Here is a 71,310-nt window from a genome sequence, read left to right as displayed (position 1 = left end):
AGAAGAAATGAAGACAGTTTAAGAGACCTTTGGGACAACATCAAGTCTACTAACATTTGCATTATTGGGGTTACAGAAGGAGAAGAGAGAGAGAAAGGGACTGAGAACATATTTGAAGACATAATAGCTAAAAAATGTCCTGACCTAGGAAAGGAAATAGACATCAAAGTCCAGGAAGCATGGAGAGTCCCAAACAATATTAACCCAAAGAGGAACAACACCAAGACACATTGTAATTAAAATGGAAAAATTAAAGATAAAGAGAGAATATTAAAAGCAGCAAGGAAAACAAAAAATCTATAATAGATAACACACACAAAACGAAGAAAGAAATCCAGGTATAACACTCAAGATAGACACCAAATCACAAGAGAATAGAACAAAAGAAGACAAAAGGAACAACAACAAAAATCCCACAAAAATAATCCCACAACAATTCACAAAATGGCAATAAGAACATACATATCAATAATTACTTTAAAAGTAAATGGACTAAATGTTCCAATCAAAAGACATAGAGTGGTTGAATGAATACAAAACGAGACCCATATATATGTTGCTTACCAGAGACTCACTTCAGATCTAAAGACACACAGACTGAAAGTGAGGGCATGGAAGAAATTATTCCATGCAAATGGGAATCAAAAGAAAGCTGGAGTAGCAATACAAATATCAGAGAAAATGGACTTTAAAACAGACTGTTATAAGAAACAAAGAAGAACATAATGACAAAGGGATCAATCCAAGAAGATATAACAACTGTAAATACATATGCACCCAACATAGGAGAACCTAAATACATAAGGCAAACAATAACTAACATAAAGGGAGAAATTGACAGTAACACAATAATAGTAGGGGACTTAAAACTCTGCTTACATCAAGGGACAGATCACCCAGATAGAAAATCAATAAGGAAATACTGGCCTTAGAGGACACATTAGATCAGAAGAACTTAATAGATATACATGGAACATTCCATCTAAAAGCAGCAGAATACACATTCTTTTCAAAGGCACATAGAACATTCTCCAGGATGGACCACATGCTAGACCACAAAACAAGCCTTGGTAAATTTAAGAAAACTGAAACCATATCAAGCACATTTTCCAACCAAAATGCTATGAGACTAGGAATTAACTACAAGAAAAAAAAAACTGCAAAAAACACAAACATGTGGAGGCTAAATAATATGCTATCAAACAACCAATAGATCACTGAAGGCATCAAAGAGGAAATCAAAAAATGTCTGAAAGATGAAAATGAAAACACAATGATCCAAAATCTATGGGTTGCAGTAAGAGCAGATCTAAAAGACAAGTGTATAGTGATACAAGCTTACCCAAGGAATCAAGAAAAATCTCAAATAAACAACCTAACCTTACACTTAAAGGATCTAGAAATAGAAGAACAAAAAAAAATCCAAAGTTAATAGAAGGAAAGAATGCATAAAGATTAGAACAGAACTAAATGAAACAGAGACTAAAAAAAATAGAGAAGATTAATGAAACTTAAAGCTGATTCTTCGAAAAGATAAACAAAATTAATAAACTTTTAGCCATCATGAAAAAAAGAGAGAGGGCCCAAATCAATAAAATCAGAAATGAAAAAGGAGAAGTTACAACCAACACCACAGAAATACAAAGGATCATAAGAGACTATTATTAACAACAATATGCCAACAAAATGGACAACTAGAGGAAATGGACAAATTCTTAGAAGTGTACAATCTCCCAAGACTGAACCAAGAAGAATTAGAAAATAGGAACAGACCAATTACCAGTAATGAAATTGAATCAGGAATTTTAAAACTCCCAACAAACAGAAGTCCAAGACCAGATGGCTTCACAGGTGACTTCTACCAAACATTTAGAGAAGAGCTAACACCTATCCTTCTCAAACTATTCAAAAAATTACAGAGGAACAAATGCTTCCAAACTCATTCTATGAGACCAGTGCCACACTGATACCAAAACCAGACAAAGATATCACAAAAAAGAAAATTACAGCCCGATATCCCTGATGAACATAGATGCAAAAATACTCAAGAAAATATTAGCAAAGTAAATCCAACAATATTTTGAAAGGATCATACACCATGATCAAGTGGGATTTTTCCCAGGGATGCAAAGATGATCAATATCCACAAATCAATCAATGGGATAAACCACAATAACAAACCGTAAAATAAAACCATATGATGATTTAAAAGATGTAGAAAAAGCTTTTGATAAAATTCAACATTTTTTATAACAAAAACTCTCCAGAAATTGGGCATAGAAGGAACATACCTCAGTATAATTAATAAAGGCTATATGTGATAAGCTCACAGCTAACATCATACTCAACAGTGAAAAACTGAAAGCATTTCCTCTAAGGTCAGGAACAAGACAAGGATGCCCACTTTCACCACTTTTATTCAACATAGTATTGAAGTCCTAGCCATGGAAGTCAGACAAGAAAAAGAAATAAAGGGAATCCAAATTGGAAAGGAAGAAATAAAACTGTCACTTTGTGCAGACATTATGCTATAGAATTCCTTAAGATGCCTCCAAAAAACTACTAGAGCTCCACAATGAATTTGTTAAAGTTGCAGGACACAAAATTAATATACAGAAATTGGTTCCATTTCTATACACTAAGAGCAAGCTATCAGTAGGAGAAATTAAGGAAGCAATATTTACCATTGCTTCAAAAAGAATAAAATACCTACAAATAAACTTACCTAAAAAGGTAAAAAGAACTGTACTCAGAAAATTATAAGACACTAATGAAGGAAACTGAAAACAACAAAAACGGATGGAAAGATAAACCATGTTCATGGATTGGAAGAATTAATATTGTTAAAATGACCATACTGCCCAAGGCAATCTACGGATTCAATGCAACGCCTATCAAAATACCAACAGCATTTTTCACAGAACTAGAACAAATAATCTAAAATTTTATATGAAAACACAAGAGCCCCTGAATAGGCAAAACAATCTTAAGAAATAAGAACAGAGCTGGAAGAATCATGCGCCCTGACTTCAGACTATACTACAAAGCTACAATAATCAAAACAGTATGGTACTAGCCCAGAAAATAGACACATAGATCAATGGAACAGATTAGAGAACCCAGAAATAAACTCACACACTTATGGTCAATTAATATACAACAAAGGAGGCAAGAACATACAATGGTGAAAAGACAATCTCTTCAGTCAGTGGTGCTGGGAAAACTTGACAGCTACATATAAAAGAATGAAATTAGAACATTTTCTCATACAAAAATGAACTCAAAATGGATTAAAGACCTAAATGTCACACCAGATACCATAAAACTCCTAGAGGAAAACATAGGCAGAACACTCTTTGACACATATCATAGCAATATTTTTGTTTTGATCTGTTTCCTAAGGTAAAGTAAACAAAAGCAAAATTTAGTGAATAGAACCTAGCTAAATGTAAATGGTTTTGCACAGCAAAGGAAACCATCGACAAAATGAAAAGACAACCTACTGAATGGGAGAAAATATTTGTAAGTGATATGACCAATAAGGGGTTAATATCAAAAATATATAAACAGCTCATACAACTTGATATCAAACAAACAAACAACCAAACTATTGATTAGAAAATGGGCAGAGGATTTGAATAGACATTTTTCCAAAGAAGACATACAGATGGCCAACAGGTACATGAAAAGATGCTCAACATCAATAATCATCAGAGAAATGCAAATCAAAACTACAATGAGATATCACCTCACACCTGCCAGAATAAACTATCATCAAAAAGATCACAAATAATAAATATTGGCAAGGATGTAGAGAAAAGGGAACCCATGTACACTGTTGATGGGACCGTAAATTGGTGTAGCCACTGTGGAAATCAGTTTGGAGGTTTCTCAAAAAACTAAAAATAGGGACTTCCCTGGTGGGCCAGTGGGTAATACTCTGCGCTCTCAATGCAGGGGGCCCAAGTTCAGTCCCTGGTTGGCGAACTAGATCCCACATGCATCCTGCAACTAAGAGTCCACATGCTGCAACTAAGAAATCCACATGCCACAACTAAGAGCTCACATGCCGAAACTAAGACCTAGCATGGCCAAAATAAATAAATAAAAAATAAATACATACTTTAAAAAAACTAAAAATAAAACTACATATGATCTGGCAATTCCACTCCTGGGTATATATCCAAAGAAAATGAAAACACTAATTTAAAAGATACATGCACTCCAATGTTGATAGCAGCATTATTTACAATAGCCAAACTAGGGGAGCAACTTAAGTGTCCATCACTAGATGAATGGATAAAGACAATGTGGAATATATTTACTATGGAATACTACTCAGCCACAAAAAAGAATGACATTTTGCCATTTTTAATAACATGAATGGACCTGGTACGTATTAGGCTTAGTGAAATAAGTTAGGCAGAGGAAGTCAAATATTGCTATGGTATCACATATGTGGAATCTAAAAATAAAACAAACTTAGGGAATATAACATAATAGAAACAGACTCACAGTTATAGAAAATAAACTAGTGGTAACCAGTGGGGAGAGGAAAGGGGGGTAGATAAGATAAAAGTAGAGGATTAGAGATACAAACTACTATATATAAAATAAATTATAAGAATATATTATACAACATAGGGAATATAGCCAATATTTTATAATAACTATAAATAGAATATAATACCTTTTTAAAAATTAATTACTATGTTGTACACCTGAAACATATAATATTGTAAATCAAGTATATCTCAATAAAAAAATCACAAAGTGTAGAAAATATTTTGAATTGGATGAAAATGAAAATAGAACATGGAAAACATTATGGGATGCAGCAAAACAATGTTTAGAGAGAAATTTATAGATTTAAACGCCTATGTTAGAAAGAAGGAAAGGTTTCAAATCAGTAATTTAAGTTTCCTTTTTAAGAAATCAGAAAGGGACTTCCCTGGTGGCACAGTGTTTAAGAATCCACCTGCCAATGCAGGGGACACGGGTTTGATCCCTGGTCCGGGAAGATTCCCACATGCTGCGGAGCAACTAAGCCCGTGTGCCACGAGTACTGAGCCTGCGCTCTAGAGCCCATGAGCCACAACTACTGAGCCTGCGCGCCACAGCTACTGAAGCCTGCATGCCCTAGAGCCCGCACACCACAACTACTGAAGCCCTTGTGCCTAGAGCATGTACTCTGCAACAAGCCATCACAATGAGTAGCCCACACACTGCAACGAAGAGTAGCCCCTGCTTGCCACAGCTAGAGAAAGCCGGCATGCAGCAACGAAGACCCAATGCAGCCAAAAAAAAAAAAAAAAGAAAGAAAGAAAGAAAAGAAACCAGAAAAAGAAGATCCACTTAACCCCAAGGATAAAAATATTAAATCTCAGAGCAGAAATCAATCAAATAGAAAAGAAACAAAAAAAGCAATAGAGAAACTAGCAATCAAACCAAAAGTTGGTTCTTTGAAAATATTTTCAAAAAATGATGCACTTTTAACAACTCTGGGCAATAAAGAAGAGAATAAAAATTTCTAAAATCAAGGATGAAGAAGGGTCAGCATTACAGACTCTAAAGATGCTAAAAAGGATTGTAAGAAATATGATTAACAACTTTATGCTGACAAATTAGATGACTTAGTTGAACAAATTTTTGAAAAGATACAATTTACCAAAACTGACTCAAGAAAAACTAGAATATCTGAATAAACCTATAATAAGTAAACTGAATTCCTACAAAGAAAAGCTCAGGTTCAGACAGCTTTGCCAGTGAATTCTGTAAAATATTTTAAAAACAAATAAAATCAGTCCATAGCCATACTCTTTCAGAAAAGAGAGAAGGAAGGAATAGTTCTCAACTCATTCAATATGGCGAGTAATAAGTTGATAATTTCTGGTGGCAATTAATTATAAATAATATTTATAAACTCACTTATAGTAAGTCTCTACTAATATGTACCCCCTATGATGTGTATGTCAATGTTAAAGAATGGCTTTGATGGCCACACCAGCCTGGATTTCTTCTCTGAATGATTAGATACTTGATATTTCACCTCTGACCATACTGTTGGTGGTAGATGGCCATGTGCGCTTCTTTCCCGTTAAAAGTCCCCTGTCCACAGTAGTCACTGTCAAGCTAATTATCAAGGAGACTTTTGTCTACTTCAACCTCCTGGAGGAAAGAGTAGTTCCTTAATATTGCGTGGATAGGTAAAAGTGAGGATACAAATCAACTGTGATCCATAGATATTGTTCAGCCAAATACCAGTCAGCCCCATTCATAAATCATCAAGTTTTTTGCCTGATGATGAGCTCAGCATGTGGTTGATCCCAATTTGTTAAAATAGATGATATAATATGAAGGGATACTTCAGGAAGATTTTGGAATCCTTAGTGTGCACTAAGGTAGCACATGCCCCATCAAGCTTGTCTAGTTATTACCATTTATCTAATCTTGATTACATCATTTCTACTAGCTGCTAGAGTACTAGGCTTACTTATCTATGAGAAGGAAGAGCTAAGAGCCCTCAATTCATAACAGGTTTAAAAAATTATTTGACTTTCTGGGTCATGGGACCTAAGAAGGGTTGATTACAACTGAAGCTTATTCCTGAATCCAAAATCTTGATTTAAAAGTACCTCAACTTGGGCTTCCCTGGTGGCGCAGTGGTTGAGAGTCCGCCTGCCGATGCAGTGGACATGGGTTCGTGCCCCGGTCCGGGAAGATCCCACATGCTGCGGATCGGCTGGGCCCGTGAGCCATGGCCGCTGAGCCTGCGCAGCCGGAGGCTGTGCTCCGCAATGGGAGAGGCCACAACAGTGAGAGGCCTACATACTGCAAAAAAAAAAAAAAAAAAAAAAAAAAAAGTACCCTAGTACATACAGCACATCAAATTCCCAAGGCCAAGGTATGCTATCTCAAGACTGCTGGCTCCGTCAAGGTTGGGATGTTAGGATAGAGGTTTCAGTTTAATATTCTGGAGTATAATTAGAAAAGATATTCTACCTTCTCTCATCCATTGGAATTCCAGTATGTTCACTTACATGGCAAGACCCTAAGTTTTTTGGAGAGATAACAATTTATCCCTTCTCCTTTTTGTTGAGATATTAGTGAATAAGAAGTTGATATCTTGCTTCATTAAATCCTACTAACATTTAAATATCATCAATGTGGTTGATTATAGTAATGTCCTTAGGTTGATCTCATCATTGAAAGTCCCAGTAAATAAATCTGTGACAAATAGTAGGTGAATCCAGATTTTATAGGTGTGGGAGAGCAACATTGCCAAAGTTGTGATTGCTTAATTCAATTGGTAGACTTTTATCAAGAAATCTTGATATTCCATCTGATTTATGATTTATCAGCTGGCCATACTGGAGGATTGAAAGGAGATAGAGTGGAAATACCAAAGGTGGTCCTCAGTTATCTATTTTTTACTTCCTCTGGAGAGATGGTATTGCTGCTCACACCTAATGTACATGGCTTGAATCACAGTGATCAAAGGAGATATGACCAGCTAAACACATTTTATTAATATAATTGACTCAATTATGTTAAGTGAATGTAACCACTGCTTTTGTCCAAGTGTCTCCTCGGGAGTACATAAATTTAAGACAGCTGTTTTAGGGTGCCTAGATTCTGATTGAGTTCTTTCATTACAGCTCAGTCATGCTCTTATTCCCACCATCAGTGGCACAGCTTGGGTCTAAGTCAACAGTCTGACCCAATTGCTTCCCATCAGATAGCTCAAACCTTGTCCTTTCTAGAGCTCCCTACCAAATCTCTTACCCCATTATCACTCTTTGAGAGGTCTATTGAATCAGGCATACAGACAGCCACCTACAAAGCAAAAGAAACAAACATCTATTTATTAAAACTTATGAAACAAAAGCTAGAACCAATCCCCACCCTCAACCCTTACCTCAGGATCTAGCTGAGGATATGTTCAGGCTTTAAAGAAAGGGTAAGCATCCTTCCCACGTGGCCACTCTCTTTGGTTTGATATACATACTTAGAGGAAATTATATAGGGTGATCAGTCTGTGGGTCTTAACCTGAGTCTCACCAAATCAAAACACTCATGTCCAGGGGCTGCTGTACAGTTTTCCACCATGACTCCTACCAGGTTTTGGAAAGGAATTTAGAAGTATAGTTGTTACATCTGTAAGTAAACTGAATTTTTCCTTATACTTCCTTCAAGAAGTATATAAACTGTAGTCTGCTTATATACACATGGATCCAAGTAAGAATGTGATTTATAATTGAGGTTGGATTTTTATTTTCCATTTTATCAAATTCTTGGAATACCTTTTACTTAAACCTAAGGAAATGGTTGTTCTTATAATCTTGAGAATTTGGGGTCTAGTTCAATATCATAAGAACTTTCAATATCTTTCTAGGATTTTGACTACTGTCTGGCAGTACTGCCCACAGTAGATAGTTACTCTTGACTCACTTCATGGTTATATGCTTCCCAACCACCTCCCACCTTGCAGTAGGCTGTTCTCATAGCTGCCACAACTTACAATGGATTATCTTATTTTTGTTCGCCAGTTTTTCACTTCCATATACATACTGCTATATTTGTTGGTAATGTACCTGTCTTGATTTTAGAGTCTGTTTTCTTAGGATGTGGTCCCCTGAGAGTAAGGACACAGTGGGAGACTTTGAAGATTGGTCTATACCCCTTCTTTCCATTATCCTTAAACCTTTGTGGGGAGGGGCTTCTTGACTGGCAGATATTTTCTTCTGGACAGTGGTGAAGAGAACACTAGTTTATACTTTCAAATCCTGGACTCTCCCTCCTACTCAGTGTTAAAAATGCTGGCAGGTATCACCTATTATTTTGTAAACATTACTGATCTTATGAAATCTGTCTACTTGCTCTCTTTACTGATAAAACCCACATAACAATTCTGAACTTTGAAAGGAAATTCTTTGTGATGCATAATTGGCTAAAAACTACAAGAGTAGTTTAAGTTTTCTAAATGGTTTTCTTCCTGTCAGTTAAAAGATAAGTGTTTACCAAAGTTCAACTGATTATGATCATTGAATAAACTGACCATATAAAAATTGGCATAACATCGTTAATTTCACCTTCATGATTTTTGGGTTTCACACTACCCAAACTATTAGTTTCTTATCAGTTTTCCAAAAATGGACTTACTTTTAAAAATTAAATATCTCTTTTAGCCACAACTTAAATAACATAAATGAAATCACTAGTTTAATGTTTTGGTCATGTTTATTTTTAATTTTTGCCTAATCCACATTAAATTAATCATGAAAGTATTAAAATAACAAAAGATTTACCATGTATCAGCTACAGTCATTCTGTTAACACTAGTAATATGTATATCACACAATTACAAAAGACAGATAAATTGTTGGATGATCTACTGACTGAGGAAAGATCCCAAAGGTAATTTTTTTTTCCAGTTTACAAAGCATTATTTTTTCAGAGATTCTAAAAGCATGTATTATTTCATTTTGTAATGTGTATGGCTAACATGACTTAGTTGGGAGATATCCACTGAGAGTCTGAATTTAATTTTTGCTGAATAAATTCCTTAATTTTTATAAATGGCACACATATAATTAAATAAATAGGTATTTTTATAAATAAAATAGTCAATTACAGTAGAGCAAGATAGGATGGTACATTTATTAACATTACATAATTCTAGGGTACCTATAATCATTATCTTGAGGGATTTATTTTAGAGTGCTTTATTTTTTCATTCTAGGGAATAGATGTGACACTACACAAGGAATTGAATGATGTGGGGACCATTCACTGGTGAGAAATTCTTTTGATAAAACTACTTTTGACTTAGAATTACTCTCTTGGTGATAAATTCAAAAATTTTCAACTCTAGGTTGACACAGGTTCTTAGTTACCAAAGGGTTTGTATCAGAGCGTATGATTTTTAAGTTTGTGTCTTAATTGGGGCAATGTATTGTGAATAGGAGGTCTTTATGCTATGGCTTATTATTTGCACGGCAGTCATCTTGCTTTGGTAGTTTAGTGATAAACACTTTTACCTTACTGAAATTTCAAAAAAACAGTGTTATCAACAGTGTTTCCAGTGGGAGAGTTGTTGAGCAACTTGATTTTTCAGGAAGGTCTAAGTGACATACAGTTTCTGTAAATGTTTGACCATATTTACCTTCCCTTTTTATCCACAAGAGCAGTCAGAGGACTGTTCAGGTGTTAGTAAATAGAAGCTTCTAGTGTATATTAGTTGAGTTTATTTTTGTTACAACAAACTTGGATCTCTTGTTCTTACATTTGAATATGTGTGGTTGAAGTTCAAACCCCAACATCAAATCGTAAGTTTTAACTTAATGAAGATGAGAATTCGAATTTTCAATCTGACTCTTCAAGAAGATTTAGAAGCAACTATTTGTTTCTTTTAATATCATGCCATATTTTTGAATGTAAGCTGCCTTCTGAATGTAAGCTTCCCTCTTTCGGTAATCTGCCTTGATAGGGCAATAAGGTAGAGTATAAGTCACTAAATAAAATGTAAAATCTCTTTAATGTGTGTGAATTATATTTCTATAGGTGTTTGAATGTAATCTTCATTTCCCATTTCTGCTTACAGGGTACACACTTCTGAAGTCAAGGTCTATGGGTTATCTATATTATTACTATACCATGCAGGTTATAGGTAGGTAAAAAATAATGTTGTTTGTCATAATGTGAGGATTAATAATCTTTGAAACATATGTGTTTACCTAATTTTTTTAATCTTGAAAATGCATAAGATAGATGATTGTGTGTTGTAAGATTTGGAAGGAAAAACAGAAAGCCAAATTTTATCTTCATTAACTTAGAACAGATTAAACAAGGGAGTAATAAAGCTGATGTAAGCAGACTTTTGATGAAGTTTCTTAGCTCAAAGGAGACCTGAGAGTTGGAAGTTCCAACCTATCACTTCCAACTGATAGGCTCATGCATTTGAAAATCAGTACGCCACCATCAGTGAACAAAATAAAATTTGGTTGAATTTTCTTGAATAGTTAACTACTATATTATGACACAACTGCACATATATTAAACTGATCCTGGACTTCTATGAAAATAACATATGTGAAATTCCACAAATGTGACACTCAGTCCAGTGAGCTATGGGCTAATAAGTCATTCCGTCGAATTCAAAACACTGAAGTCCTCCCTCCTACTCCTGAATTGGCTAAGCAGCTGCACTTCCAAAATGCATAAAAATAATGAAAATATAATCAGGAGCATATAAACAATATTATAATAGATCATAATATCTGCCCAGTTAATCCGGTGTAATTAGTCTGAATTTAACAAAGGATTACTGTCATGCATTTAGTACTACATAGGTCAATGCAATACGGTTTAGTTTAACTGGATTATTCTAGTGCACAAAAATCTTACTTACTTCTTGAGAATATGCTATGAGTCCTAACTTTTGATGGAAAGAATTATTAGGCTTTTGTCAGAATTGGTACAAAGAACTAGTGTAGCAATTGATAGCCATTTAGAGTTGTCTCCTTTATAGCCAAAAGGATACAGAAATCAAATTCAGAGTAATATACTTCAAACAGTGACCAATATCAGTTTCTTAAAGATTATTTATATTCTGATTTTTAAAAATCACGTTTTTAAATAATTCATTAGCAGAAATTCCAAAAAGTTTCAAAATATTAAAAAGACTTTTGCATTATCAGCCTCTGATCTTTAGCAGTTTTAGGAAAAATGATATATTTTATTATTTTTCATTGTGTTATTCAGTGTTTCTCAAAGGGGTGACTGTGTGCATGAGAATTACCTGAAACTATCTGTGAAGAAATGCAGATCCCCAGGTCAAATTCTCATATCAAATGCTGATTTAATCTCTGAAATTTGGAAAAAAGAATCACATTTTTAACAAACACCATAGATGATTTTTCTCCTTAAAGTTTGGAAGCCACTGGTGTAAGTAATTTGTAGTTTCTCTGACAGACATAGGATTTTGAAGGCTAATTGAAATAGCTGCTAACTTGTGAATGTGTTTTAGTTGAATCCTACTGAGTTTAAACAAATAAAAAATTCATTGTGAAAAACACAAAAATATTGCAAAATAAATTTCAAATGACCTATTAGCATCATTAATAATAACTGCATTGTAGAAAAACTTTAAAAACTGAAATTAAAAAGAACAATTAAAAAATTACCAAAATAGTTATTATGATTTAATACTACATGCTATGGAATGAATTGTCTCCCCCAAATTCATATGTTAAAGCCCTAACCACATTTGGAGAGAGAGCCTTCGAGAGGTATAGGTTTAGACGAGGTCACATAGTGGGGACCTCATGATGGGATTAGTGCCCTTATAAGAAAAGACATCGGAGAACTTGTTTGCTCTCTCTCTCTGCTATGTGAGGACACAGAGAGAAGGTAGCTGTCTACAAGCCAGGAAGAGAGGCCTCACCAGAACCTGACCATGCTGGCACCCGAACTTCCAGACTCCAGAACTGTGAGAAAATAAATTTCTGTTGTTTAAGTCATCTTGTCTATGGTATTTTTGTTATGGCAGACCAAGCTAAGACACATATAAAAAAGTTTTTTAAAATAACAACTTTATTTTTATCAATTCCTGTCCCTGCATCTATAGCACAATGTTACCACTTCAAATTAAAACTAAAACCTCCTTAAGAAACACTATTGTATTTATTAATTCTATTGATTTATTAATAATAAAACTAATTTGCAAATTAGTTTAATTTGTAAAATAATAGTTTTGTTAATGCCAAATCACATAGCAGAACCCATTTTGAGATAACTTAAATTGAGTGGTTTTATTAATTGAATTTTTCATGTTTTACTAAAGATTTTTTTTTTTTTTTTTTTTTTTTTTTTTTGCGGTACGCGGACCTCTCACTGTTGTGGCCTCTCCCGTTGCGGAGCACAGGCTCCGGATGCGCAGGCTCAGCGGCCATGGCTCACTGGCCCAGCCGCTCCGCGGCATGAGGGATTTTCCCGGACCAGGGCACGAACCCGTGTCCCCTGCATCGGCATGCGGACTCTCAACCACTGCGCCACCAGGGAAGCCCTACTAAAGATTTTTAATTCCAAGTTTTGCTTATAGAGTTCTTTGATTAAATAAAGGTTGGTTATTAATGAAGTTCTGTACCTATGAATTGGAAGCATAAATATTTTGTTATAAATGGTGTGTCCAGTTTTACTAGCTAATGCTGCTGAGTATTTCACTTCATTCCAGTGACCTTTTTTTGCTAGTTTATTGTTATTTTAAATTTAAAATATTTCTTGCATGAAACTTTCTTGATTAATTACCATCATACGGAATTTTCATTCACCTAATATTTATTGAGCATCTACTATATCCAAAGTGTTGTGTGTGACACCAACTCATTTAAAATTTAGTTCTGACTCTCGAGAGTTTGTAATCAAATGAGAAAAAACTTTTACCCAGATCTGTGTGTTATCTCATTTCCCATCAATAGTTTGGGGTATCACGAAACACAAGAACCTGTGGGTGCCTAATATTCTAAATAACACAATATAATTTGGTTCCAGTAAGGTATTAAGAACACTGTTCTAAATGCAGGAGATCTGGAGTCCAGCGGCGAGTCTGAGCAATTCAGGACCTCTCCCTCCACACCCCAGTATCTCTACCTATGACTCCATGATTCTGTTTTTCCTGTATTTCAAATCCAAAAAGATAATCTATGGAATATAACCCTGCATTTGGTCCGAGTCACTGAAATATTTGCAAAGTATCCTAAAGCTCGAAAAGAGCAGACAGCAGAAACCGCCCAATCAAGGTAAGTGACCGAAGGCTAATCTCGTGTAGCTCCACGGACCCAGCGGCTCAGAAATTGATGGCCACCCGGCAGGGTTTTTTCCTGCCCTGAAGCCCTTGTTTCCTCCCGGCGTTGCTGCGGGAGGTCGCCGCTCCCGGGGTCGGCTCGCCAACAGCAGGGAGGCAAGTGTGAAACCCAGTCACCGACGCTGCCCTCCTCTCCGCTCGCCCCTCCTTCCTACAGAAAAATGCGTTTCCAAGCAACGGCGGGCCGCGGCGTCACTTCCTGCCATTTAAACTCGGGTCCCCACCCCTAGCCGCCCCTTCTTCTCGCTTCCACTCCCCCTCCCCTCGATCGTGGGCTTCCTTCTCGCGTCCCCAGGCTCGGGGAGGGGGCGGAGGCCCGGCGCGCCGAGCGGCCCCCAGGCGGGTGGGCGCAGCACACCTGTTGTTTGCAGGAGCCCGCGACCCTTCGTCCCGCCCTCGGCGGGCGGCGACGGCAGCGGCCGCCGCAGAGCCGACCCGGCAGGTGGCCGAGCGCGGGGACCGCACCACCGCGGCGCGGGGACGCGATGGCGGCGGCCGAGCCCGCGGGCTCCGGGCAGCCGGCGCCGCAGGGCCAGGGGCAGGGCCAGCGGCCACAGCCGCAGCAGTCCCAGGCGCAGCCCCCGCCGCCGCCGCCGCCGCCTCTCGGGGGCGGCGGGGGCGGCAGCAGCAGGCACGAGAAGAGCCTGGGACTGCTCACCACCAAGTTCGTGTCGCTGCTTCAGGAGGCCAAGGACGGCGTCCTGGATCTCAAAGCGGTGAGTGCGGGAGGCGGGGAGGGGGCGGACTTCCGAGCCCGCGGTCCTGGGAGAAGACCACCCCCTTGTCGCGTGGGTTGGGCGGCGCGGCGTGGACGCGCATCCCGGGGACCGGGAAACCCGCGAGCAGCGGCCACGTGGCCGGCGCCCAGGCCCTGGACGCCGGGATGGGGGAGGGACGCGGGACCAGGATGGCCCGGACCGACCGCGTTAACCAATGGGGCCCGGCGCTGCGCCGGGCTCTCGACAAAGAGCCCAGGAGCTCGGGCGCGCCCGCGTGGCTTCAGGCTCTGGGCGTAGGGACCCGAGGGCGACCGAGTGTCCTTGTTGCTCCGCGTCCACCTGTGGCAGAGGCGCAGGGGTTACCCGGGCGCTTTGCCCCGAGGCACCCTTGGGATTGATTTTGCTGTTGGGAATTGATGGTTTTAATAGGCGATTCTTGCTGAGACCGTGTTTCGGTTGTTTAAAACGAACAAGCAAACAAAATCCGATTTTGCCACCTCTTCTGGATGACACACACACAAAAAGGTGAACCTTCAGCCCTCCCCGTTAAAACAATAATAGTAATTTAAAAAACCTCTTGTGCACTTCTTTTCATCATCCTGATGATTAAGAGGGATATTTGACTTTTGACTTAATTTGGTATCTGATATAAATTTCTAAAAGCGAGATTTGCCATCACACGAAAAGGGGGTGTTTTATAATTTTCACCCCAAAAGATGGAAGCGCTCAGTAAACTCCTATTTCACGAGACCGTGTGCTTCGTCTTTTACTACAGTTTGGAATTTTCAAACGGCAACATGCATCAAAAGCTGTTCCGTTAAACAAAATGACTTAACCGTTCAAGGCAGGACTTGGAAGGATTCCACAGCGCTGAGGAACAGCAATGTGATCACACTTGAATTAAAATTCAGCCAGCACACGCAGTTTAAGTAAGAAGTAAAGCAATAAAAACAAAAATTACTAACGAGTCAGTAATCACTGCAGAGGATTGGTCCCAGCACCTAGGGGAGGGTCAGGACCACCTTTCCTAGCTTGAGAGTGTGACTGCAGTCATCAAGGCTGTGCCTAGAGTAACAGAAGCAGCATCTGAGCAGGAGAGCATCTTCTAGTTCTCCCTGACCTCAACTCACAAAGGCCAACTTGATGGCCTCTGCTAGGGGCCCTCCTCTCAGTGTAGTGCAGGAGGTGAGGTATGTCATTGAATGCCGTCTCCTTTCCCTGGGTGTTCAGTATGTGATTGTTGAAATATCTGAATTGTTCTAGTTTATACAAATGAGGCACGATGCACATATTTTGCATTTCCGGAAGTAGTTTCTACTCTCTTCTTTTTGAAGTGTTACTCCTAGAATTTTCCCACACCCTTGGAAATTCCTGTTCTCGTTTTTTTCCCCCACCCACTCTTTCCTCCATACCTCCCTCCCTGAAAGTGCTTTACGACATATATAGTATTTAAATTGTTGTGAACTAAATTGGATTCTGTTTAAAGAATTTCACAGGAAGTCATGAGGTCATCAGTGAAAGCCAGGGATGTTACAAAGCATAGCTTGCAAACTACTATTCAAAATCTAGAAGTTCAGTTGTAGCCTGTGACTTCAGTAAGGAATCAGGAAAGTTTGGGATTTTCCAGATGAAACTGAACTCTGAGGGCTGACTGTGAAGGCTTCTGCAACTTGCCTTGGAATATGGTGGAACTTTGCCCTTGCTTTCCCCTAAGTTCTTTGGCTTCTTCCTGCTTCATCTGTGGCCACATTTTGCTGTCCAGAAGTCACAGAGGCAATGAGTGGGAAATGGAGTTTAATACATCATAACAACATTGTTTCATCCATCCTTTCTTAAAAGTTCAAAGGTTTCTGCAGTGACATTAGGTCTCATTATATTAATGACATTTTAGTTGTAGAGAACAGTTTGAGTATCATTCTTTTTCACATATATATGGATAGATATCATTTATTTACATGTGTTTACTTATATATATGTGTAAAATCTTATATTGTAAAAATCTTATATTGAAATCTTTCCAATGATGTTTCTTATTGTACACCATAGTAAAAGATCATAAAGACTTTTTCTGACATGTTGAAGATGGATTAACACTGACAATTATAAAGTTTCTCTAATTTGAAATTATAAAATCACATTTTTTCCTTATATTCTTACTTGGGGGTGGTGTATTTCAGCATAAGTTATTGGTACTTTTGCATTATACACTTGATATTTTTTAAGAAGCGATTAATGAAACATCATTTTTGTGAATATCATGAATATAAAAAATATCAGCCATCACATCCAAATATCTTAGATATCCATAATATATCCAAACCACTTAGGTGATATTTCTTTTCTAACTTGTGACATGTACTACTGAAGAATAAGAACATAATGCTGTATCTTAGTGATACATTTCTTAGTAATTTAACTAATTGAGGACATAGCTTAACAAAACAAATTCTAATAATTTGTTACAATAGTGGGAGTGGGGTAGTTACTCTCTCTTTATTCTAGTGAGATGACAAGTTATGTCATGGTCCTTTCCAGTTATGTGGTTTGCCAATTTATGCTGTTAGTAGCTGACATTTATTGAGAGCTTAGTATGTGCCAGGCATTTAACATATATTAACTAATTTTATCATCCTAACAGTTGAAATTTGGACTTACCATCCCCATTTCACAGATGAGAAAATGATAGGTTAAGTAACTTGCCCAGTGTCACACAGTAGAAAGTCACAGCTATGACTTGAAACTAGACCATATTTTCTTATTCTCTGTGCTATACTGACTTTCAGTATTCCTAAAAAAAAAATAATTTCTTAAATTCTTCATCTGTGTAGGGCATGGAATCTTTCTTGTAAAGAAAAATGCATGATTATTTTTATACCTCCACTCATGATAGAAGAGAAGGTATTGAGCTTCTGCATTAAAATGAGGATATTGATGACAAATTCATATTACTTCACAAACTAGGGTTCTATTTTTATAGAACTAAAAATTTAAGTAAGTTAGGATAGTCATGACTATATATGTTGTTTTGAAAATTCCTATTAATTTATAACTGAGTTTCTAGATTTTACATTTTGATGCCATCTTCAGGTTTTTAAAGTATGCTCAAGATTCCTTACCTTGTTTATTATAATTGTTCAAGTTACCAATTGCCTGAACAATACCTGGATTAATATGATAAAATATTTATGGTGTTTCTTATCTCACAGGTCCCTGACTCATACCCATTTATGATTTGCTGATTAATACACACCGTGGAAGAAATAAATAATCTAAGGTCTTAGATTGTGATGTCACAGAATAAAGCAAGGATTATCCTAAGGAGAGAGATATGGGTAGGAGAGCCAGAACTTCAGTGCATGCTTAAAAATTCTCAGGACAATTTCACTTCTGAGTATATACTCCAAAGAATTAAAAACAGGGTCTTGAACAGTTATTTGTATACCTATGTTCATAGCAGCATTATTCACAATAGCTAAAATGTGGACACAACCCAAGGGTCCATCAACAAATGAGTAGATAAGCAAAATGTGGTATATACATATAATGGAAGATTATGCAGCCTTAAAAAGGAAGGAATTTCTGATAGATACATAGATGAACCTTGAATACATTAAGCTAGTCACAAAAAGACAAATGCTGTATGATTCCACTTTATGAAGTAACTGGAGCAGTCAAGTTCATAGAGACAGAAGGTAGAGGAGTGGTTGCTGGGGGAGGAGGGAATGGGAAGTTGTTGCTTCTTGGGCGTTTGGGGCTGAATTGTGTTCCCTCAAAATCCATATGTTGAAGTCTTAACCCCCAGTAGTCAGAGTGTGATTATATTTGGAGATAGAGCCTTCAAAGAGATGATTAAGTTAAAATGAGGCCACCAGGGTAAGCACTAAGCCAATCTGACTGGTGTCCTTGTAAGAAGAGGAAATTTGGACCCACAGACACTAGGGATGCCTGTGCACAGAGGGGAGCCCATGTGAGGACACAATGTGGGAGACCATCTGCAAGCCAAGGAGAGAGGCTTCAGAAGAAATCAAACTCGCCAACACCTTGATCTTAGACTTCAGGCTTCCAAAACTGTGACAAAATAAATTTATGTTGTTTGAACCACCCAGTCTGTGGTATTTTTATTATGCAGCCCTAGCAAACTAATGCTGTGTGTATAGAGTTTCAGTTTTGCAAGATTAGAAGAGTTCTGGAGATTCGTTGCACAACAACGTGAAGGTACTTAAAACTACTGAATTGTACACTTAAAAAATGGTTATGATGCCAATTTTATATTATGTGTATTTTACTGCAATTAAAAAAAATAGATAAAACAATAGTGCAGTACCACTACATACCTAATAGAATGGCAAAATTCCAAAACACTAACACCACCAAATGTTGGCAAGAATGTGGAGCAACAGGAACTGTCGTTCACTGTTGGTGGGAATGCACCATGTTGCAGAAGTTTCTTAAAAAACTGAACATACTTTTACTGTATGATCCAGCTGTCACACTACTTGCTATTTACCCAAAGGAGTTGAAAACTTATGTTCAGACAAAAATCTGCACATGGATATTTATAGCAGCTTGATTCATAATTGCCAAAACTTGGAAGCAACCAAGATGTCCCTCCGTAGGTGAATGAATGAATAAACTATGGTACATCCAGACAATGGAATAGTATTCAGTGCTGAAAAATATGAGTCATTACCATGAAAAGACAAGGAGGAACCTTAGATGCATATTACTAAGTGAGAGAAGCCAGTCTGAAAAGGCTACATCCTATATAACTCCTACTATATAACATTCTGGAAAACACAAAACAATGGAGACAGCAAAAGATCAGGGGTTAGGGGAGTAAGTTGAACAAGTGGAACACAGGATTTTTAGGGCAGTGAAACTACTCTGTACAATACTATAATGGTGGATACATGTCTATACATTTATTAAAACCCACAGAATGTACAACATTGACAGTGAACCCTAATGTAAGCCATGGACTTTGGGTGGTTATGATGTGTCAGTGTAGGTTCATCAGTTGTAATGAATGTATCACTCTGATGAGGGATGTTGATAGTGGGGGAGGCTGTGCATGTGTGGGGGCAGGAGATTTATGGAAAATCTCTATTTTTTACTCAGTTTTGCTGTGAACCTCAAGCTACTCTAAAAAATAAAATAGATTAAAGATGCATAATAAAGCTTCTCTGGATACATCTATTCCAGGGTCTAATTATTAAACATCTGTTAAATACAAGATGCATGACCAAATGGGAAAAGAAAATTCTTAGGAGACTAAAGCTCTACAACACTAATAAAAATGATTACTAGTAGCTAATACTAAGTGACTGACACTATGCCAGATGCTTTACTTGTATTAGCGCATTTAATCCTTGTAACAAAACTCTCAGGGAGATATTACATCTCCATTTTGCTGATTAGGAAATTGAGGCTTAATGACGTTATCTGGTTACAGCCAATATCCACAGTAAAGGAGATAAGAGCCCAGATAGTCTGATGTCAGAATTGATGCTATGCTAAGCAAAGTGTACCTACCTCTGAAGTTTTGGTATAATGTGAAGAACAACTTTTCTAGAGAGCAAGAAAGTAAAAAAAAAAAAAGCCAGCCATCTCGTTTTTCAGTTCTGGACAGGATAAATGGGCATATAGCTAAGACAGTACTAGTGAGTTCTTGGTCTTGATTCTGCCATCTATCAGCAGTGTGTCTTGGGCATGTTCCACATCCTTTATATCTTATCCTTAAAGTGGAAGGAAGAAGGGATGAGCCACCGTAAGTGGTGGCAGTAGTTGTGAACCGAGAAGCCCCAGGCAGATTTTATTTTTGTGCTAAGCTGTACAGTCTCTCCACCCTCACACTTCAAGAAAGGGATTCCACCAGCTTTCTCAATGTGTAGACCAATGGTCAAATATGTCAGCATCTTCTGGATCTTTAAAAAAAAGATTCTAATGTCAGACCTGGGAAATCAGGTTCTGTAGGGCCAGGGGAGGAACCTAGGAATCTGCATTTTAAATACATACCCCAGGTGGTTTTGATACCTACTGACATCTGAGAACCATGGAATGAGCTCTACTGCCTCTTCTTTTTCAATCATATTATTCACGCATCAAAAAGAACTGTTCTGGTAGTAGAAGGAATTAATGTCAAACAGAGTTGACCCTTTAGGAGTTCACTAAGATTGATGAGAGCTACTCTTGGGGAAATGTTGGAGGCTAGGGATGGAAGAAATTCCCCATTTAATTGCTCTGGAATAGTCTCTGCTCATGTCTGAATGGCGGCATATTACGGCATTCAAATCTTACATTACTAATTAAGGGACCTACTTTCTAGTGGAAATGAGTAAGCTTTGAGAGTCATTTCTATAATGGAATAAAGTAAAATCCACTTTTACAGTAAAATTCTGTTTTACTTACAGGGGAATAGGAAAATTATAAAATTTTTAAATTTTTGGATTTAATTTTTAAAAAGAGCAAGGTCAGTGCAGCTGTAGCTCATCTTCATCATTTGTGTTCCAGGGGACTGAGCAGTGAATGAGATGACGCTCAAAATGATGCGAGGGCCTCCATCACTGGGAAAGATTCTTTCCTTGAATGGAGAGTGTGTGTAGGCAGGACTGTAGACATTTTAGGAAGATTCTCACAAGGATAAGAGTAAGGAGTGTCTAGTTGAGACCCTCAGGTAACTGAGAGATTTCATTAGCAGAGTGCCCAAGTATTTTAGTTGAGCTTTTGCTGATTTTATGCATCATTTTCTTTTTATAAATGTTATTAAAATTTTAAAGGTAACTTAATAGACTAGAAATACACATTGCTATCTCACAAAGGGAAAAAATAACACAGAAAGCGTAACAAATCTGTAAAAAAGGATGAAAAGTTAAAAGCATTAAAGCATAATATACAGAAAACATCAAATGAGTGATAATTGAAACCTGCTAGTTTCTCCAGTATGTGAATGTATCCGATTCCTTTTTCTTTTTAATAAAGTTGTTTAGATGAAAAAATTCAGGCATCCATTGTGTACAAGAAAAGCACCAAGAAAGAAAAGGACTCAAAAATTTTAAATTGAGGTATACCAGGCAAAGGGGAAGAGAAAGAAATCAGGGGTGAAAGTACTAATTTCCAGGGAATGTCTACCTTAATATCAAGTGCACTCAATGGTATAAACTGATATTTTTAAGAATGAGATCATAATCTAGGGATGAATCATAAAAGTCAGTGTTTAAAAGTGCCTCTCAGTGTGAATCACATGTCCGTTTGTCTGGATGTATGTATTATGTTATGCCATTTCTTGAGTATGGTAAGTATTGACATGGTAAATATTTCTTATAAATACATTTCTTTTAGATTTTGCCATTTAAGGCTAACTTTCCCCAATTATTAGTCCATGAGTCTCCCTTTATGTCTTAAACTTAATATATTTGTACAAGGGAGGGTATGTTTTTCTGATTTACCTTTTTAAACTTAAAATATATCTGTTGAAATAGCATACAAATAGTAGAAAACTTGGAAAAAACTAATATAGTCCAGAATAAAAATTACCCAGTATGCCACCACCCCAAGAGAGCCACTATTTTCAATTTTCAGTATTTTCCCAATTTGTTACATCTTTTCATAGCTGAGGTCAAACTTTTATTTTCCCAAATTATAAACATAAATTGTGAGGGCCTCAACCTAGATCTATCATATTATCCAGAATTCACCATTGTTTTAGGTTGGTAATGTATTAGTTGTTTCTAGGTTTTGTTCTCTCTCATTCAATAAATATAACTTAACCAATGTGTGCCCTAGCCCCTTCCTTTAGTAGCTTACAGCTTATGGTTGTGGGGAAAAGCGAGGGAAATGAGAGTTGGACACTTTCACACTGTAAGAGGGTATGGAAGCACCTGCTGAGCCCTGGTGACCGGTGATGTGGGAGCCATTGACTGCTCCAGGGAGCAGTGAGAGTGGGGCTGGGACTAAGGGACTCAAAAAGTCAGGTGACATTGATATATGTAAAATTTAAGAATTTAAGGTCGTGTTGCTCCTCTACTTAGAACAACATCCAGTGCCTACAGGACCCTGTCTCTTCTGGGAGTCCTTCCCTTCTTCTCACACACTCGCCCCTTCCATGGCTCCAGTTCTTCTAATGCTTCACACACCCTCTGCTCTCCACTTTATGGCTGCTGCACAGGAATTTCCTTCTGCCTGGAGCACATTTACACACACACACACACACACACACACTCTCCCTTACTTGACTGGCCATTTCTCTAAACCCTCTGGTCTCAGTTTAAATGTTTCCTTGTCTTAGATGCTTGGTAGGTAGAATATGACTCCCGAAAGATACCCATGGCCTAATTCCTGGGACCTATGAATCTGTTCAGTTAAGGGGAATTAAGGTTAAAGTTGCTAATCAGCTGACGTTAAGATGGGGAGGTTTTTCTGAATTATGAATCTGAGCCCATTGGTAATTATAAGGCTCTTTAAAAGTGGAAGAGGGAAGCAGAAGAGAGAGGGCCAGAGAGATGGCAGTATGGAAGGACTTGGCCCGACCATTGCTGGAGGAAAGGAACCACTAGCCAAGGAATGCTGCAGACTCTAGAAGCTGGGGCATCCAGAAGGAACACAGCCTTACCTTGATCCAAACTCAGTGAGACTCGTTTTGGACTTCTGATTCACCGAACTATAAGATAATAAATTTGTGTTGTTTTAAGTCACTAAATTTGTGATAATTTTGACAGCAGCCATAGGAAACTGATGTAGATGCATCCCCTGACTCTTCCTCTTAATCTAAAGTGGCTGAAGTTGATTCCCGTTTATTCTGTTTCTCCGTTACCTGTTCTTTTCCTTAATACCCCTTATCACAAGATGGGATTGTTTCTTCATCTATTTATTTGCCTGTGTTCCCTTCTAGACCAAGTGCTCTGTGAGGTGAGGGACTGTGTCTTGTGTGTTACCAGTACTGATCCAGCCAGTCTGTTGTAAGCTTTCAACAAATAGAATGGATGTGATCAGATTTGCATTAGGTGAAAAGGCATTCCCAGCAAGACAGCAAGTGCCAGAGCCATGAGGCCAGAGAAAGAAATGGTACATTTGCAAAGCTATAAATTAGATGACTGTTGAATTTAGAGAACAAGGTTGTAATTTAGGCAAGATTACAGGCTTGAACTAAGAGCAGTGGAAATATAAAGAAGTGGGGAGATAAGATGTTTCATTGTAGAAGTGACAGAACTTGGATGCTGAGTCTATAGGAAAAGGAATCATGGATGACTGCCAGGTCATGGCGTGGTCAGCTGAGTGGATGGTGGTGGTTTTCACTTAGAAATTACGAAAAGAGGAAGGGAATTTGGAGGAAAGGGAAGTTCAGTTCTGGGCATGCATGAGACGCCTATAGGCCATCCTTGAGTAGATATTTGGCAACCTGTGGGAATTATGATTCTGGAGCCCAAGAAGAAGACCAGGACTACCAGTTTGATCTGGAAATGATTGGTTTATGAGGTATGTAAGGGAGAAGGTTTAGAGTGGAAAGAGGAGTAAGAATGGAAGTTGGGCCAACACTCATAGTTCAGGAACAGCAGAGAAAAAGGAGACTTGAGAAGAAACAGCCCGAGACTGAGGAGGAAAAACCTATGGGTTGTGGCGACAGCAAGGCCAGGGAACAGTGCTTTAGGAAAGAGAGAACCAGAGTCAAGTGCTGCAGAGGATACAAGACTTTGTAGCATCCACTGGATTTAGCAACAGAGGTCCAGGAAACATTTTTGGCATTTAGACATTTTTTAATTATTTCTGCTTCTGATAATCTATACTAAAGAATTACTAGATCAAAGGATCATAAAAATGTAAAACCTTTGATGGATGTTGCCAAATTGCTTTACAAAAAGATGGTACTTATACTCCACTAGCAGCATATAATCATGACCAGCTACCTCACCACATCAGAAATAGCATTTTGCAACGGCTAAAAGTATACACCCTGGGTTCACATCCTGACTTTACCATTACCATTTCGGTGGCCTTGGACAAGTTACTGAGCTTCACTCTCCTCTTTTGCAAAAATGGTGACAATAATAGTATCTATCTCATGTGATTATCATTATAGGAATGGCTAAAGTGAGTTTTTACTTTTAAAACACTTAAACAGTACCCGGCACATAGTAAGTGCTGTTTCCAGGTGTTTGTTAGATAAGTGATGGATAGATAGAATGAATCAATATCGGGTATTCTGATGTTTTCATATTCTACAAATTTGAAAGGTGATGAATAATAGTATCTCTGTTTTTTAAGTCAACTTTGTAAAGGTATAATTTCCACCCATTAAATGCTCCCATTTTAACTGTGCAGTTCAGTGAGTTTTGACAAATGCTTGTACCTGTAACCACCACCACAACCAGATGTGTAACATTTCCATCACCCAAAACAGCTCCCTTTTGCCTTCTCCCAGCCAAACTCCAGCCTCCCCACCCCGCCAAGCAAGCATTGCTCTGTTTTCTTTTCCATGGATTAAAACGACCTTTGCTAAAGTTTCATGGTAATGCACTCATACAGTATGTGCTCTGGGTTTAGCTTCTTTCACTCAGCATGATGTTTTGGAGATTCACGCCCATTGTTACCTGTACCAATAGTTCATTCCTTTCTGTCCCTGACTGGTATTTCGTTTTGTGGATATAGTACACTTTGCTTATCCATTCACCTGTTGCTCCCAATTTTGGGCTTTTATGAATATTCAGGTACAATTCTCTGTGTAGACGTATATTTTCATTGTTTCAATTTGCATTTCTTTTTTTTTTTTTTTTGGTACGCGGGCCTCTCACTGTTGTGGCCTCACCCGTTGCGGAGCACAGGCTCCGGACCGCAGGCTCAGCGGCCATGGCTCACGGGCCTAGCTGCTCCGTGTCATGTGGGATCTTCCCGCGGGGCACAAACCCATGTCCCCTGCATCGGCAGGCAGACTCTCAACCACTGTGCCACCAGGGAAGCCCTCAATTTGCATTTCTTTATTATTCTTTTGCTAACTCATTAAAAGTTTGAAAACTTTTTCAAGAATGTTAACAAATTTTTGGTGTGAAATTTATCTTTTGTCCATGTTTTAATTCGTGGTCTTCATGCTTTCTTTTACTGAGTTTTAATTATTGAGATAGTCAAATCTTTATCTTTTCATCTTTATTTCTTCTATAGATTTGACATTTAGAAGTTCTTGGTGAAGGAAATTTTTGACATTTTGATGTATATACATATGCCTGTCTGTGTGGGTGTGTGTATGTGTGTTTGAGACAGAGATGCCCCAGTTATTTGAGGGGGGTTTAATCAGTTTTCAGAATAGGCTGCTGGTCACAGTTGTGAAGGAAGTTGACCTGAAAATTGAGTCTAACTCAGTCATTGGTCACATTCAACTGTAATCCCTTTGAGATTTTTGGATTTATTTTAAAATCCACATCTGACTAGTATATTCTTCTTGATAATGACAAGTCCAGGTATTCTGAAACCGTTGTTTATCCTTTAGATAATGAGATTTTGTCCATAGCTGAGTTTTCTGATTACCTAAGCGTTTATGTCTATTAATAACATTATTTCTTATAAAAGAACATTTAACCATTTTGGTTTGAAAATTTTCCAAAATGCATTACACATGTCTTTGTGCTTGATTTTATTCTTTTGGTAACTTGGGATAGTCATGATGAATATTATTTTTTGTATCCTTTGGAGGTGATAACTTTTGTATCCTTTGGAGGTGATAACTTAGAAAAACTTTCCAAAGCTTTTCTAAGTATGTTGGGTTACTGCCATGTCCAGTGACCTCAGCTTTGTCTGCTTAGTGAGTTTTTTATCCTTTCTGTAGTTTCTGCCACATCCCTTGATTGCTGCTTAGGTACCTCGCCAGTGTCCCAGATGGTACTTCCAGTTTTCTTGTGGACGTTGAAATTAAATATCCCCACTGTTAGGAATCATAGAAAAGAAGGAGTAAATAGGATCCAAATGGCGTGAACTATTTAAGTAATAAAACATACCTTTTTATATCTATTTTTGCTTCTGCAGAAGCCCTTTTTCCTACTTCATTGTGCTTGACTGTGTTCTGAAGTGTTACAGTTAGTGAGTTACACCAGATAAGTAAATGTGGTCTGTTACGTTCCATGATACACTTTTCAAAGAACAATGTTTTCTTACTATAGGTGAGAAATTGGATCTATAATAGTGATAATGGCTAACACGAATGTAATACTCGTGATGTACGAGGCACTCTCCTAAGTGTTTCAAATATACTCATTTAATCTTCACAACAACAGTATCTTAACTGTTATCTTATAGGCTAGCCCATGTTCCTAACTTCTGTGTCACTTCTTTGGTTCCTAACTTCTAACCATCAGGATGATAGAAAATGTGCAGATACAAATCCCAGTGGTAGAATAGCAGATGCATGCTTAATTTTGCTCCTGTTTTAGAAACTTAACACATATGAGAATTACAAAGCACGCATTTGGGGACTTAGGCAAGCAATCTCTAGAGCTGAGTTTCAGCAGGCTTTTCCTACTTAAATAGATACTTTATCAAGTGTCTTCTTTTTTCTTTTGAGAAATCTTTGGTGACTTGAGTAAGGCAGTACAAATGAAGTTTCTTTTCAAAAGCTTATGCAGAGTTTATTAAAAAAATTTAAGAATTAGAACAAATTTAAAGCTTATGCACTTAAAAATATCATATAGAGTAGTAGTTAGTTTGAGGTAGTGAAAGCACTGCAGATTTTTTTAGGAGAGATTTCTTCGGGGGAGGTTTACTCATTAAAACACTTGTGTGCTTAGCGCTGCTTCTGGAGGAAGCCCTTTGTAGCCTTAAAGTAAGTTATTTATTTTTTGGGTATTTAATTTCCTTCCTGATGTAACATCCTTTACAGATGCATTGAAAGCACGCAGCAGCCTCCTCCGGGAACTCTTTCCTGTTTTGCCCCCACCTCCAGTAATCTCTCTTTTTTCAGTCTCCTATAACACTTTGTCTCTACTTTACAGGACTGTTTCATTTTTTCATCCTCATTCTGCCAGGTGTTAGCCATGGTCCCGAAAACTTAGATATGCTTACAGTTTTTTTGTTACTGGTTATTATTTTTGAATAAATAAATAAGTGGAAATGAAGATCTTTCTGCCTTTTCAGACCATTTCATACACTCTAGATGGAACCACCTGCAGACTAGTGGTACTCGAATTGCTACTCAGTGCATTTGTATAGCTTGGGAACTTATGACGGTCCACCAGTCTTTTAAAATAATAGAAGCCCATTTGAAAATGTTTTGCCACAAATTTATTTCATGAATATATAATTAATGCCAGATTCCACCTGATTATTCATTAGCCTTCTGAGTCTGTTTCCTATAAAACAGGGAGAATGATACCTACTTTACAAAGCAGTTGTGAGCATTAAGTTAGATAACATCTGTGAAAGATCCTATTACACAATTATCCAATTACTGGCTTATAAATGGTTCTTCTTAACTGTGGGTTGAAATCAAACATTCTACCTCTCAATTATCTTTAACAGTGTTTGAAATTAGCTAGTAATCTTACCATGAGATAAAGCAACATACCATCGAGCACAGTTTTTTTAAAATTCTCATTAAAATATTTCATAGACAATCTTGGTGTATTACCTGGGGTCCTTCCACCTTATATTCAGGATCCCATCACTTGGGCATGTCTGTATGCATGTGTATATAACTAACTGATGTTTTGTAGTGGTTTTTTTTTTTTTTTTTTTTTACCATGCCGTGCAGCATGCGGGATCTTAGTTCCCCGACCAGGGATCAAACCTGTGCCCCCTGCAGTGGAAGCGCAGAGTGTTAACCACTGGGCCACCAGGAAGGTCCCTTGTAGTGTTTGTATTGCACAGTTTTGATTTTTGGATGTGGCCCTCCTCACTGTAACATTAGTCTCTGTAGCACAGTAGCTAAGACATTGAGTGCACGTGTGTCAACAGTTGTCCTGGAAGAGAGTAAAGTACCTGCTTTACAGATGGAGAACCTGAAAGACAGGATGTTTCCAGAGTTACTGTGTTTATGTCAGCCCTTTTGAATGAAGCATCAGGCTGCCCCGGAAGAGCATCCTTGAGCAAATGAGCCGCAACTAATCCTAACCCAAATAAAGCTGCCACATAATCTCTCTCCCTCCCAGAATTAACACTGGTCTTAGTAGACTCTTTTGTTCAAGTGAAGGGGTGGGGCCAGAAAATTCTTAAAGCCCTTTTTAGCACTTATATGTGATCCCTCTCAGCTCTTAGGTTTTATTTGACTTGTCCACCTCTTAAAAGCATCACAAGTTTTAATTTTGTTCCACCTGTGGATATCAGTTTGTTCACCATTGGTGACATATTTTTAGAAAAGAGTTTAATATTTGGAGGGGAGATCCATGTCTTTCAGAGGGTTATGTTTGTTTTTCCTGAAAAAGTGAGCATCTAACGGATGCTTCCCTATGGCTATATAGGTCAGGTCCTAGAATAATAAATGTAAACTTTTAAAGTAAATTTGATGCATACTCATGTGCATTCAACAGCCACAGTGCCAGCATGGGATGAGGATGCACCCATTTTGTTCTCTGCCTGTCCCTTGACAACACCCCAGCCTTTCTACAGGGCCGCAGGAAAATGCACAGTGATTCTGATGGCTCTCACTTTAAATTCAGGACCACTAACTTGAACAGGACCATAGTGAGGTCCAGCATTCCTTCTACATGACTTATCCTCTGGCTTTCCTAGATGAGGATTTGGCACTTCTCCTCTCTCAACCACTAAACCCCCCTCCCCCTTCACTCCTCCACTCCCACCTCCACTGATGAGAAAAAAAAAGCAACCAGAAGGAAGTGTCTAACCTCTCCCCTTACCTTGTCTACTATTGTACCCACAGCTGTACTTGGGCACTCTGATGAGCTTCAGTTATTAACATGCCCTCTTATTATGTAAGGCTGATCCTCAGCTAGTCTGATTCACATCCCCCCTTGCCTACTTACTGCTGTTTCTTTATTGGTTGCCCCTTCTCTCTCCTGCATCATGAATTATCCCTCTTCCCCCTTTACTGGCTCATTCCTATCAGCATACTCGCATGTTGAAATTGCTCCACCTTTAAAAGAAAAGAGAAATGAAGGGGAAAAAAAACTTCCTGGGGAAACCCCACAATTCCCTATATCTACTGCCTCATTTCTGTTCCTCTTTGCAGCAGAAATCTTCAGAAGAGCTGTCCACTCCAGCTTTCCTTCCACTCTGTCCTGGAAGGCTTTCTCTCCATGAAGGCTTTCTACTCCGCCACTCTGTCAAAACGGCGCCGACCAAGGTCACTCGTGATCTTTCCAAAGTCTAATCCATGGATCAGGTCTCAGTGAATCAGGTCTCCCTGCCAGTGATACTTAACATGATCACTCTTTCTTACACTCTTCCCTTGGCTTCCAAGACCCCACTCTTCCTACTTCTCTTACTTCAGTGGCAGGTTGCCCCTCATTTCTCGGATCTTAAATACTGGCGAACCCCAGGGTTGGCCCTTAGACATCTTCTCCTTCTATGCTCACCTCCTAGGTGAATCCAGTAGGTTCCATCCATTGTCCTAAAATGTCTTCTTTACTGATGGCTTCTGAATTTGTATCTCTAGCTTGGACTTCTCCCCTAACCTACACACTCCCAATGTTCAGTGGCCTTGATTTCTCCCCCCTGGAAGTCAACATGTCCAAAGCCGAGTTCCTGATTTTCAGTGTCCCAAACCTATTCCTCCTGCAACCTTCCTCATCTCCAGTTGCTCATGTCAAAAACCAAAGAGTTACTCTTGATTCCTTTCTCAGGATCGTCTGCTTGCTGTACCTTCAAAATAGATCCTAAATACCGTATATTAATGCATATATATGGAATCTAGAAAAATGGTACTGATGAACCTAGTGGCAGGGCAGGAATAGAGACACTGACGTAGAGAACCGACTTGTGGACACAGTGGGGGAAGGGGAGGCTGGGAAGAATTGAGAGAGTAGCATTGACATATGTACCCTATCATGTGTAAAACAGATAGCTAGTGGGAAGCTGCTGTATAGCACAGAGAGATTAGCTCCGTGCTTTGAGACGACCTAGAGGGGTGGGATAGGGAGGGTGGGAGAGAGGCTCAAGAGTGGGGGGATATGTGTATACATATAGCTGATTCACTTTGCTGTACAGCAGAAACTAACACAATGTTGTAAAGCAATTATAATCCAATAAAGCTGTAAAAAATTTTTAAAAAGCTCTAAAAAATACAGATCCTGAATCTCACCACTTCTCACAATCTCCACAGCTACCCCCTCACCCAAGCCATGGCCATCTCTTGAATGGATTATTGCCATTGCTTTCTCACTGGCTTCTTTCACCCAGAGCAGCCCGAGAGAACCTTTGAAAATGTGGAGCCAAATCATTATGTGCTCAGAGCCTTCCAGTGACTTTCTGTTTTACTGGGGGTAAAAGCTGAAGTCTTTACAGTGGCCTGCAAGACCCCAGTGATCTGGCCCCTTGCTACCTCTTCCAGGTTATCATCTTTGTCTCCCTGTCTCTCTTCCCCTTCCCCTTTCTTCCTCCTCTTGTTACACACCCCCTTCCCATTCTCCCTCTCAATCACTATTCTGGCCACACTGGCCTGCCCGCCTTTTCTTGAAGGACCTAAGCATCTCCCACTGCAGAGCCTTTGCACTTACTGCCAGGTGTTCCCAGGGGTCACTTCATTCAGTTCAAATGTCGCTTTATCAGGGAGCTCTTCTCTGAAAATCCTGTTAAATATAGCACCTTCCTACATGCATTCCTCCTAACATAATAATTTGTACATTATTAACTCCCTGACCTCAAAAGAGGGAGTGCTGTGGGCTACTTCATTCTGTCACCACTGTATCCTTAAGACCCAGACGAGCCTGGCACCCCGTGGGTGCTGAATGAATGAATGAAGGTGGTGGTGATTCATTGTATGATTTTATTAAGTACAAAGGTCTTGGATTACTTAATAAAACTTTAAGAATTCACACGCAACTTTTAAAAACACTACATAAAATATGATAGGTTCGTATACATGCAAACTCTAACTTACCCACGATCTCTTGTTTCAACCTGTATTTGATGATGAGGCAGTTACTTACCAATATTTAAATTATGCAGCAGACGCTGTGCTAAGATTATCCAGTTTAATCCCCACAATTCAGCATGTGTTGTTATCCATTTTCCAAAAAGGAAGTGAGGTTTAATGAGTTTGAAGCCAACTGAAGACAGGAAGTGGCAGGGCTGGGGTTGGATCGTGGTGTGCCTTGCTCCAGAACCTGACTTCAGAAGGATGATGTGGCTGCTAAAATAAAAGCTTCCTGGAGATCCTTTTTAATGTTGGTCATGTATATATTTTTAAATAGAAAGATATTTAAGAAATAATGCTTAGATTTGGAAATCAAGTGTTTAATTTTATAATTGTTAAGCAGTAATAAATTATAAATGAGATACTTTTTTACAAATTTTGAGCTAAAAGTGAGATCTCATGGCTCTTTGCCCAGTGACCTAGAATAGCTGTGTGATCTGTTTCATACAAACATATTTTAATACCCTACCTGGTGAGCTGTTGCTGTGGTTGTGACGGCTTTTGTGTGTGAGTCTGTAGCTACGGATAACACAGAGCTGGCTTGGAGTGCTGTGGGCTACTTCTCAAGAGGGAAGTGAGACATTAATTCACAAGATTTTACAGTTAGCTTTGCGGTAGATGATTGCTCTTCAGAAAGACAGCCTCACACTCAAGGACAGAAACTCTACGACGGTAGGTGAAACAGAGAAGAAATTGCTAAGTACAAGGAAGAGGATATCAATGAAACAATGCCTAGTCCTCTTTTTCATTTGCTTATTTTCTAGAAGAGATGGAGCCAAACTCTAGTCAGAGTTGGGGGTTCAAACAGCCTCACGCTCTGGTTCTTCCTTCTCTCTGCCACTTCCTACTTACCCTCCTGGTCCACTGTTTGAGGCATGAATCCCCTTCCCGAAGACCTGTGTGATTGGACAACAGTAACCTGGTATTTTTGGTAACACAACGACTAGATTGATAGAACTGACATTTCACTTACAGGTTCCACATGCCTGTGGAGCAAGCAGTCGCTGTTGGTTGCATATGCCCCCTGTGGAAGGAAACAAGCCCTGGGGTAGTTGGTAACTAACTATATGAAACGAAATCTTGTACATATGTACTGAATATTGTCAGTAAGGACATAAATGTGTTTTTTCATTACTACCATGAATCTTAAAATGTGACTGCACATTCAAGATAGTCTGTTGTCTAATCCACTCTGAAAAAAGAGCTGTAAGGTAACCTCGTCTTAGAGGTTCTGTTTGTACTATTGGGGAACAAATGTCAGAAATGTGAGTGAGAACTAGTTAGAAGAACTGTCCAGCATTCCTCAATTCATTCATGACATGATAGCATTAATTAATTTTCATTGGTCTTACCTAATGTGAGTGAAACTACCAAGCTTTTGTGTTTGCTAGTACCAAAACCTTGTGCTATAGATTTTGATTTCTTGTAGATTTTATGCTTTGTGCTGGGATGGCATGATCATTCCTCTCTTTTCACTGTGAGTTTAAAAAATGCAGATTATGTATTTCAAGGTATTACAGTGTGTGTATAATTCAGAATTTTCCCCCAAGTATCTTGACTTCATTATTTAAAAGCCGCTGACATATAATTTTTCAAAGTTTTAAAAAGTAATTAAGGCTGATTTTAGACAAGACTGTTTATGAACGGAGAAATAAGATAGGAAGTGACAATTAGCAGTGCCTTTTCAGGATTAGCCCATAAGGTGATATGAAGTATTCTTATTGTGTTCTTTAATTTTTGTGGGCTTCGTGTCACGACCTCTTCATTTTATTTTTTCCATTCCAACATCTGCTGGCTTTTAAATGGAATAATTTCTTTGGTATTTTCAGTGTTTGAGGGTTGATTTGCACATACCCAAGCAGCTGACTGGGTCAGATTTAGGATTGGGCTCTCATGCTGTGACCTTAATAACCAAAGCCTTTTTGGCCTTAAAATACGAAATGTAATTTATTTCATTGTTCTTTCCTTTTTTTTTTTTTAAACAGGCTGCAGATACTTTGGCAGTGAGGCAAAAGAGAAGAATTTATGATATCACCAATGTCTTGGAAGGAATTGACCTAATTGAAAAAAAGTCCAAAAATAGTATACAATGGAAGTAAGTTACAAACCAGTACTCTGTTCTAAAACCTTTTTCTTCTCAGTGCTCTGTAAGATCTGACCTTTCTACCATTTGCCTCTCCGAAGTCCTCTATTTCAGCCATCTACTCTAGTCACACCAGCCCCACGTGTGTCCCTGGACACACCTGTTTGGGCTTCTGTATGTGTCACTTCTATGTGGGGATGTCCCCTTGCTCACTCCACTGTTTAATTTACACTCTTAAAATTCAGATCTTACTTTCTCCCTCAAGCTACTCATTTGGTACACACTGCATACTGCTTTGTATTATTAATTCCTCTCTGCTTAAGTATTTATCTGCCCACCTAATACAAACTCCTTGAAAACAGGAACTGTGTCTTATACACAGGATTATGTACTTTGTAAATAATGGTTAGTTGAAATGCATGTTGTCATTTGTTAACTGTTGTATGTTTGAGTGTGATAAACACTTTCTGTTCCACAAATTTGTCCCCTTTAGCCTTAATTTTTTGGTTTATCTTAGCCAAAAATCCCACCAAAATATATTAAAAGGTTATAATGTGTTTTACCAGCATCTCAGTCCATATAGTGAGACTTCCAGTGTGACAATTTGACTTTGACATCCTCTGGTGCCTCAGTCACCAGCCTGACCTTCTAGAAGACAAAAAGCACACTAGAACATGTTGAGAATTTGTGTACTTTGGTTGTTCTTGGCAATAAATTGTCTAAGCAAACATATTCAGAGGTATATGGTGCTTAAATTTTCTAAGGATTTTAATGCTTGATTTTTAGAAGAGTGTAAAGATTTTTGTCTTGAATATATTCAGTGAGTTTTACTACTACAAAAATTAAGTGATGTTTAACTGGGTCTGATACTGGGGATATTAATTCTCATATGTTTTTAAGAGGTGTAGGTGCTGGCTGTAATACTAAAGAAGTCATAGATAGATTAAGATATCTTAAAGCCGAAATTGAAGATCTAGAACTGAAGGAAAGAGAACTTGATCAGCAGAAGTTGTGGCTACAGCAAAGCATCAAAAATGTGATGGACGACTCCATTAATAATAGATATCCTTTTAAATACGCTATACATATACATAATATCTACATATTCTTTCAGTCTGAAGATCAGTTACTTTATTCTAGTGTTTTTAGAGTTCAGTTTTGCAAGTGAATATAACATTTTAATTTTATAATTCTTCTGATTTATACTAATATTTTAAAATTTTTACCTTTTTAAGTTATACAGTGCATCAGTTAGCACCATTACTGTGTTGCACTGAGAAAAACAAATTCACCTACATTCAGTCTACCCACTGATAGGACGTAACGTGCTAGCTAAAGTGTGCTTAGGGGGTCTATGAATTTGGAAGTCATTGTTAAGTGCATAGACATACTTAAATCATTGTTCTGTACTTAAATCATTCAGTGTTCTGAAGTAGTAAAAATTCAGCAGCTCTCAAAGTTTTGAAAAATTAATTTTGGTTTGAAAATGAAATATTACAGGCCTGCAATCAGTCCAGGATACATTCCGCCTAACATTAACCCAAAGACGTATTTACTGGAGGGTGGGGTTCCAAGGCTGGAGTATCTGTTGTACTGGGGGGAAACATCATTAGTGATATACTCCATGTGTTTCTTATAGTCATTGTGTTCTCTTAGATATCTGTGATTCTCTTGATTTGTGAACTTACCTGTAGTCATATGGAACATTTTAACTACATTTATCTTGTACCACCTCTTATGAACTTTTGACTAATGTATACAATTTATTTTTGATGTTGTCTTGTCTTTGGTGAACAAGTCCATGATCTCATTTGTTATTTCCTTTCTATGATCAGAACTCCTTAACAGTTTGATAATAATGGGGGTCTTCAACTGTGCCTTGTGGAACCCCAAGATTCAAAAAGCATTGAACTAGTTGATCATGCACTTTGCTGCACTGCTTTCCAAGATTGTGGCCACTCCCAATTCCCCAAACCATGACCCAAGAAGATTCTCGATGCAGAGGCTTGTATAGTTGCTCTTCACTCCCACTGAGAGCATCCTTTTTCCCATCAATATCCTTCCCCCTGAAGCTCCTGTCTCCATGAGGAATGTGTTTTCCATCTCTCTCCCAAGAGTTCTCAATGACAGAGAAATCAAAAGTGGCTTCTTCTTAGAGCAAAGGATGGACACTTCTCTTATGGACCTTTATGTGGTTGTCTTTGCCTTTTCAGACTGAAGACTTGTGTTCTTTTTCATCTGACCATATGTGACAGTCCCTTCATGCATTTGGTCATTTTATTTTGGCCTTCAGATTTATTATCTTAATTTAAATGTCTAGACCTTGATAAAAATGTTGTTTCCTTAACTCTATGACAGTACATTTTCCTATGTAACTCATGAAGACATCTGTAATTGCTTTAATGGTAAGTACTGTTAGTAAATTTTTTCTTACATTCTTCCTGTAATCAACCTATTTAGTGTAACGTGATTCAAAATTCTCCATGCACTCACCCTAAGTCATTATTTTCAGGACTTGTGGACATTTTTGGGTTTCACTCTACAGTGCTATGTGTTGATAGGCTGCTTTCATTTCTGTTTCCATGACAATAACTGCTTTTCCCAGCTTTCACTTCATTGCCCACATCAGTAGGTATAAACTATGTGTGGGAGAGGCACCTAAGTCAGCGATTAAGCAACAGCCTCAAAGTCACAGAATCACAGAGTCAGTGACTACACTTGAACTAGAACACGGTTCTCATTGGCACTGTTTATGAAAATATATGTAGCAAGTGTGCTGGTCACAAATGGGACCCAAAGAAAGCATGAGGACAGAGTAAGGTTTATCCATTTTATTATCAGGAAAATTATTCCTCACCCTATTCCATCCCCAGCCTCCATGTTTTCCCCTTAAGATGACAATATATTAGTAACTAAAATGGGGGGTGGGGGCTGTATTTCCATAATATATATAATACAAGTAAAATGAAATTTTGCATACAGATTTATATTTAATTGTGCATGACCTATTAAAAAAGGACAGTCTTGTATCATGCACATACAAAAAATAACCTGCCGAACACCTTGCCAAGTGGAATCTGACTTTCATCTAAGACTACGTTGGTAATATATGTGGGCTTATTGCTCTACTTTGCCACCATATTTCCCAAGTTTTCAAAGAAAGTTTGGGGAAGTATTTTTAATCTTCAACTCAGCAGAGACTGCTGTAGAATTTGGCTTCAAAAGTAAGTTCACTTAAGCTTAAGATTTCACTGTATCATACCTAATCTCTAGTATGTCCAGTCATTTAAGTAGTATAAATACTTCAACTAAACAGTGTTATTTAACTAAGGCTAAAAGGTTTCAAGAATCTCAGACTTGACATGAGATTGGGTGAAAGCAATTTGTTTATGAGAATAGAGCTAACACATTTAACCTGTTCTAAGGTCTAACACATATATTGCCTCATTTAATCCTCAAAAAAAACCCTATGCAGTAAGTTATATTGCCTCCATTTTACAGAATTAAGAACCAAAGCCCAAGGTTACCTAGCTTGGGATTCAAATCCAAGCATTCTGACTCCACAGCCCACACTCTTGGCCAACCCACACTCTTGGCCACTGTATTACAGGGTCAGTAGTATTTTCTAAAATGTAAAAATCTTTATTTCTTAATTTTTTTGACCAGGTGATACACTTTTGGCCATTCAAGCACCTTCTGGTACACAGCTGGAGGTACCTATTCCAGAAATGGTATGTATGTAGGATAACTTTTGTTAAAATGGATCTACTGTTCCAAGAGGGACAAATATATTTTCTTTAGCTGAACATGAGCTAATTGCAAACACTTTCAAGTTACTGCTTTTAAGGCGTCTGTTTGAAAGTACTGATATCTGAATTTAGATGTCTTCAGTACTTTGGTAAAATTATGGAAGTGACTGAATGAATCATTTAACATTTTACTTTTCTTAAAATTTGGTTTTATTTGAGCTAGAAGACATCAAGGAATGAGTAATGATATAGTCAATAATCTTAAAAGATCAGTTTGACTATATCTATAACCAATATAACAATCCTAAGGAAAAAGTTCACTTTAAATATCAACAATAATATATTGCTTTAAATTAGGTCTTTTAAAAAACATTTTCTGGCTTATTGAGTCAGAGATATTTATTGACTCTATGCTAACACAAATTTCATGATTTTAGTTTTCAGATTCAAATTTCCTGAAACAAACTGATTTGAAAACTATAACAATCAAAAAAGAGGTAGAAAAAATTACTGTTATCACCTCCCTCTCTTCTCCCAGCTATTCTAGAACTTTGTATTTCTGGTTTCTGAAGCCTCGGGATACAAATTACCTTTTTGAAATGGAGGGACTTTACATTTATATCTCTGTAGGAAAACTCAGTTGTCTTTGTGCTTTGCTGAATGAAAAAAAGTTTCGACCTGTGAAATAGCTGCCGTTTAAGAACGCACATTCAGATGACCACATCCATGGCGGCTGATGCCAGGGGACGGGGTTCCATACATGTGGAGGACGCTTGGAGCGCTGCTGCACACTGACATGTATAATTACACACAAATAGATGGTTTCCAGAATTCTACAACTGGGAGTTTTTGATGCCCAGTATTTAAGAAAAGCTTACTTTTAGGGGCAAGTGGTTTATAGCACTCAATATCCCATTCTACTCTTGGTCTCTATGTTTTGACTTAGCGACTTAATTTTGTCGTAGTTAGTCCCTATAGCTTTGCCTGTCTTATTTTTAATGTTTCAGCTTACCTAGAAATGTTGACCTTTATTCATTTGTTTGTGCCCACTAACTTCAAAGGGTCAGAATGGACAAAAGAAATACCAGATCAATCTAAAGAGTCATTCAGGACCTATCCACGTGCTGCTTATAAATAAAGAGTCCAGCTCCTCTAAGCCAGTGGTTTTTCCTGTTCCCCCACCTGATGACCTCACACAGCCTTCCTCTCAGCCCTCGACTCCAGTGCCTCCACAGAAATCCAACATGGCAACTCAGAACCTGCCTGAGCAACATGTCTCCGAAAGAAGCCAGAATCTTCAGCAGACTCCAGCCACAGACTTATCTTCAGGTGGGTTCAGAGCCTTTGTTTTAAAAAGTAGAGGGGAAAATATGAATACTGTGTTGAACAAGTTGGAGAGCTCTTCTGAATTTCTCAATTGTGATGTTATTTTATTATCTAGTATAGGAGGCAAAATAGTAAACCTGATCAACAAGTATTAATTTTGTGTCTTCTGTGTGCCCAGCACTGGAATATGTATTATGAGGAAAATTTAAAAAACAGATCCTGTCTTTAATTATACTACTACTAGTTGTTTCATAGACTGTGTAAATATATATATTTGCAGTTTTCCTTAGGATTCCATTTTTGGAATTAAACCAGATTTGTTCCCCCACCCCCCTTTTACTATTTACATGTCAGCTTTTTATCTGAGATTTACTTTGTAAGGTTCTTTTATCTCTTAGTAACTCTAGTATATATAATTGAAATTTGTTCTATGTTTAATAAAAATCATACTAGGGACAACTATAGTGACTTATGTCTCCTGTTTCTCTGTATTCTCTATTATTATACTTTTTATTTGGAAAGCTTAGTTTTATAGAGTTGATAAGTGGTCTCAACTCCAATTATTTAGGAAATCTTGCCTTCCTAAGTTATTTGATCTGTGAAATGATAAATAGCTAAAAACTGGGCATCAGGAATAGGGGCCACATTTCTTAAATTTATAAAATTTCCTCAGCATCCAGTCCTTTCCCTTGGTTATTACATGGCTAGGTATTTACCAACTCCTTAGTGGTTGCAAATAAAGGACCCATGGTTGCTGAATGAATGACTGCCATGCAATCTAGACGTAGTATTGCAGATAATTTAAAATAACTATATTGTATATATTCCAATTTGTTTATTTTTACCTTTATCCTTTTGGGATGTGGTCTACTCTTTGAGTTCACAATAGGTAAGAGTGAGGCTAAAAAGATCTAACTGGACACAGAATATTTTTCAGCTTCTTGTTGCCCATATCCTTCCCCTCTTAAGTATTTCCACACCATAGGCCATAGGGATGCACAACAGAAAGTGTCATCTTTCAAAAGCTTATAATCAAATTGGGAAGAATAAAGTAGGCAGGCTTATGGTTTAGCTCAGACACAATTAGTACATTGGCCTTCACAAAGCATTAAAGAAACTTTTGAGCATTTCATTTCTGTACATGATTTTGTATTTGGAAATAGTAAAGAAAACAATTTGGGGCCAGATTAGAGAGGGCCTTGAATATCAGACTGAGTTAGGACTTTGACCTATAAACCAATGAAGATTTGTGACCAGGGAAGTGGCACGTTTAGAACTGTATACTGGTGAACACAGAAGTAACGTCATTAGGGAAGAAGACACTTCTGGCCCTGGGAAGAAGGCATTAGAGGCAATGAAGACAGAAGATAAGATGTGTGCAGTTATGCGACTGTGAGAGAATATTGAGGCTAAAATGGGGTGATGACAATGGGACTGGAAAGAGAAATAAGGAAGATTTGAGAAATACTCTTTAGGCAAAATAAGTAACCTTTGATGTGTGAGATATGAAGATAAAGTTAACAGGAGGACTGTAAAGTGATGTTGCACTTTTAAGGTTGAGTCATAGGGAGAATTATGATAACACTGACTTTAAAAACTGAGGAGTCAGTTTTGGGAAAACAATGAGTTTTTGGGGCTACATCTTGAGTTCAGAAGTTTAAAAGTAATGCCAGGTACAGATTAGTTGTCATGAAAATTCTGTTTCCATAAAGTTCTAGTACTTTAATTTCGTACTTTTTTTTTTTTTTTTTTTGCGGTACACGGGCCTCTCACTGTTGTGGCCTCTCCCGTTGCGGAGCACAGGCTCCGGACGTGCAGGCTCAGCGGCCATGGCTCACGGGCCCAGCCGCTCTGTGGCATGTGGGATCTTCCCGGACCGGGGCACGAACCCGTGTCTCCTGCATCGGCAGGCAGACTCTCAACCACTGCGCCACCAGGGAAGCCCTAATTTCATACTTTTAATCAAGATGCTGATGTTAAATATAACTGTGCTTAATATATACTGTTTAAATATATGCTGTTTAAATGTAACTGCCTTTTTGCTGTTAAAATATATAAAGAGAAGTGTAAAAAAAGCTTTATCACATTTCTTTTTCCAGCGGGATCTATTAGTGGAGATATCATTGATGAGTTAATGTCTTCTGATGGTAAGTAGTTAAAAAATTTAATAAATATAGCCTTATACATCAATAATGCTTTTCTAGAATTTATGAGTGGCACATGATTTAAAAGAAATGAAGAACCTATATTTTTTAACTGCTTAATGTACTATGATGATTCATAGTAAGTTATAGGCATCCTTCAGATTTTTTTGCCTGCATTTTGAGGAAAAAGAATTCATAAGGGGATACTCATCATTTTTACTGAATAAAGTTCTAAATTGTTGGCATACTAGCCCTTTTTACACCTGAAGAATTTGGCCAAGAAGAGTAAAACAGTGTATCTGAGTCAACAGGAAATCTGAAAACAGTTTTGTAAATACTCCTACCATGGCCAACTTCAAGCTGCCAATGTGAAGTCAGTATTACTAAGATTAGCCACATCATCGTCTAATCTGAAGTAATTCTTAAAAATCAACTAGCTATCCCTGGTGGTGCAGTGGTTGAGAGTCCACCTGCCGATGCAGGGGACACAGGTTCGTGCCCCTATCCGGGAAGATCCCACATGCCGTGGAGTGACTAGGCCCGTGAGCCATGGACGCTGAGCCTGTGCGTCCGGAGCCTGTGCTCCACAACGGGAGAGGCCACAACAGTGAGAGGCCCACGTACCGCAAAAAAAAAAAAATCAACTAGCTACAATATGGTAGTTACTTTAACAATTACTCTCTGGGCCTCACCTTTCTAAAAGTTCTTGGATTCAGAGTCCTGGTTCCTAACAAATATGTATAGCCGAGACCTAGGAAGTAGCAGCTGTTAAATTAGCCAATGGCACAGTAACCACTTAGACATTTATCAAACACTTCTGTAAAAGCAGAGAATTTCAGCATATTTATTAATTTATGTCTAGTTCCTTTCTCTGTTTTCGAAGTGGTAGCTTATTTAGCAGATCAGAGAAAATACTTTGAGCAGTGTTTCTGAATCATAAATTTTAGTGACAAGTTCAACCAACAAAAACTAACTTGTTTCTCAAGCTAACACCTATAATCAATGCATAAAATGTCTTTAAGAAAGAATCTTTCAAAATATACACAAAATATGTCATTAATTTGATCATTACATTTCCTATTACATATTTTTTAAAAATTGCTGTATAACATGGGAAACATAATTTGGCTTGATGTTTTTGATAGTATTTTATGTTAGACATCATTACCTGTATGTAGAAACCATCTTTAACACTGAATTTATTTTTTGCTTGCAGTGTTTCCGCTTTTACGGCTTTCTCCGACCCCGGCAGATGACTACAACTTTAATTTAGATGATAATGAAGGAGTTTGTGATCTGTTTGATGTCCAGATACTAAATTATTAGATTCCATGGAAACCTGGGACTGTTATCTACCTCTAACTGTGTAACATTTTAGACGTCTTAACCTAAGTATTTAAAATAATGAATGTAACATCTTTTTAGTTCACTGATTCTGAAATGTTCTTCCCTAATACTTTCTTTTTTACTTCACAAAACTTCAACCATAAGAACAAAGGATTCTGATTGCTTCAGGGGAAAAAGTGATTTCATGTCTACCAACTCCCTACCCTCAAGTAATTACATTCTGGAATTTCAACTTTTCCTCCCATTCTGAACCTTCTGTTTTTTTCCTTATATGCGAAGAAAGTTAAAGTAGACTTAAGGTCATCAAAAACAAAAAATTTGGCCAAGGGCTCATCATTTGTTTGTCTTACATTTTTACTGCCACGAGACTGTCCATATTTCTGTGTATCCTCCGATCCAGACATTCACTGCCACTTATAAAGTGAAGGGTGTAAACTAGGATATATTAACTGTTTCAGTGAACAGATTTTGTGAAGTGCCTTCTGTTTTAGCACTTTAAGTTTATCACATTTTGTTGACTTCTGACATTCCACTTTCCTAGGTTATAGGAAAGATCTGTTTATGTAGTTTGTTTTTAAAATGTGCCAATGCCTGTACATTAACAAGATTTTTAAAAATAAAATTGTATAAAACATTTAATTTATTGGTCTTTTTGGAGAATTTGATGCATCACCAGTGTATTACAACTGAGCCATTAATCTTGTAGCTTCATCAACATTAACTGGTTCGTTTTCATGACACTGCTGAGGAATCTGGAGAGAAAATTACATTTAAAAATTCAGATGACAATAGCAAACAAAAATGACATAATCTACTGACATATCTATTATTCAATATAATTTCTTCTAGTTGTACTTTTGGAAATAGAACAATAAATTCCCATATTTTAGACTCAATGTTTTAAAGTCTGAATAAGCTATACATACTACAGAGCCAAATACTAAAAATTACAATCAATACAGGCTTTGAAAATTTGCAGTTTATTAGCCAGAACAAAAGGAAGTGATTTCCACTCACCAGCTGTTTCTGCAGAGGTTCAAGAGAAAGGCCTTTTACGAACTGTACAAGTACCTTTTGCATATCTACAAAAGCTTTATTCACGCTGTTAACTTTTTCATCATTCATGATGTTTATCTTTTAAAAAAAGAAAAAGAGCATTAATCCATGATCTCACAACCATTAAGGATAAAAATATAGGCAACCTTAATTTAATCTTGTTACCCCCCAAACCTATAAACTCTTATCAATCCTACCAATTTATGGAGACAATTTACACTAAAATTCTTAGTCTTATTGGGACATTTTAGACAAAAGGTTCTGTTTTTTAAAAAATACGAATTATGTGGATATACCTCATACCTTGACTTTCCTGGAATAAGCAGGCCAAAATATGTGACCACTATCTTTCTAAGCTACGGTGCTATCGTCTCTCATCTGTAAAATGAGGAACCTGGATAGCATGCTTCCAGTGTCCTTCTAACAGTACGTCTCTGAATCCTTCCTTGATAGAAGTGCCTGGCAGTCTCCTGAGGACAGCGGCCCCTGTAGCTGTCCTCGCTTGAATCTGAAAGGTGGGGGTGGTATTCTTGTTCTTCACAGCTGCTCCCCAACCATTTCTCCTTCAAAACTTTTGGCTCTTTTGCATCTTATACATCAGGACATTCTGACACCCCTCTCCTCATTACTGTCACCTATCAACACCATGATTACTTGCTCCTTCGTGAAAGATCTCAAACCATGGCTCACTGACCCCTCTCACGCCTGGCGTCGCTGTTTAGTGGCTACAACAAAAACCTATCCTATGGCTTCTTAATCTCTTCAGGTCCTCATCTCCAGGGGTCTTTTCCACGACCTACCTTGCCATCACTCCCATGCATTACCTTAGGCTGCATCGTTACCTGTTACCGCACCACCTCCTATCCTTCTATTCACTTAATTTTATTAATAATTCTTAAATCTCACTGAAATCTTTTCCCACCAAGTTCACTATTGTTCACATTTTCATACCCCCACTTATTCCTTTAGCCTGCACAGATTCCATGACCACTAATCAGTCACTCCTTCACACCCTAACTCTACTTCTCTTCTCTCCCTCAATCAGACTTGCCTGGTAACCTAGTTAAACTCAAGTATCAGCCTTTTGGAGCCCAAAACTGAAGCTCTAGAAAATCATAGCTGGCTGACTGGCTTCACTTTAAGTTCATGGCCACCAACTTCAATTTACCATTTATATAGTACCTGGTGATTGTACGACCTCCCCCTAAGGCTGCTTTCTCAGAAAAGTGTTCGATACTTTCTCCAACCAGGCTGTCTACCCACAGATCTTTTCCATTAGCATCCATAAAGCTTCTAGGACTTCCTATCCAAACAAAATAATTTTCCTCAAATATACCAAGCCTTCACCCAGCTGGGGGTCTTTGCACTCACTATACTTTCTGCCTAGAACATGCTGCTCCCAACACTTCCCAGCAGTTTGCATCACTGGCTCCTATCAGGCAGGTCTTGGCTTCAATGTCAACCCTGAAGACAGTTCTATCTAAGACTGTCACCCCCAAACCCCAGTCATATCACCCAGCTTTATTCCTTTTTAGCATTTCCAAAGTCATGAAATTGCTCCACCAAAAAGTTTAACTCAGCTAGTTCATGAAGACTGAAAGATAAAATGTTACATTTCTATGGACCATTATGATAATTACTAAGTCCTCTAGAGGTGATTCCACCTATTACTTAAGCTTGAAAACATTTTCTTGAATAATCTTCTTAAGGAGTCTACTTAATCTTGAAGAAATTTCCCATTCCCCAAATATTTTGAAATAAAGTAACTCCTTTCTTTTCAAATTTTGTATTTTAAGAAACAAAATATTTTATCTTCTATTTTTAGGTTTTTATCTGAGTTCTAGATATCTTCAGAGAAATAAGAATTACTGAGGAGAAAAAGAATGGGTGTTGACTGACATTCCATGTCTTGACTCTGTTGAAAGCTTCTTGAATATATGAGTTTAGAGATAACTTTTCCATACCATGTTTTTTTATGATTTCTATGCTCTGAGAAAACTATTAAAACTGTTACTTGGAGCCTCATACATTTGCAGTTAAAATGCTTTCTTCTTTTTGCACATTTGAATTCAAGAAAGGGAGGTTATTTTTCTTCATCTTTTTTTCTTTTTTAAAACAAATGTTTAAAATCATCATGCTTTTGTAGGAAAGGCTAAGAACCTGTTTTAAATATTAGCATTCAGTTTTTCAGTAGCTTTACAATTATGCTTTGCTTGTAAACAATAAAGTCAGAGTGCATAAGTGATACTAACCTTCTTCAGATTAGTGGTAACTGGTTTTGCTTTATTTTTAACCTTGAAGCTTTTTTGGCTGGCTATGTGGAATACATTCCTGGACTTCTGTCCTCTTAGTTTGTTCTTGGCCATTGTCTAGGAAAGAAAGAAAAGGAGCTCAATTAAGTTGCCCATGTTCATGAACTGTAAAGCAATTTCAGTTTTTGGAAGTAAAGGTACCAATTAAATCTAAGAAGTTCCACCTTCTGATTATTTTTAAAATTGCTGCTTGTATAAAAATTATCTCCATGTCCTTTTGGTCCTACTAGATTTTTCTGTTTCAGTGCAGAGTGTGTAGCTAATTCTTTTCTGCATCTCCAGCACCTGACCCATAAGAGGCTCCACATTAGTTTCTGCCAGTTAGATTAATTAATATTCTCAACACAACAATTGTTTTTTTTCAGCTCTCTGCAGCATCTGACAATGCTAACCACCACCATCCATCCTTCTGCTAGTTTACATACTGCTATTCCATTCCAGTTTCTTTCATACTCTAGGACTGACTCCCTTCTCCCTCCTTCTTTCATTCCTTTTTACTTGCCCCATTTTCACTCCTATGTGCACCTCCTCAAAACCAGTACTTAATCTTACACCTCCTAACCCCCACGTTAAATTACTTTCATGACTTCCACATCACCTCTATGTGAATGGTTCTTGCCTAAAAACTGTAGGTATTATCTTTGTTTTAAAGCTAAACACACTAAGCCTATAAATTCTACTTGAGAAACATCTCTCAAACCTGTCTTTAACAATGCACGTGAGGAACAATTTAAAAAATATTAGTAGTTAAGATTTATTAAGCTTTTACTACATGTACAGCACTATGCTAACATTTTATGTGTTTTAACTAATTTACTCCTTACAACAACACTTTGTAGGAGGTACTATTTTATCCTCATTTTACAGATTTAAAAAAAAAAATCTGATGCAAAGAGAAGCTAATCTGCCCATTGTTGCACTATTAGTAGTCAGAGAATGCCAAGATTCAAAGCCAAGCAGACTAGATCCTGAGCTCTCATTATGTGATGTGGTCTCTCATATATAAATAAAAATGCAGTACAAAAACATGATTTAGTACTGCCTAGTTCAGGACTGGGTTACTGCTTTAGTCCCTAGGACTATTTGGTTAGACTCTGGGTTGGGACAAACTATACCCATGGACCAAATCAGGTCAGGAACCTGTCTTTGTAAATGACGTTTTATTAGAACGCAGCTATGTCCATTCAATTATGTATGTTTTGTCTGTGGCTGCTTTCCTGCGACAACTGTGACTCGCAAAGCCTAAATATTTACTATTTGGCCCTTTACGGAAAGACTGTCAACCCCTGGCTTAAGCCACATGCATTCAAGTCTATCCTGTGTAGTGGTATGAAATGAACCGTCCCAATGTTAAAATCCTTCAGTGGCTCCTCCAACCCACAAGGAGCAATATTCTTTGTCCTGACATATTGCTGGAAACCTGACTCTAGCATAAATCTGTCAAAGGTATCTCCTGCTATTTCTCTATACCGACTCTAGTCTACTAATTACTCTCTGAAGACACCTTGCACATTCTTCCCTTCTTCCCTTTGCTCACATTGTATCTCTCCTCCTTCAATGTCTAGCCTCAGGAACAACAGAGACAGCAATGCTTCCGAACCCCAACAGAACTCCTTCTAAAAAAAAATAAATAAATAAACACAGTAGAAAATACATGATTATTATAGAAGCAGAAAATACACATAAACCACCCCCAAATTAAATAATCTAAAATCCTTCCAATAAGTAACCAAAATCCAACCATTCGTCTAGTATTCATTAATCAATTACTATGTACCAAGTGTGGTACAGAACCTATATACATACATATAAAACATATACAAACACAAGAAACATAAAGATAGGTGATGTAACTGACAGCATACGAGTGGAGTCACAAAAAGGAAGCATCCAATACAGTTGGGGACTTGAGGAAGGTTCGTGGAGAAGGTGAGAGCCTAGCTGGGGGGGTAGTGGGATAGGGATTTTCTCTAACAACCACGTGGAAACTGGTGACAACATAACAACCCAAAACTGGTACCCTGCCGTGGGCTGAAGGCCCAGCAGGCATGGGGGTTTCAGGCCTGAGCCAGCAGGCCTGCGGCCGAGTAGGGCTGCCTAAGGCAGCAAGCGACGACGGAACGGAGCCTCCAGACGGCAGCAGCCCGCGGACGACCAATCCTGTCTCAACCCTCGGAAACTCCACGCCAGCGAGCCGGAAAATTTTTTAATTAATCTCTCACCAGTCCTCCGATACCCTCGTGTAGGGGTTTAAGCTCCAGGTAACGCCATCTGCACCCGCAGGATCCAGGAAGTTCCGGAATGAGGGAGCCAGTCAAGGGTCCGCTCTCAGGTCGTAGTTTCCGCCCACCGAGATAAGCTCCGCCCACAGGGCGGAGACCTGCCCCGTGAGCTTGGTCTGCAGACGGAGATAAGCCCCGCCCATCGAGCGTCATTCCGCCCACCGAGCGTCGTTCCGCTCACTGGCTGGTTTCCCACCCACCTAACGTAGCCCTGCCCACAGAACCGTCTCAGCTGTGGAGCACCCTTCCCTAAACACAGGACCCTCACTGTTAACATGCCTTGCCGTTCGCTGGGTTAAGAACCTCTACTCAGCTGAGGCGTCGAAGACGCGGCTAAGTCTGGAGTTCCTCGCAGGGGTATGTGTACAGAAACCACCCGAAGTGTCTGAGTCACCAGAGCCACACAGACTGTAACACAGGTGTTCGGCTCTCAGCCGCTTACTGCTGGCTGGCTCTGTCCGCGCTCCCAGGAGGTGGCGCTGCGCACCTCTGGGTGGCGTCCCGGGTTTGGTTGGAGCAACAAAGAACCTAATGTCTGGAACAGATCTAGAACTATAATTTCCCAAGGGAAATTTTGTAGTGAGCCAAAAGTTGAAATGCTTTTCTCATTGAAGTTTCCTTGCTTCAAAATGAGAATTTCTGACAGCACAGCAGAGGCACAAGAAAATATCAATAAGTTGTAAAACAAGAATCAGGGAACTTTACAAAATCTTAGAAGAAACATTTTTGCCTTCCAGTTTTATGTCTGTGTGTGTATATTTCCCAGTTAAGGTGTTCTGGGTTGAGTTTTCTAGAAAATCGAATCACTTCTTCCAAGACGATCTTTCCACTGAGGTAACAGTTTTCACATGTTCTCTCCTTATTTTGTTACAGTCTTAGGGAAAGCTAGCTTTTAAACAAATGTAGAAGTACTGACATTTTTGTATCATTTTTGTAACGGTACATGAGTTCTGCTCTAAATATCAAAATAAGGCCAAAGTACCATTCCCCTTTTGCAAATGAGAATGCTGAGGCTCAGAGTCTAAGCCATTTTCGGTATCCACACAACTAGTAATTGACAAAGCCAAACTAGAATCCACGTGGGCTGGCCGTCAGTCAAGTCCTCTTCCCGCCAAATCAGCCACTTGCCTGCTTATAGAAAGATGAACCACTTTTACAGTAAATCACTTTATTGTTTATGTCCATCACAAAAAATTAGGGAATACGTTAAGGAATGAGGAATAATTACTTGTCAATGTAATTTTATTAAAATTCTGTATTTTTTCTAAAGAGTGACTTTTAAAAACACCTTAAAATGCATTATAAAATGCCCATAATGTGTGGTGGCAAGACCAAAGTAACATCAAAGCGACAGAAAACCATTAGATTCTTTCACAAGGCCAGTTATCCAGGAATACTGAAGCTAAAAGGTGAATATAATTATGGTTCCTTGAATGTGAAGTTATTGATGTATATGCAGAAGACAAAGAAATAGATGCAATGGAATGACATTATAGTCTTTATGAAAACTTACGGGCCTAGCTTTCATTTGGAAATGGTGAGATAGAGATACTTACACCATGGAAATAACATGGTTATACAGGCAAGGGCAGAGGCACTGTATGAGGTATGAGTGAGAAGGCATGATTTCTGTTTACTTCTGTTACCTACCAACAGTGTGACTGTGGAAAAGTTACTTCATTTCTCTGTGCCTCCCTTTCCCATATGTAGATGGCCGCTCAGTAACTACCCACTTCAGAGAACATTCATTATCTGCTCAGCGTTCCTCTCTGGGGAACCACTCTTCTCCCATTAAGTGATCCTGGTTGAATGAATAATTACAGTCCTCGTCTGAAGATTTTCCAGCCAGAGCTAGTGGAGACACTTCTTGCTTTTAGTATCCTTGTGCTGGGATGATGTGAAATTGAGGCTGCTAGTTTTCGTCTCCTCCAGCAACTTGAGGGAAGCCTGACTGCAGTGGGAGAGAATAAGAGCAATGCAAAAGAACACAGAGCTGAACAACAGAACACAGGACCTTGGTGATATCATTGGAGTCCTTGGATTCAGCTATAGATGGAAGAAAGATCCATCCCTGTCTTCTCAGTTATCTGAATGAAAACATTGCTTTTTTTTTTTATTGGGTTATTTACTTTTTTGTTGTTTTTTTTTTTTTTTGGTGTGGACCATTTTTAAAGTCTTTATTGAATTTATTACAATATTGCTTCTGTTTTATGTTTTGGTTTTTTGGCTGCGAGGCCTGTAGGATCTTAATTCCCCAACCAGGGATCAAACCTACACCCCCTGCATTGGAAGGCAAAGTCCTAACCACTGGACTGCCAGGGAAGTCCCTGTTGGGTTATTTATTTATTTTTAGGTATGCGGGCCTCTCACTGTTGTGGCCTCCCACTGCAGAGCACAGGCTCCGGACGCACAGGCTCAGCGGCCACGGCTCACGGGCCTAGCCGCTCTGTGGCATGTGGGATCTTCCTGGACCGGGGCACGAACCCGCGTCCCCTGCATCAGCAGGCGGACTCTCAACCACTGTGCCACCAGGGAAGCCCCGTGTTGGGTTATTTTTTTTAACCACTTGTACCTTGAAGAGTCTTAACTCTACTCCTGTTCAGCCTACTTCACAGGATTTTGTACAGAGTTAGTGAAATACAAAACATGAAAGCATAAGGTATTACTAAGACAAAAGAAGGAAGCACGTAATTTTCTAAAAGACGTTTTTCTAATTCTCTATGAACCAAATAGCTTCAAGATTTCTAATCTTTAAAAATTCATCCCAATCTCATACTTCCAGTTTTTCTAAAAACCTTAAAGATGAATAAAATCATAAATAAAGAAACATTTTTTTGGAAACCTTAGCTTTCCTGTTGAGACTCAGCAATGCGGAGTCCTTTATACAGCTTCAGTCCTCAAAGAACGGTCTTGGAAGCAATTCAACAAGTTAACAAATATAATTAGGGAGAAGAAAATGAGAGCCCACAAAAATAATTACAAATCATCTGCAACAAAACTCATAGCCCTCTCCCAGAACAAAGCCAGCATTGTGTAGATGATGCTCCATGATAGACTTGTTTCATTCATCAACCTTACTTGCCCCACTACTCAGTTTCATTCAACTGAAATAGTTTGAACACCTAGGCTCTGTGAGGCCTCCAGGGAAGTACTTTCTTGTAAAGAGGACAGTCATTTGAGATAGACGTATTCATATGAAATGATCATTTTTGACAGAAAGTGGTAAGGACTATGATAAATGCACAAAAATGAGCTATTGATGGAAGGAAATAATTCAGAATTCTGGAAACATTCATGTTAAAAGTTCTCATCTGATTGTCTTAGAGAAGAAATCGGCAAACTACAGCCTACAGGCCAGATTCAGCCCGCTGCTTATTTTTGTACAGCCCGTGAGCTACGAATGGTTTTACATTTTAAAATGGAGGAAAAACATCAAAATAGGGACAATATGTTGCAACACATGAACATTTTATTAAATTCACATTTCAGTGTCAGTAAGCACAGTTTCATTGGAGCACAGCCACACTCATTCACATACTATTTATGGCTGCTTTCACGCTACAACAGCAGAGTTGAGTAGTTGAGACAGAGACCACATAGCCTACAAAACCTAAAATATTTACTACCTGGCCATTTACCAACTTAATACTTTAAAAAACTTTACCAACTCATCTTAGAGGATGAGCAGCATGGTGGTATAATTGGTCGAAGTATTCGTGTTTTAAACTCAAAGCAGTAGGAGGCTTAAAAGGATGAAACCACTTTTCCTCCCAGTATTCTAAGGTAGCTAAACCTTTACAAAATGAGTTTGAGTTTCCTTGCCTCTAATGGTTATTGATGATTTTTATGTTTCTAGGCTGAAAATGGAAGTTTCCAGGTATAAAGGCATTCCCACTTGAGTCTTCCTTAGGGAATGGAAAAAGGAAATAACCTAATGCTTGGGGAAAAGATGAGCTTCTGGAGACCAAGGAAATGGTTGGGGAGAAAGTGGTGAGGGTTTTTCTGCAAGTGATTGAGACTTAAGACCCTGTGGCACATGCCACCATGGCCTGGGGAGTAGTAGCATAAGATCCCTACACCAGCAAATGTCACAGAATGGATGGAGCTTTCTGCCTTCAAGTGAAATGTGGATTTTGATATTAAGCATTACAGCAGCCATTGTGATGAACTGAAAACTAGAGAAAGTTTTTCTTTTCTGTGTGCAGGGTAAGCTACCCGCTTCCCATATACTTGAGACTGAGATGAAATTTTTATGCCAAATTAAAGAGTGAAAATTTGGAGCCAGATTTAATTTGATTTAAAACTTTAAGTTTTATGGTATTTCTGTTATGCATACATTCAAGAATGTGTGTTATGATATTTCTTACACTCAAGAATTTTAACAGGCAAAAGTGGAGCTATAAAGCCTTATAGGAATAGAGCATGACACGAGCAAGCCAGAGACCCAGAAATGGACATGCTATGCTTGTAGGAGTGGGAGAGGTCCAATGTGGATGGAGGAGTGGGGGTGTGGAGATGCTGTTGAAGATGAGGCTGGTAAGATGAGCTAATGAAGGACCTTGACAACCAGGAAAGGTTTATTTTTTTTACTTTAGAAGAGTTTCAAACTTACAGAAAAATCACAAAAATAATACAAGTTGTTTTTTTCTGAACCATTTGAGAGTAAGTTACTGACAAGAGGTCCCTTTACCCCACGTATGTTAGTGTGTATTTCCTACAAATAAGGATATTCTCCCACATAACAATACAGCCATCAAAAATCAGGACATGAACACTGATTCCTTCTACTTCACAGTCACCAAACTGTCAATTATCCCTGTAATGTCTTTTATAGTAAAAGGATCCTATTCAGGATAAAGTGTTACATTTAGTTATCATACCTTTTTTTTCTTCCAGTTTATCCAGATATATGACATTATAGTGCTGTATAAGTTTGAGGTACAGCAAAGTGATGTTACATACATTATGAAATGATACCACAATAAGTTTAATGAACATCCATCATCTCATGTATTCAATGTATACAAAATAAAAGAAAATGAAAAAGAAAGTTTTTTTCCGTGATGAGAACTCAGGTTTACTCCCTTAACAATGCTCATAGGGGGCTTCCCTGGTGGCGCAGTGGTTGAGAGTCCACCTGCCGATGCAGGGGACACGGGTTCGTGCCCCGGTCCGGGAAGATCCCACATGCCGCGGAGCGGCTGGGCCTGTGAGCCATGGCCGCTGAGCCTGCGCGTCCGGAGCCTGTGCTCTGCAACGGGAGAGGCCACAACAGTGAGAGGTCCGCGTACCGCAAAAAACCAAAACAAAACATAAAACAAAAAAAAATGCTCATATATAATGTACAGCAGTGTTAATTATATTAATCGAGTTGTACATGACATCCCTAGTACTTGCTTATTTTATAACTGGAAGTGCGTACCTTTTCATCACATTCATCCAATTCCCCCTTCCCCCACCTTACCTCTGGTAACCACACATCTGGTCTCTTTTTCTATAAGTTTGTTTACTGAAGTATAGTTGACCTACAACACTATTAATTCCTTGGTGCACAACTTAGTGATCTGATATTTCTATACATTACAGAAACGATCACCACAATAAGTCTTAATTACCATCTGTCACCATACAAATATACTACATTATTATTGACTATATTCTTCATGCTGTACATATCATGCTCATGGCTCATTTATTTGTATGTCTTAATTCTCCCTCACCTATTTTACTCATCCCCTCCCAGTCCCCTCTGGCAACCACTTGTTTTTTCTCTACAACTCTGTTTCTGTTTTGTTATGTTTGTTCATTTGTTTTATTTTTTACATTCTACAAATAAGTGAAATCATATGGTGTCTGTCTTTCTCTGTCTGACTTATTACACGTACTATAATACCCTCTAGATCCGTCCATGTTGTCACAAATGGCAAAATTTCATTCTTTTTTTATGAAAAAATATGCGCCACATCTTCTTTATCCATTCATATATTGATGGATACTTAGGTTACTTCTATATCTTGGCTATTGTAAATAGTGCTGCTATGAACATTAGGGTACATATATCTTTTTGAATTACTGTTTTTGTTTTCTTTGGAAAAATACCCAGAATTGCAATGTCTGGATTATATGGTAGTTCTATTTTAAATTTTTTGAGGAAGCTCCGTATTGTTTTTTATTGTAGCTGCGCCAATTTACATACCCAGAAACCGTGCAAAAAGTTTTCCCTTTCTCCACATTCTCTCCAAAAGGAAGAAACTAACAGTAACAAAATAGCAGTAGGGGATTTTAACACGCCACTTATATCAATAAGAAAATCAATAAGGGAACACTGACCCTAAATGATACATTAGACCAGATGGACTTAATAGACTATAGAATATTCCATCCCAAAGCAGCAGAATACACATTTTTTTCAGGTGCACATGGAATATTCTCCAGGATAGACCACATGCTAGGCCACAAATAAATTTAAGAATGATATCAAGCATCTTTTCTGGCTACAACACTATGAGACTAGAAATCAACCACAAGAAAAAAAATACAAAAACCAAAAACACACGGAGGCTAAACAATATGCTACTAAACAACCAGTGGGTCACTGAAGCAATCAAGAGGAAATCAAAAAATACCTGGAGACAAATGAAAACAAAAACACATATGATCCAATATCTATGGGATGCAGCAAAAGCAGTTTTAAGAGGGAAGTGTATAGCAAAACAAGGCTACCTCAGGAAACAAACAAACAAAAAAACTCAAAGTTAGTAGAAGAAAACAATAAGAGTAAAAATAATGAAATAGAGACTGAAAAAACAACATAAAAAATCCATAAAACTAAGAGTTTGTTCTTTAAAAAGATAATCAGAATTGATAAACTAGCCTGATAAAGAAAAAAAGAGAGGTCCCAAATAAATCAAATCAGAAATGAAAAAGGAGAAGTTACAATCAACACCACAGAAATTAAAAGGATCATAAAGAATTACTATGAACAATTAAATGCCAATAAAATGAACAACCTAGAAGAAATAAATTCCTAGAAGAGTATAATATCCTAAGACTGAATCAGGAAGAAATAGAAATTATTAACAGATAAATTACCAATAATGAAATTGAATCAGTAATTTTAAAAAAAGAAACCTCCCATACAAACGAAAGTTCAGGAACAGATGGCTTCACAGGTGAATACTACCAAACATTTAAACAAGAGTTAATGCCTATCCTTAAACTATTTCCAAAATTTGCAGAGGAAAGAGTGTTTCTGAACTCATTCTATGAGGCCAGCATCACCCTGATACCAAAACCAGACAAAGACACTACAAAAAAAAATTATAGATCACTATCACTGATGAACAAAGATGCAAACGTCCTCAACAAAATATTAGCAAACCGAATTCAACAATATAATAAAAGGATCATATACCATGATCAAGTGAGACTTATCCCAAAGATGCAGGATGGGTCAATATTCACAAATCAATGTGATACACCACATTAACAAATTGAAAAATAGAAATATCATTTTAGTAGATAAAGAAAAAGCTTTTGACAAAATTCGACATCTATTTATGATAAAAACTCTCAACAAAGTGGGTATAGAGAGACCCTACCTCAACATAATAAAGGCCATATGTGACAAGCCTAAAGCTAACAGCATACTCAATGGTGAAAAGCTGAAAGCATTTCCTCCGAGATCAGGAGAAAGACAAGGATGCCCACTCTCTCCACATTTATTCAACATAATATTGGAAGTCATAGCCACAACAATCAGATAAGAAAAGGAAATAAAATGCATCCAGATTGGAAAAAAGAGGAAGTAAAACTGTCACTGTTGTCAGATGACATATTATATATAGAAAATCCTAAAAATGCCACTGCACTATTAGAACTCATCAATGAATTCAGTAAAGTTGCAGGATTCAAAATTAATATGCAGAAATCTATTGCATTTCTATACACTAACAATGAACTATAGGTATTCTTTTTGATACAATGGTACATGGGATTTTTTCTTAATTTCTCTTTCCTATCGTTAGTTTTTCCCTTTATCTTTGTTGATATTTGCTTTATGTATTTAGGTGCTCCTATGTTGGGTGCTTATGTATTTACAATTGTTAAATCTTCTTGTTGGGATTGATCCCTTTATCATTATATGATGTCCTTCTTTGTCTCTTGCTACAGTCTTTGTTTTAAGGTTTGTTTTATCTGTTACAGGTATTGCTACCCCAGCTTTCTTTTTGTTTCCATTTGCATGGCATATATTTTTTCTGTCTCCTCACTTCCAGTCTGTGTGTGTCTTTAGATCTGAAGTGAGTCTCTTGTAGACAGCGTATATATTGGTCTTATTTTTGTATCCATTCAGCCACTCTGTGTCCTTTGATTGAAGAATTTAGTCCATTTCCATTTATAGTAATTATTGTTAGGCATGTACTTGTTGCCATTTTGTTAATTGTTTACTGGTTGTTTTTATAGTTTTTTTTGTTCCTTCTTTTATTTTCTCTTTCCTTGTGATTTGTTGACTGTCTTTAGTGTTGTTTGGGTTCCTTTCTCTTTTGTGTGTGTGTGTATCTATCATAGAGTTTTGGTTTCTGGTTATCATGAGGTTTATATGTGGCTATATATATATATATAAAACATTTATACATATGTATCATCATATGTATATACATGATTATTTTTAAGTTGATGATCTGTTAAGTTCCAACTCATTTTAACAACCCTGCATTTTTACTCCCGCCACCACCACATTTAACATTTTTGATATAATATTTTACATCTTTCGTTTTGTGTATCCCTTAAGTACTTATTGGGGATATAACATGATTTTCTACTTTTGTCTTTTAATCTACCTACTATCTTTATAAGTGGTTGATCTACTACCTTTACTGTATATTTGCCTTTATCAATTAGATTTTTCCTCTCATAATTTTCATATTTCTAGTTGTGGCTTTTTCTTTTCTGCTCAGAGAAGTCCCTTTAACTTTTCTTGTAAAGCTATTTCAGTGGTGCTGAACTCTTTTAGCTTTTGCTTGTCAGTAAAACTCTTTCTCTCCCCATCAAATCTGAATGATAGCCTTGCCAGGCAGTTACCATGTTTCTTTAGTCAACTCTTATCTGGAACAGCACCTCAATCTTGCCTTGGTTCTCTTGGCTTGACACTTTTGACAATAATAGTCCAGTTATTAGACAGAATTTTTTTTTTTTTTGCTGCACTGTGTGGCTCATGGGATCCCAGTTGCCCAGCCAGGGATCAAAGCCAGGCCCTCTGCAGTGAGAGTGTGGAGTCCTAACCACTGGACTGCCAGAGAATTCCCCCAGGTAGAATGTTCTTAATTGGTTTTTTTTTGTTGTTGTTTCTTTATCATAAAATTCAGAATGCATACTTTTTTTTTTGGTGGGGGAGAAATAGCACAGAAGTGATACTGTGATCTTCTCGTTGCATCCTATAAGGTGGTACATGATTTTGACCTGTCCCATTATAGAGGATGTAACTTCTGATCACTTAAGATGATATCCACCAGCTTTCTTCACTATAAAGTTACTCTTTTCCTCATTTTAATCAATAAGTATTTTGTGAGGAGGTATTTGGAATTATGTAAGTATCCCATTCCCATTATGTAAGTATCCCTTTCCTTGAAGCCAAAATCAACATTTTATATGCTGGTTTTGGTACACATTGATGTTTCTTGGATGAATTAATTATTACTATGATGACTGTGAAATTATAATTTTTTTATTTCCATCATTCCTTCTACAGTCATCAGTTGACATTCCATTGTAAGTAAAAACTTTCTCCTTTATTTATTTAAGTATGGGCTCATGAGATGCTATTTTATTCAGTGGATATTATTCAATGGATATTATTTTCATAATTTATTTTGATGTTCACATTGCCCCATATTTGACCAGTGAGTGCTCCTTCATGTATATCCTTTTTACTTGTCCCCACCATTCCTTGACTACCTCCGTACTTTCTTGCACAACAAAGCATTCCAGGTTCATCTAGGACCTACACTTTTCTAGTCCTAGAATCAGTCAAATCTCCATGGAGCCCTGGTTCCTTTTAGAGGAGATTAATATTTGGAAACCAAAATCTTGGATGTTGATGCTTCCACGTCTTCTCAGTGGGCAGAGCTAGGCAATATATGCATGTATGTTTATACCATTTGTCTGTCTAGCTACCTACCTATATACATTCACACACCTCACCAACTGTATGTATTTCTGTATGTGCAAACCATGAGTCCATGCCAATATATCCAATTCCAATTATTCCAGTTCCAGTTGAATACCATAGGATTTATTTTAGTTTTCTACCTTTCCATATTTGTAATTTCTTTCTCCATCAATGAGAAACCTGAATCCTGTTATTATAAATATATATACTCATTTGATTCATCTTCCTGCTTGTAACAAATCTTCCATCAATGTTGCCAGTCCCCCCAACTCCACCCTATGCAGTTTCCCTCCTAACTCCTAATGGGCTTGCAGAATTTGCTCTGGCTGCTGCCATCTGAAGATATGGCTTCCTCACCCTGCTCAGGCTGTGACCTTCCCTACCCTGCTGCCACCTTCCCTCCTTTATTAAGACCTAATGTCTTTTAAACTGAATTATGAAGGAAGGAAGGAGGAAGGAAGAGAAAAAGGAAGACAAGCAAATAACAAAGTTTGGGATTTTATTCTATGGGGAATGAAGGAGTCCCTTTCCCTCTGTGTCACCCAACACACACACACACACACACACACACACACACACACGACTTTTATGGCTTTGTGTAGGGAACCAATTCAGTTGGCAGCATAAAAATAGTTTGGAAGAAAGGATGGTTTTAGGCAGGGAGGCAATGGTCCAGGAAATAAATGATGATGAGGGGTAATGAAGAGGTGGAGAACCTGGGATGTTGTGTCCCTGCTGTGTCTCCTTTGAGTATCCAATTCGTGAAGAACAGTCAGTAAAAATGATATACATTCTGCCTTTCTGTTATGGTTTCTTTGTGGACCAAATAAATAGTAAAGCTACCCTTCAGTGAAATCTGCATTTCTTGTGAGGAGCCAATTATCATGAAAATTTTCATGATTGATTATAGAAATGGAGATTCTTTTCTTCCTTTAACTCTTCAGTGACAGAAGCATTTATTTTCAGACTAATAATAAACATCTATAACATATTCTATATAATAAAGTAGAGAAGAGCAGAGCAGACAGGACCTTCAACCTTTCTGTCTAGGTCAAATTCCTAGAAATAGCTGGAAAATAAGAACCAGTAAATGAAAAGAGATGATTAACTCTTTGCAGTGTAGGAAAAACGACTCACTTCCTCAGGTTATGATAAAACTGTAGGAGGTAGATCACAGGCTTTATATTTTTATTATTTATTTTCTATAATTTAAATTCAAATATCATATTACTAGTCTCTCGACTAGCCCATGCACTTTTCAGGGGCCAGGTCCATTACTCACCTTTGTATTTCCATCCAGGATTCCATATTTCCAATGCATGAGAGGTGTGGCATTAAACATTTGCTGAATGAAATAAAATTCCTTGAAGTATAAAAAGCAGGAAGAGGTTGTAGCCAATACACTAAAAATGACTTTAAAGCTCCATCATCTTTAGCATGACTAAAAAATACCTACAAGAACACTTCTTTTTATCTTCTTGTAGTACTGTTCCTTGGAAGTGATAGATGCTTGGCAAATATGTTTTTAATTTAATTAAGCAGATTTTATCCAGAGTAATCTCCTGGTCAAATGCCTAGAAATCCTGAACCTGAACTAATTACAGTCATAAAGGTCAGCTTACACATGAAATATCTGAAGGTGAAGAAAGGTCAAATCCATATCACAACGGCAATAAAAATATTCAAAGAGTACATGAAGTCCTTTCACATTTTTTGTGATGCTAGGTTAAAATGCAAGTAGTGGTTAAAAATTATAGGAATTGGGAAATATTTAGCAGGTGCATGTTTAAGACTCAGAAAATTGGTAACTGCAAAGGAGGCAGTGAGCTCTTAAATTACCATTTGACACTCCAAATTTCAGCAGTGTTTAAAGCAAAATGAAAGGCTGCTGTGCTTTGTAATTATCAATTTTAGCTGATAATGTAAACACTCAAGTTGTCTAAAGCTCAAAAATGATTTTGAGTTGTTTTTCAGTTGATACTATGTTCAGAGTCTATACAGACTAAAGACAGTTTTTGACTCTTTTTTTGTGATGTTTTACAGCAACTCTGTTGTACTGAAATGCTACTAAGAATTACATGGGCATCTATATTATGATAAATACAACAGAAAATACTGAGGACTGTAAGGTATTTCATGAACATTGTTTTCCTTTTGGATTAGAAAAGTCATGAAGAGTCATTGTAGAAATTTGGAAAATTCAGAAAAGTATAAAGAAGGATGTGAACAACCAGCAATTACTGCATTTTGATTTAACTCATCACAGTCTTTCTTTCATTTGTATTTACTGTAATAGCTTCCTAACTTGTTCCCCTGCTTTAATCTCTACTCAACCCAGCAGCCGGAGGAATCCTGCTAAGATGTTAATCAGCTCATGTCATTCCTCAGCTCAAAACCTCCAGTGTTTCCCACATCACTCAGAATAAAGCCAAAGTACTTACAACGGCCTGCAAAGCCCTATTTGACAACCCTTGCCACCGCCCGCACTGCTTTCTTACTTTTCTGTAATCATGCTAGGAGTGCTCTTGCTTCTCGACCCTTCTTCTGGAGCACTCTCCCCGTAAATAGCTGCAAAGCTCCTCCCTTACCTCTTTCAGGTCTTCTCTCAAATGCCATTTTTTTTTTTTTCAGTGGGGGGCTTCCACGACTACCTCTGTAAAATTCCAAGTCCTCCTACATCCCTGCCCTCTTCTCCGCTATCCCATTATCACCATATAGCATCGCATATATGTATTTACTTTGCTTATTATCTGTCTCCTCCTCCCAGAATGTAGGCTCCATAAAAGCAGAGCATTTTTATCTGGTTTTGTTTGCTGCTATATTGGTTCTCTAATGCATAACAAATCACCCCCAAATTTATTTGCTCCAAATAACACTCATCATTTATTTTCTCATGATTTCAGTGGGTATGGAATTTGTGAGTGGCTTGGCTTGATGGTTCTGGCTCAGGGTCTTTCATGAGATTCAGTTAAATGTTGACCGAGGCTGCAGTCACCTGAAGACTTGTCTGGGGCTGGAGGGTTTTCTTGCAAAGCAACTCACGTGGCTGCAGGTTGGTGCTGGCTATGGTCAGGATACCCCAAATCCTCTCCAGGAGAATCTCTTCACAGGGCTATTTGAGTATCCTCAGCTGTGGAAGCTGGCTACCCCTAGACTGAATGATCCAAGAAATCAAGGGAGAAACTGCAGTGTCTTTTATGCTCTAGACTCAGAAGTTACACACTATCACCTCCACTGTATTTTTATTTTTTTATTTATTTTTCTAAAAATTTATTTATTTTTGGCTGCATTGGGTCTTTGTTGCTGCGCACAGGCTTTCTCTAATTGTGGCGAGCAGGGGCTACCCTTCGTTGTGTCTGGCACATAGAGGGAACCTGACAAATATTTTTGAACAATGAATAAATTCCAACCACTTAGATTTTTTAAAATATATTTCTTGGCAACCTTTTTTTCTAAGCAAATATACTCTGTTGTTTATTAAAAATTGGAATTTTTCTCTAGATAAAAGTGTATAATCTATAAATGTAAACATATATACTAAGTATATTTAAAAATATGTTTAATATCTTCCTAAAGTTACATCTTTTTGATGTTCGATGTTATTTCAACTCTCTTATTATCATTAGCATTTCCGTTGTTTCTTGATTTCTTCTGTTATAAATACACTGTGATGAACATCCCTCTACATAAACCTTTGAGCAATCTCCTAATATTTTCTTGGAAAGCATGACTAGGAATAAGATCTAAGATTACAAATACTTAAAATACTTGATTTAAGTTACCAACTTGCTTCCAGAAATATCATATATTTTACATTTCTACCAACAGAATATGAACATGCCTATTTCCCTGCATCCTAATTCATATGGAATGTTGATACTTTTTAAGAAACTGAAATTTTGATTAGGAAGGAATGGCATAAGAACTTTTATAAAATTATACATCTTTTGGATTTGGATTTAATGCTTAAAGTATAGTTTTCTTTCTTTTCTGGTTTTGTCATATTAACTGATTGTTTAGGAGTCAAAATCAACAAAATTTAGAGGTGAGGGGAGAAAGAGACAAGCAGGAAGTATGAGAATTAAGCTTCTGACTTGTGCAACCAAGTGTGTGGTGGTGCCATTTAATGAGATAGGAAAATTTTTGAGAAGGAGATTGGGATGGGGAGAGGAATAAATAATTCCATTCTGGACACCTGAAGTTGCAGAAGTTGAGTCAGTTCGGGAGATCTAGAACTGTGCTGCCCAGTGTAGTAGCCATTGACCACATACGGCCATCAGTCACTTGTAAGGGGCTGGCCAGAATTGAGATATTCTGTAACAGTAAAATACAAACCAGATTTAGAACACTTAGTAAGAAAAAAAGAATGTAAAAGATATATTGTGTCAGTTAAGGCCAACCAAGAGACAGAAATCACACAATAACTTGTACAAGAAAAGTTTACTGTAAGGAATTATCAACTCTAACAGGGAATAAGATGTAAAGGAGAATGCTAAGGAATACCCTTAGGCTAAGGGCAAGTTCTGAAGGAAGGACAAACTTGGTAGTTGGCCTCCTTTCCAAGGTTAGGATTCATATCTCTGGAGAAGTGTGGTTGCAGCCCACTAGGTGGCAGAGGAGTTTAAAGGGTGGCCCAGATAGGAGCTGGTCCAGGGTTGCCAGGCAAGCAGAAAACGCCCCTCTAGGGTACAGTGGGATAAGTCTGGCATGCAGGTTGCAAAGGGACTCCGAGCATGGGGCACCAACTCTCTGGCAGGGTGATGCACAGCCTAGAATGCACAGGTCTGGATCAAGAGCACCATGGCAGACACTGTCACGGTGCAGGCTGCCTGAGGCTGGTGGGCTGGTGTGCACAGGGAGCTGGGGCATCTGCTTGCCAGCAGGGTGGCATGAGAGCTGGGGTATGTGGTGCCTGCTTCAGGAAGTGCAGTGAGACGGTCACCAGGCTGGGGCTGAGGCTGTGAGCTTGCCAAGGGACTGCACACTCTGGGTGTGAGGCTGGACCAGGGTGCCCCTGCAAGTCCACCCACATGTGTTCCTGCCAGCAGCCAAGAGGAGCAAGAAAAATACAAAAATGTAGCACACCAGAACCAGGAAACCAGTCTCCCCTCCTGCAATGTCCCTCAACTGAAAAAAAATTAACATTGTGCTTGCTGCAAAGAAATTCTTGAAGCTCCTTTATCACAGAGCAGTAATTAATGCTGAATTTCATAATGATATTTAATTCAATGTTAATCAATTTAATTATAAATTGATAATTGGCACACTCATTCATTTTTTTCTATTAATTCATGTTGAAACAATATTTTGGATGTATCGGGTTAAATAAGATACATCATTTAAACAAATTTCACTTTTCTTTTTACTTCTTAAAAAAAATTAATTTTTGGCCACGTTGGGTCTTCGTTCCTGCGCGTGGGCTTCTCATCGCGGTGGCTTCTCTTCTTTGTGGAGCATGGGCTCTAGGTATGCGGCCTTAAGTACTTGTGTCTCCGGGGCTCTAGAGCACAGGCTCAGTAGTTGTGGCACATGGACTTAGTTGTTCTGCGGCATGTGGGATCTTCCCGGACGAGGGCTCGAACCCATGTCCCCTGCATTGGCAGGTGGATTCTTAACCAGTGCGCCACCACGGAATTCCTACTTTTTTTTTTTTTGTGCTACGCAGGCCTCTCACTGTTGTGGCCTCTCCCGTTGCGGGCGCGCAGGCTCAGTGGCCATGGCTCACGGGCCCAGCCGCTTTGCAGCATATGGGAACTTCCCGGACCGGGGCACGAACCCATGTCCCCTGCGCGGACTCTCAACCACTGTGCCACCAGGGAAGCCCACTACTTGTTTTTTTTAATGTAAATAGTTGAATATGTAAAACTTGGATAATGCTGGAAGAGATAGCTGAACTATGTAGATTACATCCTAGAAAGTGATAGAAGTACCTAGGAAGAGCGTGTAGAAAGAGGAGAGATCCTAGTGGAAAGCCCCAGCCCTCCCAAATTTAAAGGTTTGTGTGATGGTTAATTTCATGTCTCAACTCGACTGGGCCACAGGGTGCCAGGATATTTGGTCAAACATTATCCTGGGTGTTTCTGCAAGGGTGTTTTTGAATAAAATTGGCATTGAAATCAGTAGACTGAGTGAAGCAGATTGTCCTTCTTAATGTGTGTGGGTCTCATCCTTCAACTGAAGACCCGAATAAAACTTTCCCAAGTAAGACAGAATTCCTCCTGCCTGACTTCCTATGAACTGTGACATTAGCTTTTTATGGTCCTCGGACTGGAACTGAAACACTGGCTCTTCCTGGGTCTCAAGCCTGTTGGCCTTCAGGCTGGATCTGCACCATTGACACTCCAGGGTCCCCAGCTTGCTGGCTCATCCTGCAGATTTTGGGACTTGTCAGCCTCCATAATTGTGTGAGCCAGTTCCTTATAATAAATATCTTTATAACACACACACACACACACACACACACACACACAAGTGCATGCGCAGTGTGTGGTCCTGTGTCTCTGGAGAAACCTTACTAATATAGTTGAGTATAGGAGAGAAAAACTCAAGGAACACCAGAGAAGACAGGTGGGTAGCAAATGGGAGCTGTATGTATGTTCTGCGAGAAACTTTCTTCCTAAAGAGAGAAAATTCTAGAACACATTAGTATGCTGATGGCAGTGACAAAGAAGGAGTGGAGTTGGTAACGTAGGTTAATAAAGGATATAATGGTATGTGTTTGGTGGGAGTGGGAGGTTTTGCTAGGTGTCCAAGGCTAGTGCATCAAGTTTTCAGTGGCAGAATGGTGGGATCCAGGTAGGGAACTTACTGGAGTGAGGATGTATCAAGCCTTCCTTGGTGCTGAGATGGGGATATGGGTATCGTTCTTGATAGAATAGACTGTCCTTTCCTAGAGGACAGAAAAGGATAAATAAACTTTAGAAAAGCTGATGACAGAATGTCTGTCAGCACCCTAATTTCTCTCTGCCATTATATTTCAGAGAGTTGGCAGGAATAGAGTGACATTGACTTGTTCATTCCAAACCAAGGAACAATGCACTAAATTCTTTTAGTTAATTATTTTGAATTATTATTTTGGCATGAATTATCTGGACTTTTCAACACTGTTCTGATGTTTATACAGCTTCATTTTCTGTTTTGTTTGTTTTTTTTTTTCAGTACGCGGGCCTCTCACTGTTGTGGCCTCTCCCCTTGCGGAGCACAGGCTCCGGACGCGCAGGCTCAGCGGCCATGGCTCACAGGCCCAGCCGCTCCGCGGCATGTGAGATCCTCCCGGACCGGGGCACGAACCTGTGTCCCCTGCATCGGCAGACGGACTCTCAACCACTGCGCCACCAGGGAAGCCCTTCATTTTCTTTTAAGTAATCTTAGCTCTCTCCTTTTTCACACTTTATCTGCTCTTATAATATGTTCAAATAAGACACAAAGTACTATAAAATAGGGTATGGATACATTTCTGTTATTGTAGAAAACAGTGTGAGATTAAACAAAAGAACAAAAATATAGCAGGCAGGGTTTTAGCAATGTGCTCTTGTCTGACAATATGGGACAAAATATTTTGCTCTAGTTTCTGGAAGTTATAATCTGAGAAGTGACTTAAGAGGTGGTTCCTTGTAGTCACCTTTCCAATTCTGGTATGAGAATTCTTATCCTAGAGTGAAATCTCTGTCCCTTGAGCAAGACCTTTAGCCCCTTTGGGCCTCAGTGTAATCTGGAGAGCTTGCCTTGTGCATTTCTAACCCCAGCATAACCTTAGGAATGGGAAATTGAAGAAATTGAAACCACATATAGTATCAGCTCCACAAAATTAACACTCTCCACCAGACATCAAATGAATCAAATGACAAGTCTTGTGGTTAATCCGTCATAGCTGTGCAAATCACAGGACTTGATGAATGAAGGAAATGGGTACAAAGTGAGAGCACCTCGGACTTGCAACTCTGCAGACTGGGGCCGTGTTCCTGACAGTGAGGCTTGCCTCTCTAGGTAACTGAGGAATGAGGAACCTTGCTCATGTCAGTTTCCTGCTGGGTAAAAGTCAGATGAAAACAGCCACTTCAGTTCACATGTAGAATTTGTATAAAGAATCCCTGGGGGGGGGGGAGTTTGTATTTCTGAGGAAGAATCTGTGTATGTCCCCTAACAAAAGAATTTTAATTCATACCTTGATATTTCTTTAATATGCTGCTATACTTAATTGAATATTTGTATGGCTAGAGTTGTGATTTACAAGTGCCTCTCATACATACAGTATCTGATTCACTGAGGAGAGGTGACCTAAGCATGTTTTTCTGCGAAGGAAGCTTGCACTGGATCTAACTGGTTCAAGAGTGAAGTGGAGTTGATGACCATATCCTGGGTTCTCTGGCCAGTGTTAATCTCACTTTACTTGTTTACACTTGATGGCTGTGATCCCAGAGTCAGAGGCTCCTTGTTAAGGAGAAAGTCCACACAAAGTTATAAAAGTTTACTTAGCAAGTTAATAGGTTCATTGATTTGAGGGTTCATTGATTTGACCCCCCAAATTCTTTTGAAAAAACTAAAACCCACAGAAAAATTCTAAGAATGGCATCATGAGCACCCAAACATGCCTCAACTAGTGTCACCAGTTATTGACTGAGACATTTGAGAATCAGTTGCAGACATCAAGGTACTTCGGCCTTATAGCTTTAACATTCATCTCCTAAAGTATTCTCAGTACCATCATCGCACCTATGAAAATTAGCATCATTTCAATAATACCACATGCTGTCCATGCTTATATTTCTCCAATTGTCCCCAAAGCATCTATTACAGCTTTTCCCCCAATCTAGAATCTAATTGAGGGTCACACATTATGTTTTGTTGTTATGTATCTTTTGTTTTTTAATCCTAGACTGTGTGAATATTTTATTCACCAATAACCAAAACTTTCACCCAGAAGTTTTAGCGCGCATTACTGATTCTTGCCTGAAATACTGGCCTTGCAAAGATGATTGTTTAAAATTCTATCATTTCGTCTGTATTCTCTCATAAAGAAGTTCACTCTCTCTCACTCTCTCTCTCATTCTGTACCACTATGGACTCATAGATATTTGAGGGAGAGGATTAATGTATTATCATCATTATTCTTTCTGGTGGCCGAATTGTCCCAAATCTGGCAGTGGGACTTCCTGTAAGCTAGCTCCTGTGGGAGGTGTGTATGTGTATGTGTTTTACATGACCCCATTAGTTTTTTTATGGGTCTGTTTTTTTTTTAATAATTTATTTTTGGGTGACAGTTTTAGGTTCACAGCAAAATTGAGAGGAAGGTACAGAGAGTTTCCAAATACCCCCTACCAGCGCACATGCATAGCCTCAACCGTTATCAACATTCTCCCACCAGAGGGTACCTTTGCTACCAATGATGAACCTACATTGACACATCATAATCACCCAACGTCCACAGTTTACATTAGGGTCCATTCTTGGTGTTTTACATTCGGTGGATTTGAACAAATTTATAATAACATGTATTCATTATAATAGTATCATACAGAATAGTTTCACTGCCCTGAAAAATCCTCTGTGCTCTGCCTGTTCATCTCAGCACCCCTTCAGCAACCATTGATCTTTTTACTGTCTCCATAGTTTTGTCATTTTCAGAATGTCATATAATTGGAATCATACAGTATGTAGCCATTTCAGATCGGCTTCTTTCACTTAGAAATATGCAGTTAAGTTACCTCCACGTCTTTTCATGATGATAGCTCATTTCTTTTTAATAATAATAATATTCTGTTGTCTGGATGTACCACAATTTAATTATCTATTCACCTACTGAAGGAGACATCTTGGTTGCTTCCAAGTTTGGGCAATTATAAATCAAGCTGCAATAAACATCCATGTGAGGCTTCCCTGGTGGCGCAGTGGTTGAGAGTCCGCCTGCCGATGCAGGGGACGCGGGTTCGTGCCCCGGTCCGGGAAGATCCCACATGCCGTGGAGCGGCTGGGCGCGTGAGCCGTGGCCGCTGAGCCTGCGTGTCTGGAGCCTGTGCTCCGCAACGGGAGAGGCCACAATGGTGAGAGGCCCGCATACCGCAAAAAAAAAAAAAAAAAAATCCACGTGCAGGTTTTTGTGTGGACGAACTTTTCCACTCATTTGGGTAAATTCCAAGTAGTGTGATAGCTGGATCGTACGGTAAGAGTATGCTTAGTTTTGTAAGAAATTGCCAAACTGTCTTCTTACCATTTTGCATCCTCACCACAGTAAATGAGAGTTCTTATTGCTCTAGATTGTTGCCAGCATTTGGTGGTGTCAGTGCTCTGGATTTTCACCAATTCTGAATAGGTGGTATCTCATTTTAATCTTCATTTCCCTGATGACATATGATGTGGAACATCTTTTGTATGCTTATTTGCTATCTGTATATCTTCTTTGATGAGGTGCCTGTTAAGCTCTTTGGCACATTTTAAAAAATCAAGTTATTTTCTTATTGTTAAGGTTTAATAGTATTTTGTATATCTTGGATAATAGCCCTTTATTATATGTGTCTTTTGAAAGTGTTTTCTCCCATTCTGTGGCTTGTGTCTCATTCTCTTGACTCATTAGGTTTTGATCACTTTCTAGCTTTCTGGCATAAAAAATATGTTCTAGGCTCTCACCTTGATCTTTCCTTGTTCAATTTCTGAAACCAGCCACTTCTCCAAGGGGCTCCGATTCCTTGTAAAGGGTAAAGGAGTTCAGAAATCAAAATCTGGGGGCCAGGTGTCCCATAGCAAGAGGTAGATGCAGATTTGTGGAGCCTGAAGCTAATATAATTTTGGAATTGTCTTTTTTTTTTAAAGAAGAATACAAAATTACAAATATAAAATTAGGTATAAGGCCTTATAAGAAGTCCATAAGTGAGGAGCCATAAAGTTTGTTTTTTTGGTTCACTGGCATTGGGGTGTTACTGCTTTTAGCATCTTTCAGTGAACAGAATATTCAAATCTAGTACGACAATGTTCATTGTAGCTTTTGTCCTTTCATATTTGTATAAACCAGAGTGAAAATCATTGGTTCCAGAGGTTATCAATATATTTACTCATTGTTCTTTCTTAATATAAGAAGTATACACAAAAATGGTTTCACAATAACAACACTGATATTACTACCAAAATTAAATCTAGCAGTAAAGTTCAAGATTGTTTTGCAGTTCTTCTTAATATGTAATATACTTTATTAAGGATATATATAGCCAGAGTACTCTATTCAAAGCATATTTTTTTTTCTGTGTGGTTATATTATCACATTAATATACAGTTAAGTTTATTTGTTTCTGCCTAAATTAAATTTTAGTGTTTTTTTAATCCTCTTTAATTTTTTTGAAAATATAAAACATTTATGATTAGAAAATTAAAAAGATAAACTGAGAAATCTCACTTTCATCCCTATAGACCCCATCCCCAACCATGCTCTATAAGGATCCATTTCTGTTAACTTGTGGTTTAAACTCCATAATTTTTTTGGAGAAAATCTGCAAGTATGTATACAAATTCTTATTTCTCTTTTTTAAAATTATAAAAAATGTAGCATATTATATACACTCTTTTGCACCTTTGCTTTTTTTTTCCCTCTTTTTTCCCACCAAATCTGTCCCAGAACTCATCCCATCTCTGTTCATGGAGATCTTCATTCTTTTCAAATCTTGATAGTAGCCCATTGTGTGGATGCTCTACAGATTATTTAACCAGTTTCTATAAATTGTTATTTGATTGTTTCTAATAGTTAGGTTGCTCTTTTGGAAAATTGGATAGACTACACAATACATTCAAACCAGAGGAAATTGTGTACCCAAGCAGTAAAAGTAACAATTTGGGAAGGATTTGAAGCCACTAATTGGAACTTCTTTAAGAGTTTTGGTCCATTAATTCATGCATTCATTCATTCAAGAACTATTCTTGAGCATTAGGAACTGACATTTACTTAGAGCATTATTCACCTTGATGTGCTAATCATCTGAGTTACTGAAAATGGGTATACTAAGCTCCTTACTGAGAGGTTCCTTGGGTTTATAAAATATGAAACTTAATCTGAGACAAGGGCACCATGGGAAAATGGCTCATGGAATTCTGAGCTTTCGCGATCTGTTTCACTGCATTCATACAGTGCATACATGTATCCCCAACTATATCTATAGACTTAGTGGAGAATAAGGGTGCTTAGCTAAGTAACCCAGACTTAACTTTTCAAGATAACATTCTTAAATAAATTTAAGATACTTATATATGTCTTATGTATCTTACATGTATTTATATATTTTATATACACCCATCTATGTGTGTGTATATAAATATATATGCATATCGTCTTCTGTGGTGAAAATGAATATAGATCAGACATTACTCTTAAAAGTTTGGTTCCTATTATATTCTTGGCATAAATGAACCCAGTTGTGCCACAGAACGTGGAATGTGGAAGCCTAGGCCTTCTCCTAGGTGCAAGAGAAGCATAAAGTTTATTGTGTTTAATGCTATATGAAGTGCAGCATTTCTTCTGTTTCATTCTAACCTCAATAAGAGCTATATAAGCAGAAGGAGCTACAGGCTCACTATGGGGTATTTAGGTCAGGTCTAAAGAAGAATAGTTCAAATTGATCCTTATTTAGTTGTCCCTGAACAATGCAGTGGTTACCCAAAGAGGGACTCCCTGGGACTTGCAATTGCCACATTATGCAGCTGCGATGTGGATGGCAAGAGAAAATGAAAGATATTTTAACAGCCACTCTTAAGTCTTTTATGGAAGGCTCATGCCAATTAAGAAGCTCTTTGCATTAGTTTGTCTCTAAGTAACACTGCACAATTCAATTTGAAAGTTCACATAGACCTAACTCAAACCCTTACACGGCTGGAACAGTAATTATAATCCTGGCAGGTCACACAGTTTATTTTTCATTGAGAACCCAGAACACCCACACGAGGACAGAAATTCAAGGCTCTGCAGTCAGTTCCGTCGTCCGTCTAGGGCAGCAAGCCTACCAAGCATCCCTGCAGGGTCAAAAGGGCAACAGAATTTCAGGGCCGAGTATCAATAACCAGGCTTGGGTCCCTTACTCCCCAAGCCACAGGCCCTCAGAGGGTGAGCGTTAGGGGAAGGGGGCAGCAAGAATGGGCGGGTGGGGATCGGCTCCTCTTTAAGAGGGACCTCTAGGTTCCAAGTAGCTGCGTTGATCTGGGGCCGGTTACTTAGTTTTTA

General features: G+C 38.3%; 2 protein-coding genes across 5 annotated transcripts; one reads left to right on the top strand and one right to left on the bottom strand.

Moving 5' to 3' along the window:
- The first annotated feature begins 14,065 nt into the window (after positions 1-14,065).
- On the top strand, positions 14,066-42,958 carry E2F5 (E2F transcription factor 5). 3 transcript variants are annotated; one of them, XM_089899005.1, is made up of 9 exons: positions 14,079-14,580; positions 33,634-33,743; positions 34,632-34,795; positions 36,095-36,136; positions 37,398-37,462; positions 37,918-37,977; positions 38,542-38,809; positions 40,906-40,953; positions 42,167-42,958. In XM_089899005.1, exons 1-9 carry the CDS (start codon positions 14,350-14,352, stop codon positions 42,274-42,276), a joined length of 1,098 nt encoding a protein of 365 aa, XP_089755131.1. In that variant the 5' UTR covers positions 14,079-14,349; the 3' UTR covers positions 42,277-42,958. The 3 variants fall into 3 exon arrangements, with proteins under 3 accessions (XP_089755132.1, XP_089755131.1, XP_089755133.1); XM_089899006.1 differs by lacking the exon at positions 40,906-40,953 and having other exon boundaries at positions 14,066-14,580; XM_089899007.1 differs by lacking the exon at positions 37,918-37,977 and having other exon boundaries at positions 14,080-14,580.
- On the bottom strand, positions 42,920-47,989 carry RBIS (ribosomal biogenesis factor). 2 transcript variants are annotated; one of them, XM_022555014.3, is made up of 5 exons: positions 47,888-47,979; positions 47,203-47,281; positions 45,606-45,722; positions 43,315-43,431; positions 42,920-43,049 (listed from the first exon to the last, which is right to left on the bottom strand). In XM_022555014.3, the coding sequence occupies exons 3-5, from the start codon at positions 45,717-45,719 to the stop codon at positions 42,978-42,980; spliced, it is 303 nt and encodes a 100-aa protein (XP_022410722.1). In that variant the 5' UTR covers positions 45,720-45,722; positions 47,203-47,281; positions 47,888-47,979; the 3' UTR covers positions 42,920-42,977. The 2 variants fall into 2 exon arrangements, with proteins under 2 accessions (XP_022410722.1, XP_022410725.1); XM_022555017.2 differs by lacking the exon at positions 47,203-47,281 and having other exon boundaries at positions 47,888-47,989.
- Between the last annotated feature and the right edge of the window lie 23,321 nt (positions 47,990-71,310).

This window comes from Delphinapterus leucas, chromosome 17, assembly GCF_059928025.1.
Source record: "Delphinapterus leucas isolate spDelLeu-1000000601 "Yukka" chromosome 17, BTC_Dleu_Yukka2, whole genome shotgun sequence".
Classification (NCBI taxonomy): domain Eukaryota; kingdom Metazoa; phylum Chordata; class Mammalia; order Artiodactyla; family Monodontidae; genus Delphinapterus; species Delphinapterus leucas.
This window is presented reverse-complemented; position numbering and strand designations above follow the sequence as displayed.

What these genes read in the sequence shown, in the direction of transcription:
- E2F5 (XM_089899005.1), top strand. Translation starts at nt 14,350, where the DNA reads ATGGCGGCGGCCGAGCCCGCGGGCTCCGGGCAGCCGGCGCCGCAGGGC. An exon ending in GCGTCCTGGATCTCAAAGCG is followed by an intron (nt 14,581 to 33,633) that starts GTGAGTGCGGGA and finishes TTTTTTAAACAG; the next exon opens with GCTGCAGATACTTTGGCAGT. An exon ending in AGGTACCTATTCCAGAAATG is followed by an intron (nt 37,463 to 37,917) that starts GTATGTATGTAG and finishes TCATGATTTTAG; the next exon opens with TTTTCAGATTCAAATTTCCT.
- RBIS (XM_022555017.2), bottom strand. Translation starts at nt 45,719, where the DNA reads ATGGCCAAGAACAAACTAAGAGGACAGAAGTCCAGGAATGTATTCCAC. An exon ending in TTACCACTAATCTGAAGAAG is followed by an intron (nt 43,432 to 45,605) that starts GTTAGTATCACT and finishes TTTTTTTAAAAG; the next exon opens with ATAAACATCATGAATGATGA. An exon ending in AACCTCTGCAGAAACAGCTG is followed by an intron (nt 43,050 to 43,314) that starts GTGAGTGGAAAT and finishes TTTTCTCTCCAG; the next exon opens with ATTCCTCAGCAGTGTCATGA.